This window comes from Ixodes scapularis, unplaced genomic scaffold (genome assembly GCF_016920785.2).
Source record: "Ixodes scapularis isolate PalLabHiFi unplaced genomic scaffold, ASM1692078v2 PGA_scaffold3__209_contigs__length_174095766, whole genome shotgun sequence".
NCBI lineage: Eukaryota > Metazoa > Arthropoda > Arachnida > Ixodida > Ixodidae > Ixodes > Ixodes scapularis.
This window is the reverse complement of record NW_024609868.1, coordinates 30,790,872-30,862,960: the sequence shown is the minus strand read 5'-3', so window position 1 is coordinate 30,862,960 and position 72,089 is coordinate 30,790,872. Positions and strand designations below refer to the sequence as shown.

General features: G+C 47.1%; 1 protein-coding gene across 1 annotated transcript; it reads right to left on the bottom strand.

Annotated features, from left to right (window-relative positions):
• Positions 1-29,793: 29,793 nt before the first annotated feature.
• Positions 29,794-67,402, bottom strand: LOC120838295 (ATP-binding cassette sub-family A member 17-like). The gene is made up of 8 exons (XM_040208149.1): positions 67,328-67,402; positions 66,440-66,821; positions 43,339-43,493; positions 41,102-41,348; positions 39,892-40,141; positions 36,664-36,722; positions 35,675-36,107; positions 29,794-30,277 (listed from the first exon to the last, which is right to left on the bottom strand). The coding sequence occupies exons 1-8, from the start codon at positions 67,400-67,402 to the stop codon at positions 29,794-29,796; spliced, it is 2,085 nt and encodes a 694-aa protein (XP_040064083.1).
• Between the last annotated feature and the right edge of the window lie 4,687 nt (positions 67,403-72,089).

Below are 72,089 nucleotides of genomic sequence, written 5' to 3'. Positions count from 1 at the left end.
CCAACTCTCCCACGACAAAACTTGCAAACCAGGGTTACTTATCCTACCAAGTTTGGCGCAGTATGGCCGTCGGAGCTCTTGCGCCATAAAACCCGTAAACAACAACAACAACAGGGTTACTTATCCAAGTGTCGGTACATTAAGCTATCAGTCTCCTCGATTCGGTCACTGAAAAACTTTGTTTTACCCACCTTTTTAAAGGCTCCCTGACATACTTGCTACTCGCAGCCGTAGGTGCCACGGGAACGTGCCGCGCTGCATGGCTGTGCGGGGTGAAGTTTGAAATCTAGAAAGTTCGGCCGCCTTCGCTCGTCCCACAAAATCTGCGGGCTAATGGCTTCCTTCATGATAGAAACTGTACCCCTCTTCACGTTACGAAGCCCAAATGGTTTGTTCAAAACTCTTGTTTGGAGCATGGCTAGCACAACGACATCAGAGAACAGAATGGAACATATTTCTTTCGTGCTGCTGAGCTATTGTTGGGGTTCCGCAGGCTTTATTTGTTGCCATCGAAATTCTTCTAATCAGTTGGAAACAAGTTCTACTGCCAAAACCCAACCCCTCCCCACCCCGACGTCACAAATACTGATGTCACATAGACAAGGGGAACACGACTACAACATAAACAGAATCACTTCTGGACACTAAGGCATACATTACCAAGATTGCAGATGTCAAGCAGAACTAAAAACATTGCCCCGTAATGAGTAAAAATAATAACCAACTAATTAGGGAAGTTATTGAAGCTGAAAAGATTTCGAGGTTAGAAGAAAACTGTCACTGAACCTTGTCCAGATTTATTACAAAAAAGAATTAGATAATCTTGCATCCAGATAAAACCAAAAATAACAAAAAAAAATCTTATTGTTTAAAAAGACAGGCGCAGGCAGAGAAGAAATAATACAAGTCTGAGTTGCAAGTCAGAGCTTCATGAATGTCTTTTCCTTTTGTGTGTGCCTGTGCTTGGTTGCGAATTTTTCGCGCTGTAGAGGAGTATGCAACACCAGCTTGCCCGAGCCTCCATATTTTTAATACTGCCAGTAGAAACTTTCACTTTGAAAATATGATGAGGACCGAATTTGAAAATTAAATATCGCCAAACAATTTTTTGTGGACGTAAGGTTTTGGTTACGAGGTCAGTCAAAGCTACTGGTGTGTTTAGCCAATTTTGAGGCAGATTTGTGACCTTGAAAAAAATTACAGGTATACTGTTACATTCTCCTTAGCCTCCTGAAGATGTAAATCACTGGATTGAACCCCTACCATATTGTTTTGTCTCATAACTGATGCAGGTATCTTCTTTTTTTCTTCAACTCAGTTCGACGTAGGAGCTGCCAAGGCGTCCTGTGCCTTTCACGTGAACAGTGGCCAGCACTGGAAGAAGCAATCTTTGGACTGCTGTAATCCATTCTTTGGGCAAGTGAATAAATTTCTTTGAAGCAGAGACCTGGTGTTTGCACAGCAGCTCCACAGAACAAACAACACAAACACAAATGTTTCTTTGCCCAAAGCCTTCGTAGCTGCTTGAACTTATTGATCTGAGCTTGCACGTTGCAATGTTAAGGCAAGATGCAGATATAGTTAACGTCTCTCTAAAAAAATTGGGGGCACCTTATGCTTGGATGTCTAGCTTGATCAACTTGGAACGTCCAGCCGAATTGAAACAAGGATCTAGCCGAACTGAAGCATGCAGCCGAATTGAAACTTGTAGCCGAACTGAAGATTTAGCCAAACTGAAGCGTCCAGCCGAATTGAAACTTCTAGCCGAATTGAGGATGTAGCCGAACTGGAACGTCCAGCCGAATTGAAACTTCTAGCCGAATTGAGGCAATAGCCGAATTGAGGCATCAGCCGGATTGGGATATTATCTGATATCATAAAAGCACTAGAGCAGGGTAGGGCTGTACTGCATCAATTATAAATTTCTAACCAATTAAAAGTTGGCATTTATTTAATTTATTAGTATTGGCTATTATTCTTTGACGAAGAATAACTGGGCGAGTTGGTACGTTGGTAGTCTTTCAACTCCATCGAATATTCAGGTCCTTTTAACATTTTTTTCATGCTTTTGCTTTTTCTAACTGCTCTGCCTTTTGTAGCGGCTTTCGCCGCCACTAAAAAACGTGACATCCAAACTCACTTTATTCACAACACAAAATCGCAAACTTGGAAAGCGTGCCGCTTCGGCATAAGCAAAGAGATCGTCCGTCTCTACGGCACAGGCATCAGCACGGGCAAGAAATCATGCTGCTCGCTCTTGTAACGTTTTTCGCGCTCCCGCTTTATGAAACAAATCGTTGACGAGAGACTGTTGGAACCACACCTCAGAACTAGCATGACCTGTGATTGCTTGAACTGCCGTCAGACTGTACTTGAACGCTCCGCAAAAGCGTCGTCGGGCGACCGTCGTAGGGACGGCGCCCAGGACATGCCCTCGGCTGGCCCTCGGTTCCGCCGCACGCGAATCTTTCTCACTCTGCGGAGAGAGCCATACATTTTGAAGATACGCTGCTCTTTTCAAATAACGAAATAAAACCGGGTATAGCGTAGTAAGAGTCAAGCATAGCTTAGCAAGCACACGGTACAAGACAAAGTTTGAAACAGCGGCGCACTTCGCAGAAACAAAAGGAACTTCCTCACCTTCGCTTGCACCAGTCGGCCATGACTGTCCGCCACTTGCGACGCTGTGCCTCACAGGTCACAGCTCTCAGTAATCGCTTGCTATTATTGAACACGGTATTCGTAAGGAAGATATCTAAAATATCCGCAAAAACGGCTAAAACGTAAAAAGGAAGCGATGCTCGAACTCTCCGAAATCCAACGGCGGCCGAACGGAAGCTGATTGCAATAGCGATGGTCTTGCGCAGTTTTCAAAAGTCTCTTTTTTTTTTTTTTTTTTTTTTTTTTAAGACAAAACTATGCAAATCAATATATTAATAATAATAATATCACTTTATTATATTCGTAAAATATTAACAAAACGTTTAGTCTATCTTAGGTTTTATCTAAAGTTTCGGTTTTCTTTTTCAGTGTAAAACCGAAACTATCTCAAGCAATTTCTCCCTTGTCGCCAAGGCTATTTTGATTCATCAGCGCATGCTTGCACCGCTGGTATTTCGGCTTTTCTGGAAGGATCGGCTCTCGCGGCACATAAATAATGAGGGCAACCTCGTGTTTTGAAACAATGAGCGTGCCCGTCTTTTTTGACGAGGGAAAGACACGTTAAATTTACGTCGATTTTTTACAGTGTGGAAATCTCGATCGACGGTGTTGGTCGTTGTTGCAATTGTCAATCTCTTTTCACGTGAAATGAGATGTCTGAGAGTTTTGCAAGATAAATCTACACCATGAAACACTTTCGGTGAAAGCTTGAGGTTGTTACATAAAGGCGCCGATTTCTTCAGCCAATTTCAGAGCGAGCTTCCATTCATAACATCACTTCGCTTACGCGGTTCGGAAGTTGATTTGCGCTGCATGCGACCATGCAAGGTGGAGGATCTTATGTCCCCATTATTAGCCGTGGTTTCTTTTGCCTCCTGTCCTTTTGATTGCTGTGGATGCAGATATCTGAAACAGCGTATAGTACGCTGAGACCTGCATTACAAAAACACCGGATTATCCTACAAACGTAATTTGTCTACTAGCCTATGAGGCAGCACGCAAGTGGCGGTGCACTTTGAAAACAAAGTCATGTGCATGCTTTTTTATCAGCAGCATCAAACACTTAATGCGATTGCCCTCGATCGCCTAGCTTCCGAATAGTGCTAACAGTTTTTTTACAGTAAACTTTTATTCTTCAATAAAGGTAACAAACACAGCTCAGGGAAAATAAAAGCTATCTTTGCAATAAAAGTAGACTGTTCAATTGATAAATATAGTAGAAATGACTAGCTAAAATAATTATTGACAAGTTAGATAACGCTACTTTCCGTGGCGTACAATGTAGCTAATTTTTCTATTTGTGCTTTTTTTTAGGCGCAAGTTCATGTTGCATTTGCAACGTAAGTATGCTATGACTGTGCCGGTCGTTTCCCCGGGGAACTTATGGACCACGTGGTCTGCACTGAAATGAGAAATGAAGCATCCCTTTGTCACATTATGTCAGCTATACCCGGTGATATTTTTTAATCAACTGGTTTTAGGAAAATTGGGTGCTCATGTCATGTTGATGCACTTTTCATGAGTGTCGTGCGACTCGGCGGACATTACATGGGGGAATAACCGTGACAACATCTTTTTAAGTAATTAAAATCCGTAAATTTCCTTTTTTTTATTATTGCTGTTTTAGAGGCAGTCGTTATTGGAGCCTAACGCAATCAAAACTATTCACGAAACAGCAAGGGGCTTTAAGATATTTATTTATCAAATTTCGCACTTTTTCTCTCGATTCAAGAACCACGCGCGGCAGCGGCGGGCAAAGTGGAGTGTGAAATTAGCGGCTTTGACATGGCATATCGGTGATGGCATGTTTGTTTGTGTTAGCGAGAACTTCTCATACTGAAGTTCTATGCATTATTTAATTTCCTAGTGAAGTTACAACCCTCATAAAGTGCTGTCGCATTCAGCATGAACGAAGCTGCACTCTTTTGAAAGCGTGCCTTTGGTGGATGCTCCAGCATCATACTTCCAACGGTTCGACTGAAGGGAATACGTAAGAATAGCATCCTGCGCTCTGTCCAGTGCGCTGTTTTTAATCAGGCGACGAAAGACAGAGTTTTAGCTATGAATAACCCAAAACTCGTCACCTTTTCGCAAATTGTTTCAGTTGGGCTAGAGTTTATTCATAGCCCCTTTAAAATTGAAAATTCAACATGGTCAATTACACTGTCAATTAAGAAAGCTAATTAGACAACGTATATGAGGTTTATTTACTCCTCTAATGTCCACCGAGCCCCACAAATAATCTGTGAAAACGGCATCGGCCTATCTATCGCGTTTTTAGTGTGTTGATGTTAAAAATCGCACTATATATATATATATATATATATATATATATATATATATATATATATACCCGTTATTATAATTTGAGTACGCCGACTGCAAGCACTGAAAGTACACCTTTAGTATACTTAAGTGCACTTCCTGTATACTGATTTTGAACTACTTTTTACCGCGGGCACTACGATTCTACTACATGTACTAGTTTTGTACGGACGAGTATACTTCCAGTCCACCACCATTTTTACTGGAAGTATACTTTAAGTACACTTAAAGTATACAATCAGTACAAAGACCGCACTGAAAGTATACTTTTAGTATACTTCAGTACACTTCGAGTGTACTGATTTTGAACAACTTTTCGCTAAGGGATGCTAACTACATTGATCTTGAGGCTGTGTATATAACGAATAGAGGCAAGGGTGTTGCAACAACGGTTACGAAAACGAAAGATGTGGTGAAATCGAAAACTTAAAATGATTGCGTTTAGAAAAAAAAAAGTAGTTGTTTTGGATGATGACGATCAGAGTACATGAAGGTAAAGTGAGTAGACAGGCGAGCTGGTTTATTAGGGTGGCGATACATTTACCTCGCGATGCTCCTTTAGCTCGATAGCGGGAAAAGCTTTCTCCACTTTCGCCCTGAAGTCGGCCACGTTCGTGGTGGACACGTCCTTGAGGTGGACATTGAGGGTGTAGCCCTTGCCGAACTTGCCCTTGAGGTGCTGCAGCGTGCCCAGGCACTTGAACTGGCCGGCCACCATGATGCCGATGCGGTCGCAGGCCAGCTCGCACTCGTCCATGCTGAGGCGTTGGCGAGAGGAGCGAGAATGACGGGCGCGTCCACAATGAGCGTATCTTACTGAGAATGCTTGATATATCCCTCGAAAACCGGACAAAATGAGAACATAGGCACCACAGTGTGCGCTATAAGTGTCCGTGCTGTGCTCCAACTTAAGCACATCATGCACACTCAGCCAAATTCTTAGCGCACAGCGGTGTCCAGTTCTCCTCCTTTTGTCCTCGTCTTCGAGCGCTACCATTTATTCTCCAGTTTAGCACCCACTCGCCCAACAGTCAGCACTGTTTTTATCTTGCTGCAATTCACTGAATCTGCAGTACTTATACTTGTTTGACGTAAGTTCGTAATAATGACGCGCCGCGAGTATTGCTCAAAGCACATCGTGCGACTCACTGTTCTTTCGTCATAAGCTTGCAGAATCATTTCAAGTATCTCTGCTCCAAATTCACCGACTTTGACGCAGAATTGACGCTCGGGTTTTCGCTCTGGTTTGCCGCCGATGCTGAAATCTTCCATGTGATCATGCACGTGCACGTGGTCACAAAGATTCAAGTAGCGCGGCACCAAATGTTCACAGAACGGCGCCCTTTGGTATAATGCTACACAAAAGTCCCTGCCTTCAACAGCTGCACGGGCATTACCGCGCTGCGCTCTCTTTCTACGTCTCAAGATTAGTCCTGAAATGTTATGGGTGCATCCGGTACTGGTGACGTTGAAGGTGTCGAGGATCCAATCCTCGGGGAATGGATCCATTCCTCCGAATGGATCCTTTCGCAGGCGAAAAGCTCACCGGCGAAATAATGCTCACCGGAATATTTTAGAGCGAAGTTGCTCTTTTACAAATCTGCCGCATTTACTGAAGCCTTTCGTGCAAGGCGCGGAGAGTGACGCGCCCACCTGTGAGAGGTCAGGACGAGGGAATTGCCGGACGCGCTTCGAATCGCCGTCAGAGCTGAGAAGATCTTGCTGCGGACTACCACGTCAACTCCTGCCGTAGGCTCGTCCAGGAAAACCACCCTGGGCAGGCCGATGTACGCCACGGCCATGCAGAGCTTGCGCTTGTCTCCGCCGCTGAAACAAACACCCGTGCACGCCAACACCATGTTTCTCGCGCATTTCTGCTTGGCTGTGACCGATACGATTTGCATATGCACTTTAATGGTGGACACCTCCTCCTGCAATCGGTCTCAAGTGCGCATGTGCTGCTTTTTCGTGTAGCGAGGAGGAAAGCAGGAGGAAAGGCAAAGACGCTTGCAGACGATCAACGCTTTCGCCACCTCCCCCCCCCCCCCCCCCCCCCCCTCCCCCATCCTCGGAGCTCTTCTTGCAAATGCGGCCCATAAACCACCCCGATCGAGCAGTTGGAAACACTGTGTAATATGGGCACACCATATATTTGGTATATTTAGTTTAGTTGCGTGTGTGGTTGTGGGGTAGTAGAAAGTTGTTTTTAAAGTAACGATAGGATAGTTGGGTTAAAGTAGACTTTCTTATAAATAGGGTCACGAGACCGAACCACGTGCGCGTTTGAAACTTTTGGCGGGCTGGTTGGTTGTGTGGGCAGAGGCGTACCCAGGCTTTCTTGGTTTGAGTTTTGGTGGGGTATTTTTCGTGGGGTCGCGCGGTGTGTCGGTAGGCGATGGTGAATACGCGACGGCAGAAGGCCGAGAAGCCTAAAGTAAAAGAAGGACCCGATGTAGAATGTGAGGAGTGTGGCCGTTGCTGCAGCATGATGGAGACGGAGTTCGAACGTGTAGCAGAAGCCAAGGGGAGCAGCTTTACATGCCGGAGTTGCGAGAAGGTAGAAGATGGTGTTAGGAGAATAGGAGGGGAATGGGCGGCTACGGTTCATGAGTTGAAGCGGAAAATATGGGTAGAGCGGAAGAGCGCGTTCAGCTCGAGGCGCAAGTCGGAGATTTGATTAAGAGGGCCAAAGCGGATGCGGAGGAGATTACCAGGGAACGGAAAGACAGAGCAGAGAGCGTGGCAGAAGAGCTGAGGCAAGAACGGGTACAGCTAGCCGAGCTTGAGCGACAGGCGCAGGAGCTTAGACAGGACGAAGAGTGGAAGGCGGAGTTGGAGGAGCATAGGAAGAAGTGTGAGGATATGGTGCAACAACTGACAGGAGTAGTTAATAAGGAAAAGGTGGCAGAGAAGACGGCGGTAGGGGCGGCAGACCCAGGGGGACAGTTAACTATAGTGACGAGTTGGTTGGCAATGGGGGTAAGAAAGGAGTCTGCAGCATAGTGGCTCAGCCAGAAAAGTGGATGGTAGACGCTATGGTCAAATTGAAGGAGGAGGTGTGGGAAAACAGGGAGGAAGAGAACCTAGTGGTAGTACATGCATGACTAAATGATGTGTTAAAGGGACGGAGCCAGAACCTAGGCAGGCAGATATAGTTGGGGTTACGTAAGCTGAGAGAGGTCTCTGAGACGGTGCATGTGCAAATATGCACCATCCCAGAGGTCTGGGGACAGTCTTTGCAAGAGAATACATTAGACAAGAGAATACATCACTCAAGAGAATACATTAGACATGCAATCGAAGCAGCATTTTCGGAGTTAGAAACAGATCAGGCCGTAAGGAATAGTAGCGTCTACATAACACAAGAGGAGGATCATACTGAAGAAGAGAGGAATGAGAAAAAGTATAAGGAAAGGTTCCGGCTGGAACTGCGACAGGTCCAGACGGCATACCAATGAGACTGATAAAAGTTCTAGGCAAAACAAGCAAATTGAAACTAAGGCAGGTGATTGATCAGATGCTTATGGAACGGGAGGCACCCAGTGACTGGAAATTGAGCAGGACGAGATTATTATATAAGGGCAAGGAAGGCAGAGACAGTATAAAATTATACCGACCAATCCCAGTAATATACAGACTAGCTATGCAAATTGTAAAAAAAAAAAAAATGGAAGAATGGGCAGAGAGAAAGCAGATTCTAAGAGAGTTTTAAAACGGTTTCAGGAGAGATAGACGACTAGATGAAAACTTATTCGTAATCACTCAGTGCATAGAGGCAGCAATGACAAGTCAGAGGTCAGGGTAGCATTTTTGGTCATCAAAGGAGCATATGACAGTGTGAATCAGGAAAAACTCTGGGACCAAGGCTGAAGGGATATGGGCTAGGGAAAACCATGGTTAAGTTTTTAGAACGGGTTTATACGGAGAATAGGGTGGTTATAACACGGGAAGTCGAAACTACAAGACCAGTAGCGATAGAAAGAGTACTTAGACAGGGTTGCCCATTGTCCCCCCTGCTATTTATGATATACCTCAGTGAGACGGAAAACAAAAAAAAAGAGAGCAGTGCAAGCTAGGCTTTGATTTTACTTACATGGAGGAAGGACTTAAGTAAATAAAGTATTGTCAGGGTTAAAACTGATTGGGATTTGCAGCAGGGAAGGGGACAGTTTAGGCCTAGAATTCAGTAGGGACAAGTCGGGTATAGCAGTTTTCAACGACGAGAAGGGGGAACCCCTGGAGATACAGGACACAGTGATAGAATATGCAGAAACGTACAAATATCTGGGGGTATGGTTAAGGGAGGGAAGAAGGTATCTAAAAGAACATGAAGATATTGTAATAAAGAAGGGGAAACGATTCAGCTATTATGAAACGCAGGGCACTTTGGAGCTATTATAGATATGAAGTCCTTAGGGGTGTATGGAAGGGAGTTATGGTGCCAGGACTGTCATTTGGGAATCCGGTATTGTGTATAAGGTCAAAAATCCAGGCAAGTTTAGAGATATAGCAAAGGAGTGTGGGTAGGTTGGCATTGGTGGCACATGGGAATACACCAAATGGCGGAGTACAGGGGGATATGGTTTGGGCATCTTTCGAGAGTAGAGATGCGATCAGTAAAGTGAAAATTTGAACAAAGACCAGTGAAATTGAGGATAGACAGTGGGCGGCGAAAGTGTACAAGTACCTATATATCAAAAGTCTAAACACTAAGTGGACAAACCAAACCCGCAAGCGGAGACCTATATACATTCAACGAGATGGGGCCGATCAGAACATATCAGTAGAAAAGGGAGTAAATTTGGAAACAGAGAGGAAATTGTGGGGTAGAGAGAATGCAGGGGAAATCAGCTTTAACATTATATAAGGCACAAACCATAAACGAAAAAGGAACAGTTCTATTAAAAAGCATGCATCGATTAATCGGAAAGTTAATCGATTGATTGCATGACCTTTGCACTTTTAGCGTTACCTACCTGTAGGATCCGTACTTTTTGTGGGCGTGGTTTTGCAGGTCGCAGACGCTGGTCATGCTGTCGACGAGCTGCTTGACCTTGTTTTCCGGAACGCCCCTGAGCCGGGCGAACAGGTACAGCAGTTGGTACGAGTTCAGCTTGTCCAGGAGGCCGCCATACTGGAGGCAGTAGCCGATGTGGGACTGCCACTGCCGAGAGTATAGTTCAGGAGCAAGGACACGTTGTATGGCTTAGAAGACTGCAACGGCTGTGCTATTTTTTTTTTGTTTAGTTTTTAATAGTAAACTGGAAATGCGAGTGACTGGAAAAGCTGGACTACAATCCGAATAAAAAGGTTTTGTGAGAAATAGTTAACTTTAGTACAAAAATAAAGGCGTACAATTTCGGTGGTTAGAACACGTCAATCACATAATGCCTTATTTAAGGGCGCTATTTAGAGCGCATGCTCAGAACGAGCTCACATTAATTGGCTGCAAAGACCGGCAGTCTTAATAATGTAAAATGCACGTTGCAAAAAAAAAAAAAAAATAAATAAAAAAACTGCGGAAGTTTTTTATTAGCGCTGCTCAGCAGTCGTGAATACTCACTATCCTGGTTGTTGTGCCTTTCTGTGCGTGACTTGCACGTGATGTCATCGCACTGTGCTTGTGGTAATTCCTGCTTCTCCTTACCAAGAAAAACAAAGTCGGCGTTACAAAATGTGTGCTGCACAAGGTATACGCGTTCAGCAGCAAGACCACCAGGGCCCGTTTGCTCGAAGCACTAACCGCGGCTAAAGTTAGCCGCAGTACCTAGGAGAGGGATTTTGAAATCACGTGACTGGGCTCGGTAGGGATGCGGGGAAACATGGCGGTGCCCCGGTGAGTGAGCGCCGCTCGCTTTGGAACTAATATGTCGTTGAAGCTGCAATATCGGGCGGGCTAGTCAGCAGCGAATGGTACAGGACGCCTTCGCTTTGCCTTACCGCACTGCTCGCAAAGCATGAGCAATGACCTCGCCGCATTTTTCTAGATTGTCTTTCGATTCTGGCCATTCCTAAGCCCAAAATGAACGCGATAATTGTCGGCATGGCAACGTCTTTGGAAAGTGTATCGCCTTGACTCAATCGGCCGGGTATTGATAGCAGACAAAAGCAGACAGCGTCCCCTCAAGCACCGAGTGTAGTTACACGCGTAGCACGTGCTGGCGTCTGCAGTAGTAGTTGTTCTAAAGCAAAAAGTCTAAAACAAATTTTGTTTTGCACGCGCGTTCGTCAAAGCCTTATTATGATTATTTACTTGGAATATTTTATAAGAGGAAGGCCAGCGAGCGCGAGCCGTAGAATTACACTTCCAGCGTTCTCCTTGATGCTTGGGTAATTCAGAAAAAGGTTTATTGGGACGCTGTCTGCTTTTGTGTTTGAGTCAAGGCAATCCGCTTTCCGAAGACGTTGCCATGCCAACAATTATCGCGTTCATTTAGGCTTAAGAATGGCCAGAATCGAAAGACAATCTAGAAAAATGCGGCGAGGTCATTGCTCATGCTTTGCGAGCAGTGAGGTAAGGCAAAGCGAAGGCCTCCTGTACCATTCGCTGCTGACTAACGCGCCCGATATTGTAGCTACAATGACGTATTAGTTCCAAAGCGAGCGGCGCTCACTCACAGGGGCACCGCCATGTTTCCCCGCATCCCTATCGAACCAATCACGTGATTAAAAAATCCCCCTCCTAGGTACTGCGGCTAACTTTAGCCGCGGTTAGCGCTTCGAGCAAACGGGCCCAGAATGGCGGCTGCTGTGACGCCAGTGCAAGCCACGCGTATGTGGTCATTATAAGTTCATAACCCGAACTATGGTGCCTTGAACGTGTCTCCGAGTGGTGTGTCTCCCACGTTCAAGAAAAGTGGTCTCTTGATTTTCGCCTGATGACGTCACGAAGGTGTCATGTTGTCATAGCAGCGGTGGTGGATGAGGCAGACTCCATGTTCAGCTGCAGGCAGCTTCCTAACCTGGCAGTCCACGAAAGCTTCGGCAGCCTGGGGTAGAGACGCCGCGACGACAGACACACTGCATTCTCTCGTGCTCGTTTCCAGAACTTCTATGTCCAATCGCCAGGATCGCGACATCCGACAGTATATGACACTTGGTCATTTGTGACGTCATTTGTCGCCACCTTGGGACCGGCGATGCCCATGAACGGAACAGGACTTTAAACACACCAGTCGGGGACGCGTACCAGTACCCGAACGTCCGAAAGATACTGTGAGTGTACTCGCGTAAGCTCGAGTGCTCCCCCCCCCCCCCCCCCCTTTGCGCCAGGTTTCCCTACCTTTCGAGGGTCACTCGAAAGCCTCACGTCCTTCATGTATCCGTCGCCCTGCGACATGGGTAGGAGCGCCGTGAGCACCTGGAACGTGGTCGTCTTGCCGGCCCCGTTGACTCCTAGCAGCCCGAAGCACTCGCTGGGAGCCACGGCAAAGTTGAGTCCCCTCACCGCGTGCAGGGACTTGTACCATTTGTGCACGTTGTGGGCGACAAGCGAGTGTTCGTGGAACTTCTTGGCCGAGCACAGGTCGTCCACCAGGCGCTTCTCCGCTTGGACGTCAGAGTCCAGAACGCCGTCGACGTCGTCTGTGGCGATGAGGGACACCGACGGTGCAAAACGCCCTGAGTCCTTCCAGCTGATGAGGGCAAAGAGGCACGCCCCCATCACCGACATCGCAAACAGATCGAAGAGGATGCCGCCGTGACTCGGGGAGAAGGGTCCCAGCAGGCTGACGGGCTTCGATTGGGTCATTGCTTCTGGAAGTGCGAGAGAAATGGTGAATTTGGCTGTTTGGTGCACTCGAGTGTATACGAAACGAATAGTATTGTCACGAAGGGGGTACAGATGACGCTGGGGGAGCTGCAGTCACTATCAGAGTACCCATAAGTAACTTAAGAACCATAGGGCGCGGAGAGTTTCTGGCTAATCATTATCGCTCCGTAGTCCATGAGCATGTGGCGCAGACAGGAGCGTCGAAAAGCGAATCACCAAGCAAGAAGCGTGAACACGAGAAATCACGCCTTGTGTTTCTTAAGCTGTCAATGACAATAGAAGAAAAGGCCTGTGCCTTTTCTCCTAGAAATTTATGAAATCTGAATCCATGGATGATGTACGTCCGCGTCACCGCAAGTGCGTCCCTGAAGCGTGCAAACAAATAAAATAGTCGTTAGTTGTTTCGACAGCAGGAGTTTAGTCTGCCATTGTATGGTCAGCACTTCTTTTCACTGTAGACGAGCAATTTGGCCAGTGCAGTACGACTGCTAGCATGGGGTCTTTAACGTGCATCACGCAGTAGCGATACGCGACTGCACGCCTGTATACGATGTTCATCCAGATCGCCGATCTCTGGGTTCTGCTGCGGGAGTTTTCGCTACACATGCTCCGAGCTGCGGTGCGTTAACAAACTTTGCGAAATGTGCATAAAAACCAGATTTGTCAACTTATTCAAATGTGGAGTAGAGAACAATACAACACTCTCAGAGCTAAGCCCACAGCGCTGCAGAATATCGCAGCTTCAGCCACATTATAGTCGTTGACATCTCTTAAAAAAGGCAGGGAGTATTGAGTTCCGAGTATATTATCAGAACCAATGAAATTTCAGCATTAGGCGATAAGAACGCCAAACAACGAACCACGACGCAAGAAGCGCGATCATCATAAACCACTAACAGTTTTACTTATGCTGTCAGTGACTGTAATAGTTTCAGAGGAAAGAGAAGACGGCAAATTGTGTGTGCCCTATTCCTCTTCGCCTTGACACTTTTTTCGTGGAAAGAGGAGGTCCTCCTGCATTCTTGCCTCTTGCTCGTCGCCTCAACTTCTTCCTCCTTAGCTTCCTTCTTCAACTCAAAGTCGAAGTGAGAAACCATGTTGTCATGACGTAGCGTAGTACGTATTTCACTGGATGCAATATCTCGGTGCTCCCACTGTGCTTTCTAAGCACACCTCGGAACTTGTCATACGCAAGCGACGATAAGTTCCGTCACAGCACTCATTGGCCATGGACGCTAACCCAAACGTCGGCGGATTGATCGTTGGCGAGCGCATACGTCCGAGCGACGCAGTGCTCGTGTCCAATGCGTAGGTTCGGCCGACGTGCTTGTGCTCAGTGGATGCATCGCAGTGAGAGGCGGAGAGCTTTTGAAGGAAATGAGGTATGAACTAGTCTCTTATATTTTCAAAAGTTTGTACTGAAAAGCAGGCTTTTGGCTTTCTGCACTCGTGTACTAGTTTTCTTTTTGGCTCACTAAACAAAATTCGATCAGTAAAATCCCAATCTAATATTACTTATCCCTGCCGAAGATTTATATTGAGGTCCCTTTAATTTACACATTAGAAGATGGACCTTAGTGGATTTATTGGAAAATATATATCTACTAACCGCAGAGTCGACTGATTTCTGTACGTAAACAAAGCCGGGAGTACAATGCATGAATAACGAACGTAAACGCTTTGCGACGTTCAAGCAGCGGCGTAATTACCGCTTGGAGCTGGTCCAAGATTCACAAACGGTGACGTAATGCGCAGGCCTGGTTTGTGATCATTGATGCGTTTATCTGAAACGCAGCAAGGCACGAACAACGTGCCGGGGGGGGGGGGGGGGGGGGGGTCGTTTTGTCATGGAAGACGCGGTTGTCTGAGGGACGACGGCCATATGGAGAGATTAGTGCGACGGCGACGGACGTCTCTGGACTTTGCTGGAAAGGGCCATTAACAGCTGCAGTTTTAAGATATTGCTATGACTTCGTAAGTGACTTTATCAATAGAGGGTTCTAGAATAGGCGGCCCCAAGGCTTTGGAGAGTGTTTTGAACAGGTGGCCCAACACTCCGCTCAGTGTTCTGTGCTTTCGGAGTGCGGAGTGCGACGCCCCATGCTGCTCTGGAGACCCACAGCATCGAGGTCGCCTATTCAAGAACCCTATAATAATTAAGCCGGCTGCCGTAGTTGCTTACCTTCGCAACAGCGCTCTAATCCATAGCCGAATCTCTGCCAAAAGTCACCCAGACAACCGTCGAGGAGCATCGAGCTGTTATCGACGCTCTTCATACTCAGGCACTCCTTGTTCTCGGCGTGGAGTTTGACTACCTTGAGGACGGCGATCGCCAGTGAACCAGGAGGCAGGAACAGCACGATCCAGTTCACCATTCCTCCCAATAGAGTTCCCATCGATAATCTAATAATTGCCTGAATTGTGCCTGTAAACAAAACGAAATAAAACAAAAGGTAAGTTCATTTTCGTTTCTTATTTTTCCAGAATACAGTAAAAACCTAAAAGAAGAAAACAAAATGAATAGAAAGAATGATCGAATAGAATATTTCCCAATATTTATAAACCTTGAAAGATATGTGAATAACAACCCAAACTTTACAAACACAGATCGTCTCCAGAAAATGGGTCCCATCTTGGAATGAATAACCACACACTGTAATGTGTACACATTTTATGCTAATGGGGAAATTCGCACGCATGATGATGGAGAAATGTGTACACACATTGTATAATGTGTACATAATCATAGAAGGGAAGTATTTGCCTGAAAAGTCTATGGTAATAAAGTATCACCTTTTTTGTTATGTACATTTCTCTCAACGTTCATAACTTCTTGATAAAAAGATGTATATCAAAAAATTGGGTTATGTGTGTGTTTATACAGCCTAGAACTTGGTCTGCCTCACAGGGGCGACGAGTCTCCCAGCTGTAGATGAGAAATTTAGCCAGTGCGGTACAGCCGCTAGCCTGGGGTCTTTAACGTGCACCACGCAGTAGTGATACACGACCGCACGCCGGTACGATGCTCATCCAGATCGAAACGGGCAGGGGTGGGGCTCGAACCCAGGATGAGATGTATATCAAGTGTATGTCTTTATGTGCGTCCAATCTTCATAGGAAGCACGCGGGAAGTTAGCACACCCATTTCACTTTTTCTTCTTCTGGCTTGTCGTCTGTACGTCTCGCAGGCGCCATCGCCATTTCTTTCGAGCTGAGGGCATCCTCCCCGACAATAAGAAATGAATAATGCTTTACGAACGTACCTCCGATGGCGAACGCCAAGAGGACAAGGGCGAAGGCGCCCGCCTGGGTTGCGGTGTACGTGGCGATCACATGAGGTTAACAAGACGCCGACCATCGAGTTTCATTTCATTTCATTTTTCATTTCATTTTATTACCTTAAGGGCCTCTACGTGAGGCATTACATAAGGGGGGTACATCAAATTCACAAAAATTGGGAAAACATTGAATGAGAACAAAAGCATCATTACACAGAGATTACTCAAACAACTTAACAAGCTCCTGCGTAAGAACGACCGCTGCTACGGCCACTAAGAAAAGAACCAGCAAGTAGAGGAAATTATATATATATATACAATATAATAAATATATACTCTTCTTTCCTTATGCCTAGGCTTCTTAAATTCTTGAGTATCCATCGAAAGAACGTGAGCGAAAGCTACCAGAACATCTCAACAGACCACTGCCATGCTTGGATCATATCAGGGCCAGGTAGTGTTTTCAGAATTACTATATGTATGGGACAAACCAACAGTGCTATAGAAGTACAGAGGGCAGTCGACCACAAACAGTCTCTGAATAATAAAAAAAATAAAACAGTAGAATCAGTATGGTCTGGCATATAGCAAACAGCTGGGTTTACAAGAAACAAAGGTTTATACAAGAAACAAAGGTGAAATCATAGTTGTAATTATCCCACACGTGAATTCTCTAAAAATAATCACACGCATACACACTAAGGATGAGCGAACAGTGGTTCGAATCGAATAGCGCAGCGTCATGCCACGTTTCTCCACTGTTCAAAGAACCGGCCGTCTTGGCTTTCCCTTGCAATCAAAGTTATGAATGACGCAGTATAGAGGTTTTTTGCGCGACACAGGGGACAATTACAAGCGAGTAGACACGGACAAGCGCAAACTTCCAACTACTTTATTCGTGCACAATCGACCACGAAACTCCAGAAAGAGCATGCGCAGCACGCTACACAGACGAAAAAAAAAAAAAAAAAAAAAAAAAAAAAAAACGAAAATAGATAGTAAAGTCATTCACCAAGACACAATCCACGATAGTCATTATCGAACCAGCAACCCGGATAAAAACTGCACTTCACGAATGACGCAGCACTATTCGATTCGAGCCACTATTCGCACAGCCCTAATGCACACACGCACACACACGCACACACACGTTAAAGCGACCCCAGGGTTTGAGATTTCGTCAAACGCAAAGTTGAAGCCGAAAGCTCGCGGAGCGCGCTGATTGGGCTTCGGCGACAAAAGCTCGGCGTCATCGTCCTGCGAGTCAAAGCGTAGCGCTTCATATAAACAAGGCGTGGAGATAGTGAAGATGGGTTTAAAAAAAAAAAAAAAAAAACTTTCAGCCTTTCCACTCTGGTGAAGGAGGAAGAGCAGCGGAGCTGTAGCTTCTGTTCTCGGCGGTGGCTTTCCGGGCGAGCGATCCGCTCTTCTTTCGCGAGAGAATCATAAGCGCTCGACGAAGTGGAACTTGAGGTGATAGCAGCGTCGCGGCGGTTGTGGAACCATTCGCGCTGCTGCGCACATCGCCACTCGTTTCGTTCCCGCTGTTCTTCCTCCGAAGAAATGTTGCCGCCATATATGAGCGACAGCAGCAACCAGTTGTCTGGTTGCCGAAGGCTGGAAAGGTTGCCGCCGCCATCTATGAGCGACGGCGGCATTCACAACTTTAGACCAGGTGCAACAAATACACAAATTTTCAGGCCTTCTACCTCAATATGTGTGGCATTAGCGACTTTGAAAACTATACATAATATAGGTTAGTGCAACTAAATTATTCTTGTAAAATATGAACTCCCAATAAAAATCTAAACATAAAAAAATTATTTTGAAAAATATATTTTCAAACAAATATTTATATTAAAAAAAAAAAAAGCCCGGTCTCGATTTTGTTAAAACTCTGGGGTACAACTCTCCTTAGGCCAGGCGAAAAGAACGTACACAACATGTTGCACCATTTGCTTGGTACAAAAGTTCTAAGCGGTCAAAATGGCGGTGTCGAAGCGTCTTGACTCCGGCGTTTTTTCGCTTTTTACTTTTGGAAAAAAAGTAACATTCTTTTTCGGCACAAATAATAAATTTGTGTTGTAGCTTGCTGTAATAAAAACATCTTTCCTGATTATTTTTTTCCTTCTGGTTGTTTACGGGCAGTCATGAAAGTTTACGCTCCTTGATCGCGTTTGGACTTCGGATGTCTCGTTTATTAAAACTGTAGAGAATAAAAGAACTACGCCTTAGGTACAAGGCTACGGGGCGCTTCTGCTTCGGCGAAGCCAAGAAGGAGGTTTACTTACGTTTCCAAACACCTGGTTCGCGGTCGCTGTCAAGAGCTGGTAAGATTTTTGAGCTCACGTTTACCGCGGTGCAAACGTACACATTTCCCTTGGCTCCGCCGTAACATAAGCGTCCCGTACCCTTGCACCCGGAGCGTTGTGCCTTTATTCTCTGAAGCTCTAATAAACGAAACTCGAGCAGACTTCAGCCTGACTCCGGCAGGAGCAGTTGTCGATGCGCTTCTTTCCTTGCGTTTAAAAAAAAATGAAAGCCGTTTACAACTCCCTGTAACACCGAATTGGAGCGCAGCTCTTGAGGAGGAGGAGGAAAGGGTACTGAGGGTTACCTGTTCTCGGGGCGGGGGGGGGGGGGGGTCATGTGACCTTGGGGGGTCACGTGACCCTCCAGAAAAAATTTTCCGCTAGATGTAGCGGGGAATTTTTTCCGCTAGATTTAGCGCGGAATTTTTTCCGCTAGATTTAGCGGGGAAATTTTTCCGCTAGATTTAGCGGGTTAATTTTCCGCTAGATGTAGCGGGGCATTTTTCCCGCTAGATTTAGCGGAGAAATTTTTCCGATAAATTTAGCGGAAAAATTTTTCCGCTAGATTTAGCGGAGAAACTTTTCCGCTAGATTTAGCGGGGAAATTTTTCCGCTAGGTTTAACGGGAAAAATTTCCCGTTAAACCTAGCGGAAAAATTTCTCCGCTAAATCTAGCGGGGAAATTTTTCCGCTAGATTTAGCGGGTTAATTTTCCGCTAGATGTAGCGGGGCATTTTTCCCGCTAGATTTAGCGGAGAAATTTTTCCGATAAATTTAGCGGAAAAATTTTTCCGCTAGATTTAGCGGAGAAACTTTTCCGCTAGATTTAGCGGGGAAATTTTTCCGCTAGGTTTAACGGGAAAAATTTCCCGTTAAACCTAGCGGAAAAATTTCTCCGCTAAATCTAGCGGCGAAATTTTTCCGCTAGATTTAGCGGGGAAATTTACCCATAATGCACCGCGCGGTTACGCCGACGGCGACGCCGACGCCGCTCAAGCCGGAAACGGGCCCCTAAGAGCTGCGCTCTAAAATGAAAGCCGTTTACAACTCCCTGTAACGCCGAATTAGAGCGCAGCGCTTGAGGAGGAGGATGGAAGGCTACTGAGGGGAAGGTATACCGCTCCTGCCTCCACCTCAGCTCCTTATCGTCCTCCTCCCCTCATTCTTGAATCTCCTCCGGGGGGAAGGTTACGTGACCTCGGGGGGAGGTGCCAAGCGACCTCGGGGAGGGGTCACCCCCCTCTTCCTCTCTCCTCCCCCCGAGGACCCCCCTCCCCCCGAAGTCACCTGACCCCCCAGGCCGCGTGACCCCCCCCCACGAGGTCACGTGACCTTGGGGGAGCCACGTGACCTGGGGGGTCACGTTACCTCGGGGGGAGGGGGGTCACGTGCTTCCCCCCCCCCCCCCCCCGGTCATGTAATCCCGGGGGTGCTCGCGCGGTGCATTATGGGACATTTCCCATACTGCACCGCGCGGTTACGCCGACGGCGACGGCGACGGCGGCGGCGACGCCGCTCAAGCCGGAAACGGGCCCCTAAGAGCTGCGCTCTAAAACGTAACAACGACCTATATATGGCGGCTCATCAACGCTTCCCATTAAAGAATATTCGGAGAATCCACAACTCTGAGCGCATCAAGGTAGATTACCTGCGACAGTTCAGCTAGACTCTTTTTGAATGCGCAGTGGCAGAGTTGGTGTCAGCGCGTCAGTGATGTCATCTGGACATGTTTGTGTGTTTGTGCGTGTATGCCCAGGAAAGGCACAGATGCAGAGCTTCACTGCACGTGAACTTTGACTCTGCCTGGTTCGTGGCCACTGGCGTCCGTCGTCAGCGGGGGGAACTCCTCGGTCGCAATAGCATTGGGAAACCTTCGGGCTTCAGTTGGTTTGGCGGCGCAGACAAAGCAACGGGAGAGGCGACAGACGTCGTCGTTGTGCGCGCAATGAAGGCAGCACATTGCTCACTCAGTTTTTTGCGCCGATTTCCTCCACGTTCACCAGGAAAAGATACGTTCCAACAGAACTTTTCACAGTGTAAAGCTTCGTTGAATTACTGCGAACGTTGCATACTACCAGGGTCTGGTAATTTGCAGGATACAGACCAGGTCTGCCAGCACTGCTTTGGGCGCCCCAAGGCGCTCCTATTCTCATCTACCGGCGCACTTGATGAAACCGACAAGACATTTTTTTAGGAAGAAGAAACAGTCAATGATCTGACCAGGTACGTCCAATTTTCCAAGCTTTATCCGTTGAAGCCAGCATCTTCTATTTGGAAACGGCTCAGAAAATCTAATGGGCAGAGAAAACAGGCAGAGATTGAAAAGGAAGTGTTGACAAAAATACGCTCATGTTTAAGTACATAGGCGATACTTCAACTTGCACGTATTTTTGTCAACACTTTCTTTTCAATTTCTGCCTCTTTTCTCTCCATATTAGATTTTCTGAGCCCTTTTCGAATAAAAAATGCTGGCATCAAAAAAAAAAAAAAAAAAAAAAAAAACTTTGCAAAGTTGTATACGTACCTGGTCAAGTCGTTGACTGCTTTTTCTTCTTGAAGAAATGTATCGTCGGTTTCTTGAGGTGCGCTGGCGGATAAGGATATTAGCTTTTCTTCTTCCTGAAGAAATGTCTCGTTGGTTTCATCAGGTGTGCCGGTATATGAGGATAGGGTCACCTTCAGGCGCCCAAAGCAGTGCTGGCAGCACACCTGGTATGTATCATGCAAATTACCAGATCCTGGTAGCATGCAGCTTCCGCAGTGTTTCAACTTTTTGAAGCTTGACACTGAAAATTTTTGTTTGAAGGTATCTTCCTGTGAACGCGAAGGTATTCGCCGCAAAAAGCTTTGACTGAGCTATGTGCTGCGTGCATTGAGTGCACAACGGCGACGTCTGTCGCTTCTCCCATTGCTTCGTCTACGCCGCTAAACCAACTAAAGCCCGAAGGTTTCGCAATGCAGTTGCAATCGAGGAGTTCTCCCGCTGTCGACCAACCCCAGTGGCCACGAACCAGGCAGAGTCAAAGTTCGCGTGCAGTGAAGCTCTGCATCTGTGCCTTTCCTGGGCCTACACGCACAAACACACAAATGTCCATATAACATCACTGACGCGCCGACACCAGCCCTGCCACCGCGCATTCGAAAAGAGTCTGGCTGGACTGTCGCAGTAACCTACCTTGATGCGCTCAGAGTTGTGAATTTTCCGAATTTCTTCCGACCCCCCCCCCCCCCCGCGAGGTCACGTGACCCCCCTGAAGTCACGTGATTCTTCTGAGGTCACGTGACCCCTCCCTCTGAGGTTACATGACCTCAGGGGGCCACGTGACCTTGTGGGGATCACGTGACCGCAGGGGGGGTGGGGGGGCCCTCAAAAAAAGGCACGAAAGCTCGTTCTTCGTTCCTTCTGATTTTTGGAACCCGTTCCCGTTACAAGTTCCATTTCTGTAAAAGGAACTCGTTCCCGTTACAGTTAAAAAATGGAACGTATCGTTACATATACGTTTCATTTGTATTTTGCTGATTACCATATTGAATTAGATCAAGCGAAGTTTTTTTTTTATCCATCCCATAAAATGGGAACATACGAATTCACATGTCGTGATGGAAAAGCACCAGGATAAGAAAACAAGCGGGAGCAGGGTTTTATTTGTTGATATATTCAAGTTTAGAAATCTCAGCTTTTTACCATATTTATATTTGTAGAGGACGATTCAGACGAGCCAAATGTACTGTTACCCCCCATTGCACGAGCGTTTTACAACAACCTCACACGTTTGAATTAACAAACTCCCTTGCTCGAACTTAAAAACTCGATGTTGCTGTCCGCAAGAGGAGCAAAAGAAGAGGGTAGGGCTTTTGGAAGGTCAGTCTTGAAAACTACGAGTATAGTTCTTTGCGAGGGTTGAATTCGTTGTTAATTTTAAAGGTGGGGGACAAGGGGAGGAGGAAGAAAGGTTAATTTTTGTGTATCTTTTAAGTGATCAATCTTCGGGATAAAAGGACGCGTTTGATGTCCGGTAACCTGTGATTTTTTTTTTTTGTAACTGTAGGTTTCTTTATGCAAGTTCAGAAATGGCGTTAGTCGGCCTTAGATTTTTGGGTGTATGGGGATTCGTGAAAGCAAAGAAAGTAGCTGAGTTTGAAAAGTCCCTCTTTCTGTGTCTTCCTGTGACTAAAGGTTTTGCTTTTTGCACCGCACTCTTGGGCACCCAAAAAAGAATTAATGTCTGTTCGGAACGTTCGGAACGGACGACGGCCAAGTGACAGCAGCCCAGCTCGTGACCACAACCAAAAAAGCCCTTTAATCTCACGCGCCGCTCCTTATATAATCCTCTATAAATGATGGTGTCCTCTGGTGAGCAATAAGAAAAAACACCATCACTTCAGTAGCGCCCACTACATCTCCCCTCTTAAGATCTATAAGTCCAATCGCCTTGGCGGTCGAATCTCACGACCGCAACGTGTGCGTCTCAGCCGAAGTCCTTCTTGCTGAGGCTCTTGCGATGATACTCGTTGACCCTCAACAGGCATAGACTGCTGTGAACCAGCCGACGGTTCTTCTTCTGCTTGGCCGTTTGAGAAGGGGACAAGATGCTGACGGTTTCGCTGCAGAGTGCCCCTGGGCGTCTCCACCACATATGACCGTGGTCGCTGAGCGGGGCTGAGTATACGGCCTCGGCAATTGACGTCCTTAACCCACACGTCCTCCCCCAACTTCAAGGGAGTCAGAGGACTTGAACTATGCCGGCGATTGTAGTTCTTTGCCTGCTGTAACTTGTTTGCGGCATCTCTCGCCTTAAAGGGGCCCTCCAACAGTATTTGAGCGTCGACTTCTTTTTGCGGTTTTTACACGCTAGTGGTCCCGGAAACCCAGTGGACAACGAAAGAGTTTGAAAATATTAGCGCATCATATTTTAATTTTACAACTCGGAAACACCTCCTCCGACGGTGGCGCCGCGAGGTGCCGAATGCGCGCGCATAACGGCGCTCCCTTTCACTATACGTCACGGATACGTCACATTCTTTGGGTTTCGTGATTGGCGAGAGCCGTCCCAGGAATTTTGAAGCGAAATAAGGTATACGAAATAAAGTATATCACACGTTAACCGTCATTGTTTCTCTAACAAGTAATTTTTATAGAGCTAATAAAGTTGCAAAGTAAAGTTCAAAAAGGGCGAAAACAACGCCTTGTCGCTCATGCGCGCCTCCCAGCGGCGTCCGCGACGTACCATCGCGAGCAGACGACAAGTGATCCGTGCACACAACGCGCATCGTTTTTCACTTGTGCGCCCCCGGTCCCGGTTAACTAAAAGCAGTAAGAGGAGCCAGGGGAATCCTTATTTTCTTTTAGTGCTGTGACAGACTTTTCACTGTTCGAGTGAAGTGCGTCGACGGGACCGGTGCCCAACGGGACCGCTCACCAGCTTCTCCCTCCTACTCGCCGAGGTGGCTCCGGTGGCGGAGTTGCGGGAGACGAGTGTACCGCGGCTGTCGAAGCGGACTGAGGCAGAGACGCGGCGCTAGCGTCGAGTGTCCTCGTACGGCGCGACGCCCAGATCCGCACTCAAAATCCGATAAGCCCGGTAAATTCATCGATGATGGCAACCCGATCGCAAAGCTACGATGGTTGCAGCTAGGCCTAATGGCCGACGAGCCGACCGGGCCGACGGGCTATCAACCAAACTCGCGTCCAATTGGCCAACCGCTTTGCTCCAATCGCTAAACTGTTTCATTTTCCGTCATGGAGCGCTATGTTTTGCTTATTTAAAGTTGTTTTCTGCAATATTTAGTTTGCTAATAACTCACAAAATATTGCGAATTTGTGTAATATTTTTTTTCCTCGGTGTTCCTGCTTTCATGGAGCTCCGTTTCAGCGCGAACTTCAAACCGGTCCAAAAATTGTTGGTGGGCCCCTTTAAAGTTCTGATGGCTGGGCAATGCTGGCTCAAGTCGTTCGGGTAAACCAGGAAGTCGAGTTTGGAGTTTTCTCCCCATTAACAACTGTGCAGGAGACACGCCATTGACACCAGGTGTGTCTCGGTACGCTAGGAGGGCCAGGTACGGATCAGAACTTTTTGCGAACAAGTCCTTCACGGTACGCACCATACGCTCTACTTCGCCGTTACTCTGGCGGTACCGCGGGCTGCTAGTCTCATGGCGAAATCCGTACGCCTGAGCAAAGTTTGCAAACTCGTGAGATGCAAACTGCGGTCCGTTATCTGACCGCACGACGTCCGGGATCCCATAGCGAGCCGTGCAACTCTTGACAGCCGAGATGACTGCTTGCGCAGATGTAGATCCGAGAGAGATGACCTCAGAAAACCATGAGTAGTAGTCTACAATGAGAACGTAATCACGTCCTTTTAGCTGGAAAAGGTCTATCCCGAGGCGCTGCCACGGTCTTTCTGGCGTTGGAGTCTGCATCATCGGCTCAGAGTGTACCACACGAGTTTCGGCGCATTTGGCACACTCGGCTACAAGATGTTCGATGTGTAAATTGCAGTTCGGCCACCAAACGCTTTCTCTAGCGCGTTCTTGACAGCGGCGAACGCCCTGGTGCCCTTCGTGCAGTAAGGCCAGGATACTCTGTCGGAGAGCGGACGGAATGACGACGCGGCGATCTAGAAGTAGTACGCCTTTGTAGACGCTCAATCGTTCTCTCTCCTTCCAATACGGAGCAATGTGAGCTGGCACTTTGTTTTTGCTGGGCCAACCTCTTCCACAGTAAGTTACCACCATGGAACACTCCCCATCTTGCGTTTGGTGCTGGCGGACGTCTTCCAGTCGACTCGCCACCGCTGGCGGCAGGTCTTTGAAGACTTCGCCAATGAAGAGTTCCACACTCCCTACTTCTTTCGAAGCTGGCGCGTCACAAGGTGCTCGTGAGAGTGTGTCGGCAGTCGCCAAGAGCTTTCCCGGTACATACTTCATGTTGTACTGATAACGCATCAGCTTGATTCGCATGGCTTTTGCCACCCGCGGTGGCAAAAGCTCCAGGTCCTTTCCTCCGAGAAGGGCGACAAGAGGAAGGTGATCTGTCTCGACCTCGAAGTTCAGACCACGAATATACTGGTCGAACCGTAAGACGGCCCACGTTACGGCTGGAGACTCCTTCTCCGTTTGACTGTAGCGACCCTCCGTGGGAGTGAGGGATGTGGAAGCAAAAAGCGACAGCCCGCCGAGTCCCCGAAGGTTGCTCTTGAAGCAGCACGGCTCCCAAACCATAAGAACTGGCATCTGCAGATACTACGGTAGGGTAGCGCGGGTGGTACTTTGCCATGCATGTTTCAGAGCTAAGCAGTGACTTGAGGCGGGCGAAAGCCTCCTCTTGGCTAGGACCCCACATCCAGACGCTGTTCTTGTTTAACAGAGAGCGAATTGGTGTGGTAACGTCAGCAAGGTGTGGAATGAACCGTCCGATGTGATTAGCCATCCCAAGCAACCGGCGTACACCGCTGATATCTTCTGGTGGCATCAAATTCTTGATGGCTTTGATCTTGTCTGGATCTGGCGAAATTCCTTCGGCATCCACGACAACGCCTAGGAACTTGACAGAGGTGACGCGGAATTCACTTTTTCTCGTTCAGTGTAACCCCAGCTTGTTCCAGGCGACTCAAGACATCGGCCAGACGTTGATCGTGTTCGCGACGATCCCTCCCAAAGATTAGAATGTCGTCAATCATGTTGACGACACCCGAGAGACCTTCAAGAAGTCTTGACATCAGGCGTTGAAAGTACTCCGGTGCCGATGCGATGCCAAATGGAAGACGCTTGTAGCAATACCGGCCGAAGGGAGTGATGAACGTCGTGAGCTCTTCACTGTCACGACTAAGTTTCACCTGATGGAAGCTGGACCTAGCATCGAGCTTGGAAAATATCTGAGCTTCACCCAACTGACCCAGTATGTATTCGACAGTGGGCAAGACGTAACGTTCTCGCTGAATCACTTGATTCAGCTTTGTCAAGTCCACGCACAGTGTGTACCCGCCTGATGGTTTGGGAACAACGACTAGACCGGAACACCACTGAGTTGGCGTGTCGATTTTTCGAATGACACCTTGGGCCTCCATGTCATCCAGTTCCTTTTTCACGACACCTAGCAGAGGGATTGGAATCCGTCTTGGAACGCTCAGAGAAAATGGACGAACATTCGGCTGGAGACGGATGTGATACTCCTCTTGGAGTTCCCCCAAGCCTTGAAAAATCTTGGCTTGAGTTGATGGAACGTATTCCGTCGAGTCCAGGAACTGAATAACGCCCAGAGCTTCAATGGCAGGCAGTCCGAGAAGAGACGTGTGCTGATTTTGCACGACGTAGAGACGCGAAGGCGTAGTCCTGATAAGTCGCGATCCATGTCGGCCATTCCGCCGGGCTGGTGAAAGTGAATGGAGCCGGAGGATGAAGTCCCGACGCTCCGACGCGAACCACTTGGATACGGGGTTCACATTCCGCAATAGTGACGGCGTTAACCAGCTTCTGACACCATGTTCGGAACGTTCGGAACGGACGACGGCCAAGTGACAACAGCCCAGCTCGTGACCACAACCAAAAAAGCCCTTTAATCTCACGCGCCGCTCCTTATATAATCCTCTATAAATGATGGTGTCCTCTGGTGAGCAATAAGAAAAAACACCATCACTTCAGTAGCGCCCACTACAATGTCCACTAGCTCTCCTGCATACGACTGTTACTAAGCGAGGGCCACACAAAAAGTAAACCCAACGATAAGCAGCCAAATGGTTAACGAGTTAAAACAATATCTTCTTAATATATATAGTTTGTACACTTCTAGAATTCCCCTCTTAGAAATGAACTAAAAATTACCTCACTGGACGAAAAAAAAAAGGAACGCCGTTACTCTTTCCGTTTCAGTAAAAAAAGCAAGGAGTTCCCGTCCCAGTTCCACCGATGCAAAATGTAACGACGGCGTTCCTTCGTTCCTCCTAAAAGGAACGCGTTCCAGGAACGCCGTTCCTTGGAACGCCGTTCCGTACAACACTGAGTAGCAGACAGGATGACGAGGTGAGGAGGACGGAGGAGGGGTATACCCTCCCCTCAGTACCCTTCCCTCCTCCTCTTCAAGAGATGCGCTCCAATTCGGCGTTACAGGGAGTTGTATTTAGACGTAAGGAAAGAAGCACATGGACAACTATTCGTGCCAAAGTTAGGCTGAAGTCTGCTCGAGTCTCGTTCATTGGAACTTTAGAGAATGAAGGCACAACGCCCCGGGTACAAGGATACGGGGTGCTTATGTTAAGGCGGAGCCAAGGGGATGTGTACGTTTTCCCCGCGATAAACGTGAGCTCAAATATCTTACGAGCTCCTGACAGCGACAGCGACCGCGAACCACGTATACCGCGTGGCAAACATAAACAAACCTCCTCCTCGGCTTCGCCGTAGTATAAGCGCCCCGTTACCTTGTACCTGAGGCGTCGTTCTTTTATTCCCTAGAATTTGAATAAACGAGACATGAGAAGTCCAAGCGCGATCAAGGAGAGTAAACTTTCACGAGTGCCCGTAAACAACCAGAAGAAAAAAAATAATCAGGAAAGATGTTTTTATTACAGCAAGCTACAACACAAATTTATTATTTGTGGCGAAAAAAAAATACTTTTTCTAAAAAAAAAAAAAAAAAGATACCAGCAGCGGGGGAGAGAGAGAGAAAACATTTTTATTGACCCTCAGTTCAGGGTGGGGTGAAGCGAAAAACGCCGCAGTGAAGACGCTTCGACACCGCCATTTTGACCGCTTAGAACTTTTGTACCAAACAAATGGTGCAACATGTTTGTACGTTCTTTTCGCCTGGCCTAAGGAGAGTTGTACCCCAGAGTTTTAACGAAATCGAGACCGGGCGTTCTTTTATTTTGTTTTTTAAATATAAATATTTTTTTGAAAATGTGTTTTTCAAAATGTTTTTTCTATGTTTATATTTTTATTGGAAGTTCATATTTTGCAAGAATAATTTAGATGCACTGGCTTATATTATGTATAGTTTTCAAAGTCGCTAATGCCATACATTTTGCCTCATTGAGGTAGAAGGCCTGAAAGTTTGTGTATTTGTTGCACCTCGTCAAAACGCATTATTTTTTATATGATGTTTTATTTCATAAGGCACATAACAACTGCATGCGGTTGACTTAAACTTTGATGTGTTACGTGGGACAGGAAACATTTTTGGCCTACCACTTTCTGCCTGCCTTCCACAGGACCGCAAAGGTGGCAACTAATGCAGTCCGCGGTGGGAGCAATCGTGAAACATTTTTCTTTTTTTTTTTTTCTCGTAGTAAGAAGTTTTCGAGAAAAAAAAAGTTCAGTTTCGTGCGATTTATTTGTGTGTACATCACAAAAAAATAAACCAGAAAAAATAAAAATGTTGAGTGGACCTGCAGGCTCGATCTCTCGTGGAATCACCCTACTATCTTTACTGGTTTTTCGAGTTATGTATTCTTGAACTTCTTTTTTTTATATTTTGAGAGCTTTCTCCGCATTTGAGGGAGGAGGGGGCTCTGTCAAGCAGTTTTGTACTGCTTTTTCTCCTTCTTTTTTTCTGGTATGAAGGTAACATAAAGAAACTTGAAATTTGAAACTTATTGCCTTAACATAGAGGTGACGTTTAGCGGTAGGAATTCTACAAGGGACGTAGCATATTAATTGATATACCTTTGAGTTTCATTTATTTATTTATCTTTTTTTCTGAAAAGTACAAGGTCTTGTTTAGCCACTACAGCATTGTTAAAAAAAAAGAGTTAAAGGTGGATTAATGCGCAGTCTGTGCAGGCAAGTTATATAGCCAAGGGGACACAATATAGAGGGCTAATCGTCGCGATAATTCGGATTATTGACTCAAATGTGTTAATTTTATTTAATGAATAGAAACACATGGTTACAAACACAAACTTGCTGAGAATCATCGAAAACCACTAAACCACTAAATTTGGAAAGATTGAAATCGTGCGGGAAGTGCGGTGGCGCGCTAAAGTCGCCTTTTGCAGCAGGCGCAAGCCTCGATGTGCGAAAAAACGCCTGGGCGGGTTTTCTGTCTATCATTCGCGTTTTTACATACCGCCGGGCTTGCGCCCGTTGCACGAGTACAGTAACGTTAGCGCACTAGTCCGCGTCACCCGTGCTCACAGTCTTTCTGAAATGGACAGATTTAGTGGTTTTCATTGACGCTGATCAAGTTTATAATTGTACCTATATATTTATTTTCACTAGTTAAAAAGTTTATCAGCGACAATTAGTTATTTATCTGACTTGTGAGGATTAGTCCTATATATTTGTCCCCTGGACGTATGACTCCCCTGCGTAGACCGCATTTATGTAGCTTTTACGTTTTTTTTTTTAAACAAATTTAGGAAGTTTAAAATACAAACAGCCTGCATACTATAAGAAGAAAGGCTGCTTCTATCCACAAGCATGACCCAACCTGCACAGCTCCAACACGTCGTTAAAGAAATGCTACCGGATTAACAAGTTTGTTACCGTACGACTGCGTCTCCAGGCTGTACAGAAAGACGAAGCACACGGCCAGCGGAACAAAGGCCACCAGGTAGACGACGAGGTCGAAGAAAAAGTTGGACAGACAGTACAGGTAACCGGAAACGCCGGTCATGAGCTGGAGCTCTTTGGCGTGGCTGGCGGTCTCCGTGAACGGGAAGATGACGAAGTCGGAGAGCAGCAGGCCCACCACCGCCGGGGCGACGAAGGTCCATGAAAGCAGTCCGAAGAACATCTGAACCATCGAGTTCACGGTTCCCATTTGGCGCTTCTGTTGCTCTGTTTGGCCCGCCAAGGGGTTCGCGGTCACTTTGATCGTGGTTCGGATTCGGGCGGCGTGTTTCCCGGTCAGCAGACGGAGGAGCGCAGTGTCCAGAAGGTTGACGCCGATCGCATGGCTGAGGGGAGCGAAAGGGTTGTACCAGCTCTCGAGCCTGAAAGTAAAGGGGCCGAGCAAAGACATTGGGTAGGAAAGTTTCTCACTTTACCTAAGTTTACTGGAACTATTGGAACCCCAAGCATATTCGAACGCAACGTCAGCGACCAAGAAGCTTTTTTGTCGTCGTGTACGTTCAAGGATAAAAGCGGAATCCTTGGGATCACAAGAAACGATATGGAGAGAAGAGTCCTTTTCAAAGGGGACAAGAATATTTGTCGACTGCAACAAATAACACCAGGCAGCAGAACTTTTCTTCAACCGCTAATAAAAAATAAATGCAGGGTTCGCTAACCAGTCACGTATACGGTTCGAAATTATTTCTAGAACAATAAAGGAGATAGGGTCACTGGACACATCTATGTGTAAAAAGTACTCCAGCCGTATTTACGTAGTGTAGTACAAGGTTGCCAAGATTGTGAGCTATTTCTTTTCATTCTAGAACTTTTTTTTTTTTTTTTTGTCTTGGGGGGCACGGGAGAGGAAAGGGGGCACGCTTACCAGGGAGCCGCACTTGGACACTCGAGGAACCGTATGCGGCTCGCGAGCCGCAGTTTGGCCACCCCTACCCGCCCCTCATCAAATCAATTCGATACAATAGGAACTAAAGTGAGAAGTTCGCTGAGATGTCGCACATAGTCCGATTTATTTATTTTGCTTCACTCCGGAATAGGACGTTTTTATGTTTAAAAACCCAAGCAGTCTCCTGGGTCCCAGGCGGTTACCAATCGCTGCTTCGAGCTTTTTTTATGTCAGAAGTTCTAGAACGTTTCCATGCTACTAAAACGACGAAGTTGGAGATTTAGCCAGGCCCTTTCTGCTGTGTTATTAAACATATTCCAGGTGATCGGTTTCCTTATAGGATTATCCAAAACTCTCCAACAGATTTGACGCTAACCTATTCTTGACCTCTGAACACTACAGTAGGTTACAAGCCAACAGGAGAGTACAAGTACCTCTTCACAAGCGTGATGCGCCTGCTTCAAACGCCTCAGCAGTCGAGACAATAGTTCCCTGAAAACGCCCCTCCTGCTCCAATGGATAGATATTGGCTACAGACCTTGTAACAGGCGGCAGCTTGCACCACCTATCCGGGCAAATAATGTGGTTTAGGCTTCTACATTACTGGCTCCGGAAAACCGAAGTAAAAAATATAAAAAGAAAAAGCTTCAGTGGCCACGAAAATTGTTCGTTAATAAAAATGTTAATATATCTATTATTAGAAAAAAAAAGTTGGAGCAAAAGTGCAATTATATGAATTAGGAGGCAAAAATAAAGCATCCCTTGCTCTGCAAACAAATATGAATTATAATTTATTTTAAGTAATGCACATATGGTTGTTGGTTTTGGCTTGGTAACCATCCTACACGAATTAGGTACATTCGCTGCGTTTGTTAAACAGGGAAGACAGAGGAAACCGAAACCCTGCGTTTCGGGTTTTGAAAACCCCCGCGTTTTGAATTTGGACAAATCCGAAGTGGCCTTTGTTTTCTGTTATGAATCCCAAGAATCCCAATGTGGAGACAGCGAAATACGATTCCTCCGACTCTTTTTCGTCAAGGGAGTCTGGTGCAGCATCACCGTTTACAGCAAGGCGCCTCTACAAGAAACATAAGAGCGGCGATGGCCTCAACCAAGTTGCACGGCAGCGGATAATGAACGCGAACATTCAGGTGCGATACGCATCGCCCGCCATGCCGGTCAGCCCGGCCTTCCTGTGGAGAAGTCCTGCATCGAAGCCAGCTTTCTACTTGGCATTGGTGCACGTGCCATCCTCAAGATCAGGAAAAAGGCGAAAACAACCGAGGGACAGTTTTTTTTTACTTGTGGTCCTCGAAAGCACCCGATATTAAAAGCCCCGTGTCAAATGCCCTTTTCGCCCCGCTTTCAAAAGCCCCAGTTTGAGAAAGCAATGACGCGTATCCCTCGAGCTTGTGTAACGTGTGCACGCAAGCTTGTGTAACGTAATGATGCCATACATGGGACTGAAGTAAAGAATAACTAGATAAAGTTTTCGTTCTTAAGGTATGGTTTCGTTCTTAAGGTACACATTCGCGGCTCAGAAATGTAAGTCAATGGCAACATAAAGACAGTTTTTATCAAGCATCAAGCATTGAATCAAAGCTTTCGGCTCTAAAGCACGCGCGGATTCCCATTTCCGGCGAAATGGATTCTGTAAAAACTGTTAACCCGCAGCTCATGGCGCCATACGTATCACAACACCAAACACCGGTTCCATTATCAAGATATTTGTATCCATTTATGTAGATAAAGTCTATTATTCTGAGTCTGAGCTTCCTCCATGACAGCAGAGTGCATCACTGAAGAGACCTGTTCTAGACCGTCAACATCTTAGGTTAAGACATGGGACAATGCTGATTGAAACGCGAAGAGGAATATGCATGGGACGGGGGCGGTAAAGACGGGACTTTTGGCACTCGGGGTTTTCGAAACGTGAGGCTAATAACGCGGGGAAATGGTGCTACACTCTAAAAAAAAAGGGTATCACCTTACACCCTTTTGTCCCATATAATACACCCCAAAACTTCATTTCGACATACAGCGCCCTATAGTCGAACAGACGGCACCAAATTTTACCAGGGGCTTGATAACGGTGACATATAACTTATTACATTTATGTAGTACCTGTCAAAGACCAAAGAAAGAAAACACTGAGCTTTTGCAGTACGGCCAAGAAAACTCCGATAATGTTTTTTTGTAGTCAATAATACGTACATCAGCTATCATAATAAGTTGTACCACACGGCTACCAAGCCCCTCGTAAACTTTGGGTCCGCCTGTTCGATTATGGGGCGCTGTACGTCGAATTGAAGTTTTGGGGTGTATTATATGGGACAAGGGGTGTAATAATACACCTTTTTTTCTGAGAGTGTACACCACTGTTGACACTCTGTCAGAAGCGCCCAGCAAGTGAAGGCAAGACGCGGCGCAACGTCAAGTACGGTGACTCCCCGTTGCGCGTGCTGAGAACGTGCGTCCACTGTTTCTTTCAACAGAACGAGGTCCCCACGGTCAAAAAGATAATGGCCGAATACTGCACGAGCACTGAACTCCCCTCGTTGAAGGCCTGGACTGTGCGTCGCCTTCTCCACTGCATCGGATTCGAGCATGACAAGAGGAAACGAAGCTCGCGGCTGATGGAACAAGACGACATCATCGCCTGGCAGCAGAGGTGCCTGCATGTGATAACACGTGACCGACAAGATTGTCGGAGGATCTTCTACGTGGACGACACGCGGGTGACGGGAGGGCACACTGCATCAAGGGGGTGGGTAGACACGACCGTTGCGCGGCTCTGACCCTAGGGCAGTGAATGCGCTGACACTGCCATTAGTTCGCTGGGGACTAACGGGGACTTTTGCTCCCCTACCGTCAGTCCCGTCAAAGTTGGACCCCCAGGACTAACCTTTGCGTCCTTGCATTTAGACCCCTGCACTCTAAAAAAAGTCTGTGCGTCTACTTTCACGCACAACACTCGGAGAGCCAATCATCGCAACTTACGGAGGCAGCTCAGCGAATGACAATGCCGAAACATATGTTTAGACCAAAAAACGCAGTCTGACTTGTGACATTAAGAAATGCAAAACGTCACGCCCTTGCATTGCTTACTGTCACAACTCAGACTGCGTTTTTTGGTCTAAACATATGTACTGCAATATCATAAACAAAATTGTGAAGGTCAAGTTAAAACGGAACTGTATTGCCTCGTAGATACACCTCAGATTCAAGGGTGACTGAAGTCGAAGTTCCTGAAAGTCGCAAGCAGAATCGAATCAAGTGAATCAGGCATAACAAGTAGGTGATGGCCTCTGGTAACAATTATCAAAATCTCCTTGTATCGACCGTTTACACCTAGCCTACTTACCCCAACCAACCTTCAAGTGTAAAACTCTTTTGAGGCCTGCACTTACATGTTATCGCAATTACCGGGTCAACGTTTGGCCTACGGGCCGCTGTCGTTTGAACGAGCAGACGACAACAAACAAAACGTTTGAAAGAGCAGACAACAGTTTGAACGATCAGGCGGCCGTTAGAGCTGAAAGACGCACCGAACGTAGTCCGCAGATCATCCGTATAGAACTTGGCAGTTTTCCCGTATTCATGTTGTAAAAAAAACAAATTGATATGACGACCACAAGTATCCGTGAATTCAATCCAAAGTGCTTCCCGTACAAGCAATCGTGGTCCGAGGGCGTTTTGTTTTCCATTTTCACGTCCCCTATCCACGTTCGTGGACAAACCGAGCAGGCAGAAAACACACGAAAACTGACCTTCAAAGCTTCCCGCCTCTTTTGGGTACAATCCGAGTCGTGGCGTTTTGACGAGAAGGTAGGTTTTTACCGTTTCTTCCAAAATATCACAGGGATGAACCTCCCGCACGGCGACTTCCGCCCACATCCCCAGATCAGAAGTACGCCCGATGCGCTACCACCCAACGTTACTAGATAATCTCATTGGTGGAACTCCTGCAGAAGGGGGTACCCCGCCTCACTCGCTTCAGTCCTCCCCTCGGGCCTCCCGTCGTTTGAAGCGCCATCTAGATTTTCGTTTCAAAACTGTTTGTTCCATAGAGCACGGTAGAACGCCATCCAGACGCTGCGCTTCGGAACGTAAGTATTCCATAGAATACGCTGCAGCCGTGTGGCGCGTCGAACGAAAGGGGGGCGAGTTGTGGTGAGTGAGGAGGTTTCTGCTAGTAAGCAGCGTCTATGAGCAGTTCCGTAACTGAGCTAATCGAATAACGTTGCCACCACCGCGTCGTGACGTAACAGAGCTGAGTTCGTGTGAACGTTACTAGATTACTTTAGTTGTGGAACTCCCGCGGAGGGGAATACCCGTGCCATCTGGATTTTCGTTTCATAGCTGTGCGTTCCACAGAGCAGAGCTAAAACGCCATCTAGACGCCGTGCTTCAGAATGTACATGTACGTATTTCATAGAATACACTGCAGCTGTCGTAACAGGCATCCGGCGCGTCGAACGACGGGAGACGAGCCGTGTTGAGAGACAGGGGGGGAAGTGCTCGTGCACGCAGCGAGTATGAGCAGTTCCGCATAACTGAGCTAATCTAATAACGTTAGTTTGTGTTGGCGATCTGCCCAATAGTTTCTCTGCGCGGTAGTAGGGGCGCCCTTTAGCGCATGGCGTCGCTTGGGGTCTGTTGGTGGTGAAATCTTTTATGAACGTTGCACAAATGGTGTTGTGGTGGGGGATTATTTGTCCTCCTATTTAACCGGAAGTTCGCAGGGATGTAAAATACAGCAGCGCCTTCTTGGGGAATTTTTATGAAAAGGGTCGTTAGCATTTCGGTGAGGCTCGCAGCCCGAGACTGTTCCGCGATTCGTTATTTTCGTGAAATAGAAAGGGGAACCGACCTCTTTCCCTCGAACACACCGCCGAGTAGGTAGGCCTGGCTGAACGCAACGTAGTCCTCCTGGGCTTCGGCCAGCAACGCGTTGGTGGCATCCTTGAATATTCGCAGTCTGGCATCTTCACTCTCGACCAGTGGCCGGTACTGGTCGAAATAATCCTTGGCCGCCACGTCATGCTGGGCGAACGCGTGCGCGTCGCCGTAGAGGGTCTTCATAGACAGTGGGAGACTTCGAGTATTGACGGACGTCTCGAGCAAACGCTCCCGATTGCCGTCGAACGCCAACAGAAATACCAGGGCCGGAGTCAGAAAGACCAAGAGGATCAGGAAGTGGGATCGGGAAAAGAAGATGGCGCGCTTGGTCAGGAGCGCCCCCAGCTGTCTGGCGGCACCAGGTCGGGTGCCTGACACCGAGCCGGCGATGGCCACATCCTTTTCTGCGAGGGTTAGAGTAAAGGCTTAGCTGCTGGTAGTCCTCAAATCACACAAAGTGACAATCAAACGACGACCACAAAATGGCGACGGCAGCACGATACTAAAGCTCTATCAAGGCTACCTAATCAAAGTCTATCCATCAGTGACCATAGCATAAACTAGAGCCCCTGAATAAGAGCACTCTTCAAAGTAACGACACTTGAACCATATTGGGTGCTCTAAATCATTTTTGCCAGTTATTCGAGGCTTTAACTAAAACTGCCGGAGACACTTTTTGTTTTCAGAAACGTGGAACGTTTCCCATAATGACGTCCCTCCTCCTCCTCCATCATCATCGTGATGATGGAGGAGGAGGAAGAAGGAGAAACGGTCAGCGACAGAACAAGTCATATAACCTGAGGCGTTCTCGTTGGTGTGGTGGTTTGGGGCTCAGTACTAAAACGACTGCAGAGATATTTACTGACTCCAAAACGTATTCTACGCACAAAAATCTTGTCAGGGATAAGCAAAGAAGACTGCACGCTTCTTTCTTTCACAAGCAACAACTTCAATACTCACCGTTAGGCATGTAGTCCGCCTTTGGTTGTAAGCCGTCTGGAACCCACTCAAGGTTTATCCTACATAGATAGATTTCAATATCAAGAAATATGCTTCCTATTCCCAGTTATGAACTATTAGTTTTATATAGGGTCCCTAGACATGTTAAAATACAGATTGAAACTCTCGTTCCGTTTAACAACAATGTATGACGTCGATGAGTGTCAGCCTCTGTCAGTGCCAAACACTTGCCACATGCCCGCCTTGGAGCTCGTAGATTTATCTTCTTCACTCGTTTGATCCACCACTAAGGTTTCCTATAAAGTCCTAAGTCAGGTGTGGATTTATATCACCTTCCGTGACTGTAATTATTAAGTTAGTGATCGGATAAAGAATCTGGATACATATTGGGGGGGGGGGGGGGGTACATTAAGTCAGTCCGACTGGATCGAAGCCTAAATCCAACCCCGGGTGCACATAATTAAATTTTAAACAGAAAAAAAAAAAAAAACTAACAGAAAGTTTGGTGGCTCATTCCCATTTCATGTTTTTTTGTTTTTTTTTTTTTGGTGGAAAAAGTCGTTACGCAGGGAAGGCACAATTTTTTTTTTCTATTTTATATACGAATGAAACCAAGAGATCAGACATTTTCCAAATACACGTTCTGCGCATGCACATTGCCTATCTTAAATACTCTAATCAAGATACTGTATTTCAAATACTTTTAGTAGTATTTTGGTACCTGTCAAATACGTTTAGTCTAGAGTATTTGCTACTTTATCATAATTGCCTGTTGTATTACCTTGTATTCAGTATCCATAGTTGCGTATCCATATCCATAGTTGCGTAGATAATTCTGGGGATCTTTTTTTTTCTTTTTTGGAAAAAAAAATTCCGGAATTATCTACGCAACTATGGATCATCAGACTCCAGGGCAAAGCCGAACTGACTACAAACTTGGAGCCAAGCTACCGAACACAGAACAGGACACAAGACACGAGCAAAGTAAAACGCAGCCTGCAAATGCCAACAAAGGACCAAATGGATAGCCCCAAGGACGCCCGTGTCCTCTTGTCCTCTTTTCTTGTTCCTTCCTTAAAGGGGCACTGACACATCAAAATCATATTTTTTTTTTATTATCCGAAACGATTGAAAACGATGCCGGGACATTACCCTCAAAATCTGAAATTTGGGAATTCAGTATTTGTGAAGTAAAAAAACAATTTCCAAATGCCGAATTCGAAGTTCCCGCGCGATCGGCGCCGGTGCCTTGACGTCAAAAATTGCGGAGTCCTGAGAGTCCACTTCCTTTCACCACTCCCTGCTGTTGCCATGGCGACCCAAAGCGAGGAGGAAAGGAGCGAGCGCAGGCGTTGCGGCGGACCGGTTTTGAGCGGTGTCGCCCGTTTTCCGTTGGAGGATACAAATCCAGGAGACGGCACCACAACGAACTCCCGATTTTTGGTATTTCAAAAAGAAGGGCCGTAGTGCGTTCGCAATTGCGTTAAAAAACATGTTTTAGGATTGCCGTAATTAAATGTTATAGAGATGTCGCCTACAAAGCTTCTAAATTTCATGATTCTTGACGTCACCGATCAAAAGAAGCGAGGAGGCGAGAGGCGAAAAAATCAAACGCCAAAAATAAAAAGGCGCGCGCGCGCGCGGGAAAATTTTTTTTCGCGATGCGTTTTTTTTTTTTGCGTGTCTATGACTGCAACTTGCATCGTTTTAGACAATAAAAATAAATACGACCTTTGGGGTGTCAGAGCCCCTTTAAAATCCTCAAAACTAGTTTTCCGCCAGGCGGACTCATTTATAAACTAGTATATTCATGGTCTCAACTGGCTCAGGAGGGGGCGAGGGAAGGGCTATTAGAAGCGGTTTTGTGGAGACTCTCCTGTGTTTCCCCCTTGTCCTTCCTAATATTCTTGTTTTGTTTTGTTGTCATGTTGAAGGTACAGGTGCTTCTCGCTTTTGACTGGAGGGACAAAGTACTCGCTCTTGGTTGTTAATCAGGGACAGAGGTTGCTGTCCTTGAGCATATATAGGCCCGTTCACACTCTTGCGACCGAGTAAGACCGAGAGAGACCAGACCGGGTTTTAAGCATCTTGCGATCTCTTAAGACCAGCTCCGCTGCAGCGCATCCGGTTCTAAGAAGTCTCAAAAGGCTTAAAAACCGGTCTGGTCTCTCTCGGTCGTACTCGGTTGCAAGAGTGTGAACGGGCCTTATTTCTCCTGAGCGTGCGCGTGTGTCGCTTACTCGCATGCTCATTAAGAAGTCTGGCTTCCTGATAAACTTTTAGTTCGGCTGTTATGGATATGCAACGCCGGACTACATGTCAAAGTCACTCGAATCGCAGCGGGGCATATAAAAGAGTTATTGCTGAATGCGCCATGTGCCGAGCCTGCCGTGTGTACGATACCTGAGTCCCGTTTGTTCCTAAACTATTTCGGCACGCATTATGTTGCATATCCCGAATTATTTAAGAGCAAACTTCAATTGCAGCAGCTAAGGTACTTGTTGAAGTTCTTGAAGGTCACAACAAATTGTGATTTTCAGAGAAGTCATCACAAATAGAGCACTCCTTTCTGACTTTTCATTCTTTCATTACCAGCTTTCAAAACTTGCCAAGTATCTTGGAAAGGGATTCAATTTCTTTTTCAAAGTATTTGTACCCTACTCAAGATAGTTCGTACAAAAGTAACTTGAACACTACTCTCAATACATTTTCAAATGGGTATTTCGTATCTTATCTTAAATACTTTTGTTGAGTATTTGGCAAAACAACACTGGCTGACAGTCACGGCTTTTATTGCACCTGAACTGTATTCTGAGTTTCTCATTACATCTGGCCGGATAACCTACTGAAATTTTATTACAATGGACGTTCGAGTTTCTTTTTTTCTAGTTAGGTTTGACGAAAGGAGGGATACGTTAACTCATCTCAACAATTTGATTGGGGTCGCAAAAAAAAAAGGTATAGTTACACTCTGTTTCAGGTAGAATCCGACCGCATCCAACAGTATACGATCCGACACGAGCCATTCATTCAAGTAGAGCCAAACGTGCATCGTCGCAATGCCCGTCGTCTTTGCGCTTTTCAAATCACCGGCTATAAACCAATCAGGCCCAGGAAATGCGCGGTCATCCGGCGTCTTTTTGCTCTGCGTGATTGGTTTGGCCGGTGATCCGAAACACACAAAGATAATCTGAAAACGGAGTACAATATGAACGCCGAGTTTCTTACTTAATGTAGACATCCCCGAGGGTGGCAACCATTACGCCGATGGCCTTGATGCCAAGCTCGGTCCCGCGCTCCTCCAGCTCTTTGAACATCCGGACGAATCCCGCGTGACTCAGCGTGTTGAGCGAGACGATGGCCTCCTTCATCTTGTCGTCTGCTTCCGCTTTGGGAGCCGCTTTCCGTACCGCCCGTAGGACTTGGGACAGGTCGAGTCCCTTGGGGTCCTTGACGATGCGCAGTTGATAGCCGACGCCTGCCGTGAGACGGCGAATTTACATTAGATGATAAACGGATGTTGGAAGGGAGAGAAGCGAAAGTCAACAAAATCTTGGAAGAGGTACAATGTCCAAAACAGAAGAGCCCCGACTGTATGTCTTTTGAAAGAAACTGCCCATACTTCGTTTCACCGCGAGTCTGACCGCAGCCGATGCAATGCGGAGCGCAGGTTGGTCGATCCGCTTCTTGCGCAGGGGGTGGCGAGGACGTGAAAACGCCGAGCTCCGATCGGCTAGATTGGAAGGATAGTGGGTTGACCTCGAGACAGATAGCTTTGAGCTCTACCCGCTATCCTTCCAATCGAAGCCGAGGTGATGAGTGCCGTGACTATGCACTTTTAGAGCAGCTTGATTGGCTCCATGACATCATCGCTTTGAGAGCGCATGCCAACCTGTTCAAGCGGAGGGAAAGGAGGGACGGGGGCTGTGATTCTTCCGTTCCTCCATTCCCTCCTCTTGAACAGGTTGGGATACACTCTCTGCAGCTTTGGCTGTACTGCACGGTTTTAGTGAGACGGAGTAGAAATGCGAGTAGAAGCTGAGGGAGTGGAGGAGACGTGGACGCGCGGGGGGCGTCAGAACACCGAGCTCTGGTTGAAATTAGTTATGAGTAGTCGCAAAGCTAACTAACTGCCTTTGTCCCTACTGGCTGTTGGAACGCGTTCGAACGCGAACTCCAAACGCCTGACGCCAGCGTTCGCGGTAGAAGAGCCAGTAAAGACAAGTGCAGCTAGCTTTCGGTTTACCCACTAATCATTCCAACTAGAGCTCGGCGCTTTGGCTTCCCGCGCTGGTCTCCTCCTATCCCTCAGTTTCTACCCACATACTCACGGAGAGCTCCAGAAACGAGGGCGTACTATACGTTCACGCTTCTTAAATCGTGATTAGCTCTGCGGCGTTCTTCTCGACTGATACGAAACGAAGCACTTGGAACTCGCCGTGCATTTCATAAGCTGCGATGAAACGATCCGTACCGTAAGCCTTCTTGAGGAAAGCAGGCGAACCGCTGCACAGGACCCTGCCATCGGCCATCACGATGATCCGATCCGCCAGGATGTCGGCCTCCTCCATGTCGTGCGTGGAGATGATCAGCGTGCTCTTGCTGCGCATGCCCAGCAACAAGTCCCAAATTTCCCGCTTGTTCTCGACGTCCAGGCCCGCAGACGGTTCGTCCAAGATGACCACCTAGGGTCGCGTAAGAAGCCGCTGTTATATAACGGTGCCTATAGAAGACGCCTCTGACTGGTCTGTTTAGCTTCCTATAAATGGTCCCGAAGTGGCCACAAATGACGTCACAAAAACAGGAGTGTCACGCTGTCAGATGTCGCGATCCTCGTGGTTGGCTGCTGAAGTTCCGGCACAAAAGCGCGAGCAAACGCGGTGTCGCAGTCGTCACGACGTCCCAAATCTACCGAGGCTTCTGTCAACTGCTAAGTTGGAGCCTGTTCTGCTGCGGGCTGCAGCAGAACGGGCGTCTGTCACATCCACCACCGCTACTGTGATACAGCCAGGATCGCGGCCAGAGGCGGCAGCAATCATGACACTTCTCAGGCGGAAATCGAGGGACCACTTTTTTTGGACGGGTTAAACACACCTCTCGGAGAGACGCGTTCCAGACGCCATAGTTGTAGGACACGGGAACGTGCCTGCGGATTGGAAGCGATGGCGATGGCGATGCTCAGCCTCCTCTGCATGCCACCCGAAAGGCCACTCGTGAGCGCGTGTGATTTTTCTTCAAGGCCAACAGCTTTGAGCGTCTTATCAGCTTGTGTCGAGGCTTGGGCATCAGCGAGTCCCTTTAGCTGAAGAAAAGAGGTTATTTTTTTTTATACTGTAGGAATGTCGTGACACTTTTTTAAGAGAGACGAGGTCAATGTTTGGGGGAAACGCCTATAGCAACTTGATTTTCAAAGTCGCCATTATTTTAGAACAAGAATAATACCTCTACACTCTAAAAAAAGCCCGTGCATCCGCTTTCCCGCACAACACTCGGAGAGCCAATCACCGCAACTTGCGGAGGCAGCTCAGCGAATGACGATGCCGAAACATATGTTTAGACCAAAAAAACGCAGTCTGAGTTGTGACATTATAGGCATGGCAAAACGACACGCTTGCATTGCTTAATGTCACAACTCAGAGTGCGTTTTTTGGTCTAAACGTATGTTTCGGCATCGTCATTCGCTGAGCTGCCTCCGTAAATTGCGGTGATTGGCTCTCCGAGTGTTGTGCGGAAAAACAGACGCAGGGACTTTTTTTTTTTTTTTTTTTTTAATGTAGTCGCCAAGTTATATGAATTTCTGCACTTATTCCACATTCCTATTGAAAATCAAAACCGTAAAAAAATAAGGTAATTTTTTAGGCTCCTGCATGGACATAACGTTTCTTGAAATATGGCGCGTACATTTAGCGTGAGAACAGTCAAACATTCTAATTCATCTATAAAAAAGTAACGCAAAAGTAAAGTGCGTTACTTTTTTTTTTTGTCGGTAAAGGTAGCGCGTTCCTTTTATTGAGGACTTTTAGCAATGAAAGTAATAACTGTAGAAGGGAAACAGGGGGCCCCCTTCCCCCTGGTTCCCCTTCTCCAGGGTTATTTTCATTCTTGTCCAGCTCGCTTGCACCTTTGCATTAAGTGCACGATAATCATAACTTTTAGCAAACCGTTACCGTTTTCCGCGTACCGCACTACCGGAGACTTTGAAGAATGCTTTTAAGCGCGCGCTTTCCGCGGTCACGGTATCACCGGGGCGCGCGCTTAAAAGCGTGCTCGAAACGCTCCGGTAGTGCGATACGCGGAACACGGTAACGGGTTGCTAAAAGATCCCGTTTTGATGTAACGTAGGTCGGTGACGCCTTGCTTTTATTTGCAAGCAACCAGGGCTGTAGCAACGAATTTGGGGCGCAGGTGGCTGGGATCTCCATGACTTCGGGTGCGGGGGGGGGGGGGGGGGGGGGGGGGGGAAGGGGGACAATAATTCATATGTATATGTATTATAAGGTTGGGTGGATTTCGGGGGCGCGGAGAGGGGGAAGGAGCTAAAGCCCCATACGTCTTTCACCCTGGCACATATATATATATATATATATATATATATATATATATATATATATATATATATATATATATATATATATATATATAACCCAGCTGAGGTTTCCCGCGGTCACCGCTCACCTTCCCAAAGTACACTAGGTGCTCCCGAACCGTCAAGTCAGGGAAGAACACGCTGGTCTGCTGGCAGAGTCCAATGCTGCTGCGTGCCGAGGCTGTGTTCTTGACGACATTGTATCCGCAGACCACAGCGACACCTCCGCTTGGATTCAGGATGCCTGCAGTCGCAGATCACCTATGGGCCGTTTTTCCTACAAGGGACTTTGCAATCTTTAACACATTGTTCGCTTTGCCCCCCAAAAGTAACAGATTTCACAACTCGTTTTCGTTGGCAGTTTGTCACTTTATAATGGGTGCGATATCAATCAGAGTTTATGAATACGTAATTCTACAATATGCCTATTGCTAAATTATCTAAATATCGAGGAGAATGCAGAGAATGTAGGTATACGCGCCGCATATGCTGGCGTTTGCAGCAGTAACTGTTTTAAAGCAAAAGCGTAAAACAAAGGGCATCTTGCACGCGCGATCGTCAACGCCTTATTTGGGATATTTACTTGGAATCTTTTTATACGGGGAAGGCCAGCTCATGCAGCGCATAGACCGATTCCCCGCATTCTGCTTGATGCTTGGGTAATTTAGCAATTCGTCTATTCTTGAGGCACCCTGTACTCCGTTCACCCTGAAGATGCCTGTCGTGTATCCGCGCTGATAGCATAAGGCAGAGCGGTTCGCTAATTATCGCCCCTGAGGCTTACACATAATTTGCATCGTTAGAAGTGCAGATCCCTGTGCAGCTTTGTGGGAGGTGTGCAACTTTGTTGTCAAATGTAGCTTGATGCATTCGTGCTGAGATTGCAGCCAAAGCTACAAGCGCGAGCTAGCCCGCGCTTCTGACTTTAAGACATGCATTTCTAGCGCGAGCGCTCGTTCTGTGGAAGAACACTTCAAAGCAGCGACCTCGAGCCCTGGTGCTTGTGGCATTGGCTTACCGGAGTATAGTCTGTTCTAATTCTTCCACTCGTTCCAAAGTTCGCCTGCGTGCTCGGAAGTGCATGTGTGTGCGTACGTGCGTGCGTGTACGTGTGTGAGGGCACGTGTGCGATTGCGTGTCTATTGATATTCAGAAATCATAACGCACCGTTTTTACCGTGCGGAAGGAGACGGCGGCTAGACGAGGATGCGTGCTTCGGCTCTTTCGCCGCGCTCTTCAACGGGCAAAAGGCGAGCATAGAGTTCAAAATAAGGACATACGAAGGGGAACCCGAAAATAACCGGAATTTCGTAATACAAAAGCGTTTATTTATTTTTACTATTTGCCACATCATTCGTCCTCAAAGTATCTCCATTTGAGTGAATTCATCAGTTCAAACGTGCTTTCCACTCTTCAAAACAATTCTGGACTCACCCAAAGTGTAACGCCTTTTAATGCCTCCCTCGTTTTTCGTTTGACCTCTTTCACATTCACAAAACGTTTTCCTTTCAGAACTTTTTTGTGGCGCGAGATCCGGTGAATAGGGGCGGGAGAGAGAAGCGGTGTCATACCATTTTGGTTCAAAAATCGTTGCGCTGACTGGGCGTTCACTCAGGAATGTCTCTGATCAGCAGTGAGAAAACGAGGCACAAATTTCGCTGAAACACTTTTCATGTTCAAATTTTCGGTAAAAATGCGTCGACACCGCGTCAAGACACTTCACTCAGTTCAGCAAGTTCTTCAATTGTTGTTCAACGGTCTGCTAATATCAAATCCAACATTTCCTCGATGTGTTCATCAGTTGAGGAAGCTGAGGTTCGCCCTGAACGAGGTTGGTCGTCGATCAACAATTCACCGGCCTTGAAAAAAGAAAACCGCTGGTAAACTTGGGACCTTTCATAGCATTTCCTTTGGAAGCTGTCTGAATCATTACAAGAGTTTCCGGTGTTGTTTTCCCTAAAAGAAAACAGAATTTCACGGCCGCACGCTGTTTCTTCAAATCAAACATAAATCATACAAACAAAAAACTAGGAATGATTTCGATGTGCTTGGAAAAAAACTTTATAACATGCCGCTCGGACTTTAGCAGACGACGCCGGTCGTCAAACTGACTCGAAAGGGGCAACGCTAAGCGCTGCTAGCGGCGGAAGATGGCACTACGAACGGCCCGCCCTCCATAAATTCATTCTGGTTACTTTTGGGTCCCCCTTCGTAACGCGGATGGATGATTTTTTCTAGCGCCTGATTTTTTGACGAGCGTTGCCCAAAAAGCTTATAACTCAATATTTAATCGCTTTTATTTTTTTTTTCGGCAACTTGGGATTAGGCTACAAATGTGCCCAAAGAAATATAAAGCCGGGAACAATCCAGCGCCTTAGAGTATAGTACATGTGTATTGATGCTTTAGTTTTGCTCCTGTCAATATGAAACGGAACATTATATCCACCAATAGAAAAAAAAAATTATACCTGTGAGTATACTCATGAGTGTCGTCTTTCCGGCTCCGTTATGCCCCAGCAGAACAGTCACTTGATTCTCGTAGACCTCGATGTCGACACCGTCCAGCGCCTTCTGCTGGCCGAAGTGCTGCACATTGGAGACGTTCGAGCGCGAGAGACGCGTCCGTTAACCTCCTATGTCTCCGTAAGACAGACAAGGTTTGGCATTCTACTAAAGGCTCTCAAATAAGGATACGCTGCTTGATTTTTACGCAAATGAGAGGAACGGTCAAGAGAACGAGTGTGCAAAACGTTGCATCTGTGAAAATCACCGGCTTACAAAACAAAATCATCGGAACAGCGTAGTGTACCCGACTAGGCCAGTGTCAGATTCCAGCGTTAAAAGAAACTTGGAACCAAATGAGTAAACATAATCGAGAATAAAATGGACCTTTCGCAGTTCCCTGGTGACTATCACGACTTTCGCATTCTTCGGCGCCGGTTCGAAAAGTCGGGACTCGACAGTCTTGGTCGGGAAAAATGGATCCGAGTTTTTGACAGTCGGAGCCCAATAGCTTGGCTGGATCGGAAAAGAAGAAAGAGGAAAAAGAAAAAGTTATCCCGTACTTCGCGACTTGAATCGCATTGCGCTGCTTGCCATCTGCAATGTCGAGCCAACTTCACTGTCGAGGCAATGTCGAGGAGGGAGGAGAGGTATACCCTCCCCTCAATACCCTTCCCTCCTCCTCCTCAAGAGCTGCGTTCTAATTCGGAGTTACATGGAATTGTAAACGGCTTTCACTTTTTTTTTTCTTTTTTTGTAGCAACGCGTCATTTTCATCTCACTATTAGAACAGCCTTCTGTAGATTTCGGTGTCTGGTCCGATAAGGTGTGTAGCCTATCAGGCATGATTTATGATCTGAATTGAACATGTTCTGCTCTTTTTGTTCTGTTATGTAATCAAACACAGCTTTAAAAAAAAAAAAAAGAAAAGAAAAGTCGTACGTAGCGAGTTTCGAGTTCCGCAGTCAGGGAGAATTGGAGAATTGAGCGCCAGGCCGATAGAGACGCCCTATAGAACGAATCATGAAGCAAGATGCGGGAACATAATTAAACACAACCTGTGTTTTATAAGCTGTCAGTGACTATATGGCGTGTCCTCCCAAAAAAATATTCCAGTATTTTTTTCTTCCGCTGAAATGCATTACACATCGCCGGACGCTCATTCTCCACCAGAAGGTATACACACTACGCCTGTCAGTCCGAACCAGAGGCCAAAGTTTCAGAACAAACTGTTATCTCGCTCAAAAATTATACCTAATTAAAAAAAAAAAAGCTTTTAGTCTTTTTATTTTGGTGAAGAAGGAAGAGCAGCGGAGCTGTAGCTTCTGTTCTTGGCGGTGGCTTTCCAGGCGAGCGATCTGCTCTTCTTTCGCAAGGGAATCTGAAGCGCTCGACGCAGTGGAACTTAAAGGGATTGTCCGGTCAAATTTTGTATTCGAGAAAACAATTGAACATCATTGTTATTGCCTCGAGAAGCATCGTACGTGCAATATCCGAATTTTATATGCCTCTATGCGTGAGTAATTGAATTTATACTGCTCCAATCGCATTCTAGCGTAAACGCTGCTTTCGTTGGCAACATTGAAGCTCTGACGTCACAGAACACAAAGCGAGCAGGCGAGCATTTTTGTCTCGTTGTTTGCCTGCGAGTGAATGCCTCAGCGTGCTTCGTTTTTGTTGTTGTGCTCGACTTCTTTCGTTGTTGGGTGAGATTTTCGTTGCGCGATTGGGTGCCACAACCACTGGGCAGCACATGCGAGTCAAGACATGACGTTCCACACTTTTCCGCGAGACGTGCAGTGACGAGCAAAGTGGATCGTCGTCGTGCGTAGGGACTGGGTTCCCGTCCAGATCGAGATCCTGCTTATGCAGCAATCATCTCACAGAAGAGAGCTACGAGCTGAGCTCTCAGCGGACAGAAGGCTTGTAAGCTGAGGTGTGATGCTGTGCCAACGATATTAAACTACGTCCACCCACCCCTCGCCCAAATCGGATCAGTCAATTTAGGTCTGTTCGATTCGGTGAACTGGCTGAACTATAGTTCGGCAGTGCAGGAACTGGTGCATTCGATTCAACCGGAAGTTGCACGACCGCTGCACTGGCGCGTTCGATTCATCCCAGTTCTGAACGAGTTCAGACCCAGTTCCTCAAAACCTTGCGCCGGCTCCGGACTCGGTTTAGCGTCCGTGCAGAAGCAGACGACAAGAGCAGACGGCGACTGAACTCCTCGTCCGTCTCTGCTCGCGGTGCCATTTTTCGCAGCGCTTGCTCAAATGTCTGCCATGTCTAACAATAACGCCGATACGGAGGTTGCATTTCCTCTCATTTATGATAATAACGTACCCGCGGTGGACGCGGAATTGAGATCATAACCGAGGGTAGGAATTTGCTTCATTATGATAATCTAAAAGCGTTTTAGGCACCTGCTCGCGTAGGTTTGGCTCCCTGTAGTGAGTGTTAAAATATTGGCTCACGTAAATTGTTTCCTTTTGATGCTATGTGGGGATCCACAGTGTTGATATTCTTACTTACAGACACGGGAAAGGTATTGCCCTCTTGTTAGTCTCCGCCTTCAGTTGCTCTTGGATGCATATTGACGACTCCGATACATTGCAGAGGTCTGGGATTTAGTGCGTTGGCACTCGCATGTCCCCGTAGCTGAGCATAATACTCATGCTTTGTCCGCTGGTATCTGTGGACGCCCACTAACGGGCCGGGGAAAAATACCGAGAATCCGCATTTTTTTGCCGATTCTTGCTTCAACTTGACGCCAAAGTTCCGGTCGATAAATGTCTCGGCCAAGACGCTATCGTCAGGCCTTCGTCTTCGAGGTGACCGGTATACCGACCGCGCGCTGCCGCCAGTGACTCCCGACGCAAAATCATCCTGATGCCGCGAACCTATCGTCGAAATGCAAAGAGATTTCCCTTTGAGGGGCAAGTGCCGCTACCTTCTTGACTTGTAACCGACTATAGTTCAGAACTTCCTGGCCGAATCGAACATACCTTGATTATGCAGCGAAACCGTAACCAACAGCTTAGCCATCTCGAAATGATACCAGAAGTTGTATAGCACGCGTGCAGCCCGATATCTGTTTGACCCGCGTGTGAAAATGGAGCGTAGCTACGATTCACCAAGCTCGTACAAGGTAAGTGACGACATGCATTGGAACGGTTCGCCGTTTGCCTTCGACCCGCGGACGTCGCCTCTGAGGGAATGACCCGCAGCCTCATCACCGATCCAGTGGATCCGCCGAAATGTGTACTCAGATGCCGCTTCGTGTACCTAAGTGCCGCTTCAGAGGCGAAATCTGCAAACTTTGCTTTGCAAGCGCCCCTAGTTCGATCGGCGTCCGTCGCGGTTGTGTTTGCGCGAAACGGCATGCGTTTGCTCGAAGCTTATGGCTGTCTGCGAGTAATATCCTGCTAAAAGGTGTGACTTTTTTTGCACGTGCTTGGGAACTGCATTAAAAGAACCGTATTTCAGTAAGGTAGTGCCTAGGAGACTATATATAATTCGAAACAAAATACAAGATATCCATCGACCAACGCTTGTTATCCCGACCATCCGACAAATCTTTGCGTTTTATGACGTCACGCAGCACCTACGGGTGTCAGCCATTGACACTGGCGAAATTCGGGGTGCAGTTTCGTACATAAGATCATGAAAGGTTTAATTAATAACGGGAGATCATATATCCAAATAAAAATGACGTTTGTCTATATAAAGGCTCCCTCGACGTAACGAGCGCAAGAACTTAAGTACTTCCGGTTTCGACCGGACAATCCCTTTAAGGCGATAGCGGCCTCCCGGTGGTTGCGGAACCATTCGCGCTGCTGCTGCGCACATGGCCACTCGTTCCGTTCCCGCTCTTCTTCCTCCGAAGAGATGTTGCCGCCATCTACGGCAACAACCAGTTGTCTGGTTGCCCAAGGCTGGAAAGGTTGCCGCCGCCATCTATGAGCGACGGCGGCAAGCAGACAACCGACAAACACAACACTTTGGACAGCTACCTCCATCTATTAGCGACGACGGCAACCAGAGTGTTGTGTCGACATTTGTTTGGTGTCGGACTCGATCCTGGGGAAACTAGCCCTTAACAGCTCCGCTCTAAGAAATGTGAAAATGAGGTCCGTTTTCGGTAACTGGCGTCATTCAGCTCCGTGATTTGAGAGCTCCGTTGACTGCCATTTTCCTATTGAAAATTTGAAAAAATCACTTATACCTCCTTCAATGAGGTAACGGTTAGTTCTGAAACTTTAATATCCGGCTCAGACCGATAGCGCTGCATTCGGGCGGAGAATGAACGTTTCGGCAAATCGTAACTTAATTCTGCAATAAAAAAAAAAAAAAAAAAATGGGGGGGGGGGGGGGGGGGGGCACCTTGTAAATGACTCCAACGTCATTCGCCAAAAATAAAAATAAGGGAGCGTTGCACTGAAAAAATTCCAATCGCGTTGAGTCAGTGCACTGGTAACGAAACGAATTATTTGTTTTTTTAATGCCCCAACCCTTCGAAGTGCTGAACAATGGTCGACGTTCAGCTTCATCTGCAAATATCTGGGGTATTCACTGGGCGCCATATTTGAGTGCTTTGCTCACTGCGCATGGCCAGAACAAGCTTACACCTATACACCAACTCATGTTTACAAACAAACCGGTGCGCCCCTAGCGGACGCCACCGGCGCCGCGCATGCGCGATGGGGGTGTGGGCAAGAAGTTCGCCGTCACCCATAAACAAACCTTTGGAATGCGATGTTGTCGGCGTCGGTGTTAGTCCCCCTGCTCTTTTTCGCATTCGAATTGTTGATTCTACGTCTTCCTGGCGATGTCTGACTACTTGAGCGGTGTCAGCGAAGTTACCGAGGCTCGCTACACCGCGAAACTTCGCGTGAATAATGTGACATGTGGCGATTCATTCCGCACGGACGCCGCAGTATGTACGCTAAAACCTGATTCGCATGATGAGATTTCGTTCGCAATTTTCAGTCGCGACGCCGCTCGGGCTGCAAAAGCTTGAACCATAGCTGAGATAGTCGACGTCGATTCTGAAAATCGCAAGCAGAATCGGACCAAGTCAATTAGGCATAGCAAGTCAGTGACCGCCACTCGCAACAATGATCAACATCTCCTTGTCTTTACTGTTTACATCGAGCCTGCTTACCATGCAACCTTCAAACTGAAGTCTTTTGAGACCTGCACTTACTTCGTATAGCAAGTACCGGGCCAACATTTAATCTACAGGCCGGCGTCGTCTAAGAGAGCAGACGACAAGCAGAAACGTTTGAAAGAGCAGACGACAGTTCGAACGATCAGGCGGCCGTTTGAACTTGCAGACGCACTGAACGTAGTCCGCAGGTGGTCCGCACAACTTGATGGTTTTCTGGCGTCCATGTTGGAATAAAACAAATAAATCTGATGACCACAAGTATCCGTGAATTCAACTCAAAGTGCTTCCCGCCCAAGCAATCGTTGTCCGTCGGCGTTTGCTTTTCCCTTTTCACGGCGGATATCCAGATTCTCGGACGAACCCAGCACGTAAAAACTGGCCTTCAAATCTTTCTCCATCCTTTTGGCACGGCCCCAGTCCCGGCGTTTCGACGAGAAGGCAGTTTTTTTGTCTGGTTCCCTTCAAAACAACGCAGGAATACACGTCTGGCATGGGGACTTCTGCCCACAGCCCCAGACCGGAAGTGCGACCGACGCGCCACCACCGCGCCGTGACGTCACAGAGATGAGTTGGTGTATAGGCTGCGAAACACCGGGAATCTCGATGGTGTCACAGGAGCGTTACAAAAAGCACCAAGAAGGTAGGGCGAGGGAAAGGAAGGCAGGGGAGGAGGAAGCAGGCGGGACGCCAAAGAGAAGAGGAGATCCCTCTCTCCCTTCTCCAGCGTTCCGCCTGCTTCCTCCTCCCCGGCCTTCCTTTCCCTCGACATACCTTCTTGAGTTGCAATGGACTACAGCCGTCAGCTCGCGTTCTGCAGCCACAGACTCGGCTATGGCCGCCAATGAATGCCCCATATTGCCAAACGCGCAGGCCTCTTTCGTGACGCGGTACAAGTAGTCAGGCTCAAGTGCCGGAGGGAAGACTGGAAACGTACCATGAAAGGAAAGAGAGGATGCTGAGGGATCGAAGCAACCCAGGGGAGGACTCTCGAGAGGTACCAAATAAGATAGACCAGGACCATCGAGGAAAGTGCCGTTACTACCCAGATCTCGATGATGGTTACGTTATCGATTCCGAGGGCTTTTTTGGCAATTATGCTCCATCCCGCTTTACCTGTTTAATATAGAAGAAACGAGCACGGAATGGAGAACATTGGCAATAAAAATGCAGGGGGCCTTGGCGAATGGCGGGGCTGAAAATATACGTTTAGATTAAAGAAGAAGAGTAAACGTTGGGACACCGAGCGTGGTGAAAATTCAGGCTCGGTGTCACATCGCAAATGATCTTAATTGGTCTAAAAAGCACGTTTTCATTCACGTCATTGGCCGAGCACCCTCGTAGCCTGCAGCGATTGGCTCGCCCCATTGCTTTACAGGAAAGTGGACGCTCCAGATTTCTTCATAGTGTACACACACCCACGCACGTGTAGACTTTGAAACCCAGTCTCACCGCTGTAGTTGTTTTCCAGGCCAGTGATTCGCAAGACCCAACAGAGAGCGAAGTGCGGGTAGATGGAGGAAAGAAGCTTCGCCGATCGTTCCCTAAAGATGTACTCTCCGACGCCGAGCGGAAGCCCCGAGAAACCACCCAGCTGAACCAACGGCAGCGCACTGTACAGCACAAGGCCGAGCAGAACCGCGTAAACTCCTGAAAGCAACAATACGCGTCGTTTGGTGCATACACTCGCAGATTGTCTGGAGCATAAGAGGTTTTTACGCACACAGCATAACCGTTCTCTTCTATGGTCGCCGAAGATGGGATCTACAGCCTATCCAAGTATGCAAAGAGCAGACTCGTGCACATGACAAAAAAAAAGAATCCATTACAATCACAATCTCTGTCGATTAAAAAGGATTAAATTACATTACTGGATTACGTTACTCTTCCGATTAATCATATTTTTAAAGCGATTGATTATATCTTTTTTTTTTTTTCGTTTTGAAAACTGTCCATTATTGGATTCGACCCGCCGAACTATAACCGATATATGTTCTCAATTCACCGATGTAATCGGATTACTCTTGCGATTACTTCCTCATAGAGGTATTCAAATTATTACAAAATTGCTTCTAAAAGTTATCGATTACAAGGAATTCGATTATACTGGTACAATGAGTGTCCTGCCAGTCTGGTAAAGAGCCTATAGTCAATATTTAATTAAAATGCAATTAAATGCAAAAATGCAGGCGAACTCGACAAGAATGACAAAATAATCCCTGGAGAAGGGGAACAAGAGGGACAAAGGACAAAAACAAATCTCCAAACACAGCTAGGCGACTGGTGCGCAACCGAAGAAATCTGCCTAGTCCGGGTATCGAACCCGGGACCTCTCCATTGGACGGTTTGTGTTTGTCCTTTGTCCCTCCTGTTCCCCTTCTCCAGGGATTATTTTCGTCAATCAACTCAAATTTTCAATGTAATAGCGGGCGTCTCCTGCGCATAATAATTGCGCGCGCGCGCCGCGTCTTCGCGTGGCAATGAGGAATGCGGGTGGATAGGTGGAGGAACGCTCGCAGACCATCGACGCTTTCGATTCCTCGTAGCTTGTATTGCAAAGGCGGACCCGTAAACCACGTGACTCCGATCGAGCAGTTTGAAACACTCCGGAATCTCCAGGCGCACTACAAGCTCGCAGCAACGAAAGCTGGCGCGGCCCGATCGACGTATGCCGAAATGTGAAAGAAGCTGGAGTTGCGAATATACTCGTTTTAATTCCGTTCAAGGAGAGCACTCGGCATAGCTCTATTGCTGGAACCAAAGCAAATCAAAATATACCATGATCTGTAACTTAAAAATAATCGCCCCCCCCCCCCCCAAAGAAAAAAACAAAAAACAAAAGCGTAGTACGCGGTGTGTTTACTCACTGTGCTAGATTGATTTATTCGTTGTGAACGTAGTAAAAACGCGCAAAGACGATGAGATCATGTTTATTTTCTGTTTTATCGATGGCTATTTTGAGTTTAGAGATAATAAATAGCGTGCTGCACGTTCTGAAAATGCGTTTAGGTCGGGTGGTTTGAAAACCCGCCGAAGCTCCACTGAAACGGAGCATAGAGCTAGCGTTTAAATTTCGCGTTTCCACAGTCGGTATTTTCCTCGTGAAAACACAGATCAGAGCAGAGCAGAAAGCTAGATATGAATATTATTCCTTGTTCAAAGTGTGCTATACTGTGGTGAGCATATTTACGTCTTTTTGTCAAGCAGGACACCAAAAGTACCAGTAGTGGCAGCTCGAAGCAAAAGACCAGGAACGACACCAGAAGAAGAGTCGGGTCAGCGTTCTCCAAGTAAACCACGTCAAACTTCTCATGCTTATGCGCAAACATAAAGGCCAGGATAACGGCGCTGTTCGCGATGGCAAATAACACGCAAGCATATATAGTAGCGTGCGAGCCAGTAGGTTGCCTCGGGAAGTCCCATCAGGCACTGGAGCTCCTGTAGCGGCAGAACGCAGAGAAGCAGGGCTAACAAACATCAGTCAGTCAATGACAAACTGAAACAATCTTGCAGAAAAAAATAAAGCAAAATGCAGACTTATATTTTTAAATTAGGGATCTTTTAGACTGGCATCCTTTGTCAGCGTTTGCTCACGGGTCATCAGGTGTGGGCCCTGCGCATGCGGACAAACCAGATTCGCGTGAAGTTGAAGGGATACTGACAGGGTATTTATGCTGGCCAAGGTTTTTATTTGTACAAAGCATATGAGACCCGAAGTCCTATTTCCGTCCCCGTACTCGATGTTTTATCATTTCATGTATTCGTATCTATTCACCAAAACGCTCGTTTTCACTTATTGCATTCGAGAGCCCAACTACCCAGAACACAATCTGCAGCTCGAAAATTCGTTTTCTTTCCACCCGAAAACCGCCGATCGAGAACTCGCTTGTTCGAGTCGCGCTCACTCTCTTCTCCGCGGGAACGTGCCGTTTTCTATAGAAAACGGCACGTTCCCGCGGAGAAGAGAGTGAGCGCGAGAAGAGAGTGAGCCTAGTTAGATAGTATAGACACAACCACCAAATATAATCGAACTCGTGGGTCATCGAAGGCACACACTCAATATTAAAAATATAAAAAAATACAATACCTGTGATGTACCCTTTAGCATTTCTACCACCCTCCACATCGGATCAAACAAAGGTAACTGATTAACGGGTTCAGACTTCTTAATCGGTGTGCAACCTTGTACGCGTGAAAATTATCCCGTGTCATTTTGGACGTGGAGGAGGAGTGCGCGTGCGCAGCTTTGATCGGCACTCAAGCACACGCTCCGGTGCCTTTGACTGCATAGCAGAAGAAGGTTGCCCACCAGTTATGGCTGCGTTTACATGGATGCGACAGAAGCGCATTGAATTGCGAGGTAGCCAGTCACACGCGCCCCGTCCCTCTGCTTCTTCCTGCTCCACCCAATCGCAATCGTCATATCTTGATTGGATGCGCATACAATCGCATTCATGTGTACCCGCTGCGTAGAGACGCTTTAAGCACGCGCCAGATTGCGTCGCCATTGCCGACCTTCTCTCGTCTTACCGAGATGCCGAGCCACTGAAGCGGGCGTTGACGAGCCTCCATATAAGCCCATGCTTAGGCGAAGGACACAGTAGCATCTAAAGTGGCAATAACCTGTCCTGCTGTGGCAATAATGCAGTGAAGCGAACGGAATAAGAGGAATCAAAACCTGAAGGTCGCTTATGGCGACGCCCATACACAGCTGCCTGAAAGCGTTTATAGTACGCAGTAGGTAGTTTTAATACATAATGTGTTTTAGCAGTCCAATTCTATACACTACCTCATGTTTACAAACAAACTTAAGCACCCCTATAGTGGCACACCACTGCCGCCGCAAGAAGCACCGCGTCCCGCGTCAACAAACCATTGGAATGTTACGTTGTCGGCGTCTGTGTGAGTCTGCGTACTCTTTTTCGCGTTGGAAATGTAGATTCTACGTCCTCGTAACGATGTCTTACCACTCTAGTCGCCTGAGCGAAATTATCAAGGCTCGTTACGCCGCAAAACTTTGCGTAAATAACTAGACGTGCGGCGATTCATTCGCGCGGACGCCGCAGAATGGACGCCAAAATCATAATGAGATTCTTCTCGCTATTTTCGGTCGCAACGTCGCTCGTGCCGCAAAAGTGTAGTCGGTAACGGCGATAATCGACGTCTATACTGAAAATCGGAAGCGGAAATAGACCAAGTGAATCAGGCGTAACACGTCGGTGATGGCCACTTATACCAATGATCAACATCTTGTATCGACTGTTTACACCGAGCCTAGTTAAAAGTCTTTTGACGCCTGCAATTACTTCTTATCGCAATCACCGGATGAGAGTTTGGTCTGCGGGCTGCTTTTGCTTGAACGAGCACACGACAAAAAGCAGAGAATTTTGAAAGAGCAGACGACAGTTCGAACGATCAGGCCACCGTTTGAACTTGAAGATGCACTGAATCCGCGGATGGTCCTGACAACTTGGTGGTTTTCCCTGGTTCATGTTGAAACAAAATAAATAAATCTGACGACTGCAAGTATCCGTGAATTCAACCCAAAGTGTTTCCCGCTCAAGCAATCGTAGAATTCAACCCAAAGTGTTTCCCGCCCAAGCAATCGTAGTTCGACAGGGTCTGGTTCGCCCTTTTCACGGCTACTATCCACATTCTCGGACGAACGGAGGAGGCAAAAAACACATGAAAACTGATCTTCAAACCTTTCCCGACTCTTTTGGTACAGCCCCCGTCACGGCTTTTTGACGAGAAGGTAGGGTTTTGTCTGTTTCCTTCCAAAATAACACAGGAATGCATGCCTAGCACGATGACTTCCGCCCACAGCCCCAGACCGGAAGTGCGCCCGACGCGCCACCACTGCGGCGTGACGTAACTGAGTTGAGTTCGTATGTAAAGGGGTGTCCAAAGACACTACAAAACGCACGACTCAGACAAATCGTGAAAATTGAAGCGGACGCTCTCGCTTCAATTTTCACGATTTGTCGGAGTCGTGCGTTTTGTAGTGTCCTGTTTGGACACCCCTTAAAAAAAGCCGTGACGGAGGACTGTGACGTCACGCGAGATCATAACGTGATGTGACACCACGAAGTCACGTGATGGCGTGACGTCACGAAACTCTCTGATGTCTTGTGACGCCGTGACGTCACGTGACACCATGATGTGATGTGACGCCAAAGTCACGTGACCTTACGACGTTACTTGACGTCACGCACACAGACATATCGTTACTGCAGCTTATTCACTAGACACCATGTTCTCCTTAGCTGATCTTTGTCAACAGGATCAAGCTACTGTAATTTTTTTTCCTCATTTAAACATTTACTTGCCTTGAGTCCCGAATCATGTTCATGCGTCATGATGATGATGCGTCTGATGAAGAAGAATACGAAACAATATACGAACATATATATCTCCGTTCGGTAGCGCTTGTTATCACTTGGAAAGTCTGGTGTCGGGAACCGTCTTTGATACATCTGAAGAAAAAACATTTTAAGAAATGGTTCATTTGCACGGCACCTCGGTGAACAGCCTAATTGCTATTTGTTTTATTTATTTTGAACAAAAGTATGAGGGTAGATATGAGAAAGTCGCACCGACGATGATTTCATTACCCCGAATCGTAAGATGGACACATGAAGGTAATCCAGCGACCGCGGAAAAGTATTCATAGTAAGTTGAGGATGGCAAATTTTTGGAATTCAATAGGTCTAGAAGTCTAGGTACTATATAAATATGTATATATGCTCTTCACTACTAATAGAAGAGTCTGGGAACTGGTGCAAAAGAAGGCTACACTAGGTTATGATGAGGCAACAACCCAACCCCATTGCGGCACTTAGAAGATAAAAATAATCACAAAAAACGCGTATGAAGAAAAGTAAACAAAACCATCGACCGCATGCTGAATGTTTTGGGTAGAACAGCGAGTCTGAAATTAACTGCAGATCATAACAATTTGTTATTTTTTGTTTTTTTATGTATGAAAAATGTATTTTTTAATTTTTTTTAGCAGTAGGAGTAAAGGTTTGGGTGAATAAATAATGACTGGCCAGCGGTGCCTTGTGGGGCCAATCGTTTGATGAGCCTTGTTCGGTGGGTGATCAGAAGAGTGCGACAGATGCGGGAGGACTTCGTCAAACCGTTTATTTAGACGTTACGAGCTTTTGTACACAGCATATACAAAGCAAGAAAAAATCCCCGTCCTACAAATTAGTCCAAGTTTAAGCCAGAAAGGGCCCTCTCTCTCCCCAGTCACGGGCTTTTGAGGGCCTCGACCCCCTCACTCTCGTGCGAGGATCAACCAATCATTTCAAAGTTTTGCTGGAGCCACGTGACATTCACCGTCGAATGGTTGGCAAGAGCGTCGACACTCATTCGTTAACTTGCCAACGGACAGTCGACAACTCCGTAACCTCGTCCGTGCATCCCGTTGCAGACACAGCGGCGCCTCACCGGAACCTCCAGGAACCCAAGAATGCGCAAGCCTCCAGATTCAAAAGAAAAACAACATCCCTTCCCGAGGGGTCATCCCGACAGGGGAGACACAGGAAGAAGCTCTCCAGGGGGGCCGCGTCGGCGGAAAGGCCCACGCGGTCCCTCGTTAGAAAAACAAAACTACACAGAACAACCGGGGAGGGAGCATCATACACGCCGCCAGACAAGACGACCGTCGCCCGGCCGATCGAGAAACTAGCCGTCTTTCCCAGATCCCTAGGCCTTTCAGGTTTAGTAGCGTCGGCTGAGTATGTCGTATACGAGACATCTAAATTGCTGCAAAGCATGGTTGTTTTTTCACGCGGACGTATAATTTCAACGCACTTTTTTATTTAAAAAGAAGGACGAGAAAGGAGTCTCGCCTTTTAGCGAATTCTTAAGAAAATGCCGCTAAAAAAGTTGTTGAATAATCTATAAACTATATATATAGGTATATATCAGAGTATGAAAAGTCTATAATAACACGTTTTGGGGATTTTTTTTCGAGAGAGAGACATCTTTGAAAATATTATTATGGTGGCAAAATGATACACGTTTTGTATTTTGTTAAGCGGCTTTTTTATGTCGAACATCTGTTCAAAAACGAAACTGTCACAAATTTCTTTTATCAGATATAGGCTGTTGAAAACATCCAGATCGTTGCGTTACAGGAGATCGCCTTCAAATAAAAATTCCAACTGTCTCCTCCGTCTAAGGCTGTTTCATCAAGTTTAGAAATTTTCCCAGTTCAGTGCCCACTAAATACGTCGACTTACGGTAATATCAGCGACGGCTCCCGGCTTCTGCAGTTCCAAGTGAGCGTGATCAATTCTTATTTGTGCCGCGTAGAATATTCCTGAAAACAGACCTCTCCACCCTCATTTCTTGTCCGTAAAAATAAAAATAAAAAAGCAGCAATATTTTGATACACTTAAAGGGCCTCTGACACGCCCCCCAACAAAATTTTCTTTTTCATGCTAGGCGCTAAAATGGTGCATCAGGATATCACCAAAGCATTGTTTCACTTTATAGTTGTGTCGATTTTTTATAAAAAATAGAAATACGAAGCCGATTCAAAGTTCCCGCCAGTGCACTGTGACGTAGCAGTGTACCGCAAGAGGTCGGGGAAGAGCCGTTTATACTGAGAGAGTTTGGCCACAGCCTGGCAACCACAGCAGCGTAGTCTGACAACCGGGAGATGACTACTTCCGTCCGCCATTTCGGGGCTCTGACTCATAGAAACCAGGGTTGGGCAGAAATAATCAAAAATGTATTTGGAAATACAAATACTGGGATACATTAAAATAGTAGCTAAAATACTGATACTGCAATACATGTCAAAAAGTGTATCGCGATACGTATCGGAAATACATTTTAAAAAGAGTCAAAAAGTATTTGGAAATACAAATACAGGGATACATTTTAGGGAGGGCGGAAATACAAATACAGAAATACTGATACTGCAATACATTTTTCACATTTGTTTGAGACGCCAACTGAGATGAAGCTTGAAGTGCAAGTTTTTGATCCCCAAATTACTTTCCCGTAGGCTTGGCACCTTGCCTTGAAGGTAGGGAATTCGGACGACGAGGAGTCTTCAATGGGCTCGAAAAAACGTCCATCAAGGACTGACCGCGATCCCTTAGCTGACATCCTGTCTGTCTGACGAGGGATGCGAAAAGACTTTGACCTCTAAATAAATTTTATGTCATTTTAAATCACATCAAAGCGTCACCACGCCCTGTTCAATTGTGCAACTGTCAACATTTATCACATGGCGTCACGGTGGGATGAACTGGTATTTTTTATCTGTACGTGTGGCCTTGAACATGAAACTTTACCACGCTGCTGTATGAAAGGACAATACGTACTTTCGTTGTAGGTTACCTCGTTGCAGATCGTGCAGGCAGTGTCATTTGGAATTTTCGAGAATAGTAGACCACCTGAAGCATTCTGAAACACATGTCTTATCTTCTGTTACGGTTGAAAAAACGATACCGTGGCATCCCTGTTGTGAAGGTCCTTCCTGCCGACCCTCCACCACCAACGCATGAATCGCAGTCCTCAAGTTTCGTCTTGCATACTCCGAATAGAAACCTCATGGATGGCGACCTGATATTGCCGGCACAGGTGCGAGCTCTCCGAGAAACGGCGCGCTCGAGACGAGTCGCAGGTGTACGAAGTCTGGGTCAGCACAGAGAGGCCACGTCTGAGCTCCTTCCTGGGTTCGGATCACCAGAACAGCAGGTCACGTTCACGTCGGCAGAGGACGTACCCTTGAGCCGTGCAATATTACGGGCGCAGCCGCATTCGAATATGTGTTGAACTTCACTGGGTAAGTCATCCTACAATTTCAAGCCAACCACCGCGCCAGGCTCGTGCTGCAACGGACTGTGACTCAGCTTTTCCCGCTGGGTGTACTGTGTACGCTAAGGCAAGGGAGACGGTTAGCAGCGAGCTTTGGATGCCAGCAAACAATGACTCAAGAAACCTCTACCTGAAAACCTGCGGCACAAGATGCTCCGACTCCACTCCTGGCACGCCACCTGGTTCGAGTCGCCGTGCTACGCAACACTTCTCAGAAAAGAGAAGAGGACGCATAGAAAAATAGTTTGGAGAAACGGAAGGAACTTTGGTCAGCATGGTAACAATGCCCAAGCATCTCCCTGACCCTGGTGTCCTCAGAAGTAAAAAAAAAAAAAGAAAAAAAAAAGCGTTCTGACTTGTTTTGTTTTTTTCCGGGGGGGAGGGGGGGAGTATTTCTCAAGAAATGTAACGAAATACATTTCACCCTGATTGTATCGCGATACAAAGGAACATTCAAAATGTATTCCGATACAGGAATACAGATACTGGCGGAGAAAATGTATCGCGATACAGAAATACAGATACAAAATGTATTTCTGAAATACTATCGCGATACATTTGTATCGCGATACTGCCCAACCCTGATAGAAACTCTATGCGATTTCCCAGGAATAAAGAAGACAAAAAAGTAACGCCATTTTGTGTTATCGCGAAATCCTCTGGTTCTAGCCGGCAACAAGCTCCACCCATTGGCCAAACTCCCTCAGTATAAACGGCTCTGAAGGGAGGCATCACCGGAAGTCACGTGAGTTGTGTCACTCCTCGTGCTCACCGTCACCGCGCTTGATATCGTTTTTATATTTTTGTTATTCTCCGCACCTACGCGAGCAATCCAAGCATACAAGGTTTCTTTATTTGCTTTTTATCGTTTAATGTTGCTGTAACGGTAGAAGAAGAAGAGTCGGTGCACTTAGTAAACAAGTTCTGCTCATGTTCTAGACAAAACACGTACTTTATACTCGACGTTTACTTGTACTTGGTACACTCACCAGTTCGTATTCTCTAGACGGTAAACATCTTCAGCCTGGAGAGTATCCGATGATTCGACGACTTCGGTGTCTGAACCTTCAGCAATGCGATCGGGCGTGTCGTATGCTACACATCCTAATTTCTGCGAGTGTTCTTATTTTTATTTTCAAAACTCAATAGCTTGTTTTGTGCCCAGTATGGCTCTGTACCATCGGACTGATCGCATGCACTCGTGCGTGCACTGGCTTGTACTCGCAACGCTTTCATCGTTGGTCTCCATCACGTCGATCTACTGACTTCGTCCTCAACCTTTACAGAGCGCAAACTACCAAATAGTGCAGTGATAAAAAGCTAGTGGAATTGAAACTTCGTTTTCTACAATCGCTCGTGGAGAAGACAAAGAAAAAAAAAAGTCCTAGGCGCGGTCGTAGGGAGCACGAGGAGTGACACTCACGTGACTTCCGGCGAACACAATTTAATGACGTAAGTCAATGCGTCCCTTCTGACCGCCCCGACACCTTGCTGTACACTGTTACGTCACAGAGCACTGGCGGGCACTTTGAATTTTTTTGGGGTGTCAGAGGCCCTTTAAAGCCTACACTCTGAGCTACAGTTCTTAAGATTTAATTGGATTGTGGCATCAATCACCACCCTGATACAACGAACACTCATAACTAACAAAAATATGATTGAAGCCCTAAACAAATAACCGCTTCTAAATCCGTATTTGCTAATGGCGTGCCGTTAAAAGACCTAGTTTTTTTTTTTTTTTTTCATATATAGAATTTTAATTTTTGTAGCAAAATGTCGGCTACAGCTGTTTCCATGGATTTATTTTTAATCGTTCGGCAATCGTTTTTTTCTTTTTTTCACTAGTTAAAAGGTACTGTCAGAGACCGTCGACAAGCAATGATTAGATCAGTCCGCGGAAGAAGTCAAGGAAGGTATGATATAAGACTGCAAGTTAGGCTAATACGTTTTGATTCAAACTAAAGATTTACAAAAATAAAATCTGGGTGCATTGTGGTGTGCTTTAGCCAACAGCCCGTGGACGATATCTTGGGGGTCGCCACAAGCTGCATATATCTAGGGTGCCTACAGGTCTGTGTGTTTCAGGGTGAAGACATCCATTGTTGCCCTGAATGTGCCAGCGCGTGACGCTCTCGCGCGTTCGGTGCGTGACTTTGGCGCTAAAATGGCGTCTATGCATTAGCCAAAGCTACGCGCTCGAGCTGAATGACACCAGAATGCGCGCACTTTAAAATGCATAAAACAAACATTGGGCGGAAAAATGGCTGAGATGTCACCACTCAAGCAAAAGCGCGCGTGTGTATGAAAACACTCTACATATATCAGGGTCATCAAACCTGTGTGCGTTAATGGAGCGACAGACTGTGAATGCATTGCTGCTGTCCTGAACCGATGGAGTATAGCGTTGCATCAGGACCCGGATTGGAAGATGACCTTCCACCGCAAATGATATAGGGTGCATGGCCTTGAAATTTTCTTCCGATAAGAAGTCGGACCTCGTAACAACAGCCTCAAGTTGTACGCTGGAGAGTCTATACAGTGTGAACTCTTTCTCTGAATTTTCAAATAAACCATACGAAAGCTGGGACTTGCCGTTGACTATGACCGGCTGCGCCATGACTCCTCTAACTGCGACCAGAGCCGTATATGTAGAGAGTTTGGTCAATGGGAGGCGCGGGCAGAGCCAGGGCGTGCGGCAGACTCGGAAAGAGGGCTTGGCATGCTCTCTTGACCAACCAGAAGCCGAAAAGAATCCCCTAGCGGTGGTCGCGAAAAACATTTCTGAGCCGATCGATCATCGAAGGTCTATGTTCGTATATGGTTTTAATAAGTGTGTAAGAGTGAAGTGTAGTGACTTCTTGTGGTTGAAAATAGGGTGCACGTGTTGTTTTCATCATGATCATGCAGAAAGATGTAAGAAACAGCCGGCGCGCCGTCACGGAGCGGAATGATGCAATTCGGTAATTCGGTATACACCAACTCATGTTTACAAACAAACCGGAGCGCCCCTAGTGGACGCCACCGGCGCCGCGCATGCGCGGTGGACGGTAAGCAAGAAGCCCGCCGTCGCCCATAAACATACCATTACATTGCGTTGTTTTCGGCCTCGGTGGGAGTCCCCGTGCTCTTTTTTGCGTTGGAATTGTTGATTTTACGCCCTCCTAACAATGTCTGACTACTTGAGCGGCTTCAGCAAAATTAACGAGACAAAACTTTGCGTGAATAATATGACTTGCGGCGATTCATTTCACGTGGACGCCGCAGAATGGGCGCTAAAGCCTGACTCCCACGATGAGATTCTGCTCGCTATTTTCAGTCGCGACGTCGCTCTGGCTGCAAAGGCGTGGATTCTAGCTGAGATGGTGGACTTCGATACTTAAAACCGCAAGTAGAATCGGGCATTACAAATCGGTGATGGCCACTGGTAACAATGATCAACATCTTGTGTCTACTGTTTACACTTAGCCTACTTACCCCAACCAACCTTCAAAAGTGTTTTGAGGCCTGCACTTAGTTCTTATCGCAATCACCGGGTCAACGTTAAGTTTGAAAGAGCAGACGACAGTTCGAACGCATGCGAAATGGAATGCGGGCAAGAAGCACCGCGTCCCGCGTCCACAAACCTTTGGAATGTTACGTTGTCGGCGTCTGTGTGAGTCTGCATACTCTTTTTCGCTTTGGATTTGTCAAATCTACGTCCCCATAGCAATGTCTTACCACTTTAATCGCCTGAGCGAAACTATCAAGGCTCGTTACACCACTAAACTTTGCGTAAATAATTTGACGTGTGGCGATTCATTAGCGTGAACGCCACAGAATGGACGCCAAAACCACGATGAGAATCTTCCAGATATTTTCGGTCGCGACGTCGCTCGTGCTGCAAAAGTGTAGAAGGTAGCGGCGATGATCGACGTCGATAGTGAAATTCTGAAGCGGAAACAGACCAAGCGTAAGAAGTCGGTGATGGCCACTGGTACCAATGATCAACATCTTGTATGTACTGTTTACACCGAGCCTACTTAAGTCGTTTGAGGCCTGCAATTATTTCTTATTGCAATCACCGGGTCAAAGTTTGGTCTACGGGCCGCTTTTGTTTGAACGAGCAGACGACAAAAAGAAAAACAAGTTCGAAAGAGCAGACGAAAGTTCGAACGATCAGGCGGCCGTGTGAATTTGAAGACGCACTGAACCCGCGGGGGGCCCGGACAACTTGGCGGTTTTCTCTCGTTCATGTTGGAACAAAACAAATACATCTGGCGACCACAAAGTGTTGCCCGCACAAGCAATCGTAGTTCGACAGCGTCTGGTTTACCCTTTTCACGGCTACTGTCCACGTACTTGGACGAACGGAGCGGGAGAAACACAGTAAAACTGATCTCAAACCTTTCCAGACTCTTTTGGCACAGCCGCCGTCGCAGCATTTTGACGAGAACGCAGGTTTTTTGTCTGGTTTCTCCGAAAAGAACACAAGAATGCATGTCTCACACGGCGACTTCTGCCCACCACCCCAGACCGGAAGTGCGTCCGATGCGCCACCACCGCGGCGTGACGTAGGAGAGTTGAGTTGGTGTATAAAGCGCCGGTTCAAATTCGTCCAGCGCTTTATTTCGTTCGTGCGCTCCGGTGTTATCTGTGTGACGTCCCTTCCGTGACCAAGTTCGCGTGACATCGACCTCCCAACTTTGCACCCCGTCCAAAGCGCGGAGAAAGACGGGGTTCTACGTCAAAAAGAAATAAGATCGGAAATGTTTCGGAGCTACCTCATAGACGGCACCAGCGCGTGTTCTCTCGTCGCTCTCGTCGCAAGCGATTACAAGATGTCGCAGCGCAATCGATCGCAACCAAACGAAGTGTGTGAGTCAGCTTTTCAAATTTTCGTAGTCACTCGTTCGAACAATTCGTTACACGTGGCACTGATATTTCGTTGGAGTTATCTTTACGCCATAGAGTGATAACTTCGCTTAATCGCGCGGCTTTGACCTCACGCCGATGCGGTGGCACTGCTGTCGTCACGGCGCACATGGAGGCGCTTCACGTCACGCTTGTTTTAGAGCGCAGCGTTTCCGGCTTGAGCGGCGTCGCCGTCCCTGTAGGCGTCGGCGTAACCGCGCGTTTCATTATGGGACGTTTTCGATAATGACGTCACACGTGACGTCACGAGGGTTACAAGTGATGTAACTCGTAACCGCGCGTTGCATTACGGAGTTGTTCTTATAACGACGTCACAGTGACGTCACGAAGGTCACTCGCGAAGGCCGCGACCTTTACAGTGAAAGTAACGGGAAGTTCACTCGTGAAGGTCACGACCCTCACAGTGAAGGTCACGTAAAGGTCACGACCTTCACGCGGCCTTCACAAGTGACGTCACGAGGGTCACTAGGGTCACGGGTGACGTCATGGAGGAGGGGGGGGAGGGGGAGGAAGGGTGAATGTGAGGAGGGGCATGGAGGAGGGGGAGAGCAAGGAAGATGGGGGGGAAGGGCACACCCAACTCTCCATACCCTCCCCTCCTCCTCCTCAAGAGCTGGGCTCTAATTCGGCATTCCAGGGAGTTGTAAACGTCTTTCATTTTTTTTAGCAGCGTTTTGGGCTACGCAAAGGTCAGGGAAACACAAAAGTGTTCCGAAAATAACTTATGATTCGAGGGACGCAGTAAAGTATAGTCGAGGACCACTTACCCAAAGCCCTTTTCTCGTCTACTCCCTCGGGCACTTTGAAAGCTGCCGGTTTCCCGAATTTTATGGCCTCGAGTTCCTTCGGCATCTCTTTCCTCATGAATATGTAGAGCGTGTAGTTGAGGTTGGGCACTCGTGCGTCCGGTTCGTCTCCGAAGTGGATACAAACGATGCGTTTTACGTTATATCCCGTTTTGCGGCGCTGCTCTCCCCTGAAGATGTCTCTTTCGGCATGATGAAGACGTCTTTTTTGAGTGGTGATGTTTTCGCAAACTCTGGCGACGTCTGCACCATTCTGAACCGGCAGGTGACCGCACGCCATCTTGTCGACCGTGTTGTTCTCCGAATCCCCGACTGCGTAGCAATGCGCACGAGCGGTTACACTCTATAAAACAAAAGGGGGTGTAGGCGTTACACCCTTTGTCACATATACGACACCCCAAAACTTCAGTTCGACGTACAGCGCGCTGACGTCGAACTGACTGCCCCAACTTTTGCGAGAGGGTTGATGACGTTGCCATATAACATATTAAACAGCTAAAGTACGTATCAACGTCTACAGGAAAAACAAAACAAAAAACATACAGGTTTTGCAGTTGAGCCTAGAAAACCCCGATAACGTTTTTTTACAGTTAGTCACACTTACATTAACCATTTTAATGAGTTGTACAACTCGGCTATCAAGCCGCTCGTGTAATTTGGTAGCGTCGATACAACGTTAGTGCGCTGTACATCCGACTGAAGTTTTGGGGTGTCGTATATGTGACAAGGGGTGTAAGGTCTACACCCCCTTTTTTTTTAGAGAGAGTAAAACAGATTTCCCTTCAAACATGCTGGCGGTGGGAACCGACCCAACCCAACTACGGTGTCTCAAGTTTTGGAAGTTCAAACCTTAACGAAGTGGCCGAGCCGAGTTGCGAAGAAGATCCCTACCACGCTCACACTCAGGAGGTTTGGCGCTGCCATACCGACCTTCAATTTTTCGTTTCCCCTTCTTCCGTTCACTTCACCTCATCCTTACCGGAGCTGGACAGGCTATTACGATTTTGGATCTTTCGGCCAGACTTGGGCTCGTTACTTGAAAAATGTAAATGGATTACAATTACAAATTACCGTGCCTCAAATGTAATGGATTACCGTTACAAATTACATTCGCTGAAAAGTAACGGATTACTTTACTCGTTGCGTTACAAATTACTTTCACGTTACTTTTTCCGCACACTTATCCAGAAAACAGTAACAACAATTTTTAATAATTTTCAAATATGTTCTGCAACTTTTCATTTCTCATACGCCCGTATTATGGTAGTAACAACAAAATATTGTATTTAAGAGAATGTGTGTAGCTGCACTCCGTTCACCTGTAAGCTGACATGGCACCGAAAGCTGCAACCACAACCGCCATTCCGATAGCGGTGCGCATGCTCGGTAGCAGCGTCTACATCTGCTACGAGATTCGGAGCTAAACAAGCGATCTACGAAAGCTCCCTTTTGACTCGTGTGTTTCGCCTGTTATTCACGAGCAAAGAAAAACGTGGTTCTAACGTTACAATGTAAGCCAGTGCGTAATGCAGGTGTCCCATCTTACCTTAACGTGCTTTCGTAGATAAGAGTTTGTTTTTCTTGCTGATAACAATGATTTTTTTTTTTTTTTTTGGCAAGCAAAGTATGCACTAAAACTCTAGGTTTCCGTTCTCCTTAATGCCCTGAATTCCGAGCATCTCATTAAGAGATGGTCATGGAGACGACTGACACTTCATAACCGAAAACTCGACGAATCAGAGAAATAGTGGCGGTTACGAATTATCGATCGTTAGTCGGTTCTCACTTTCATACCAATATTCGTGGAGGCCAGGGGAGGGGAGGGCATTGAGAGCGCGAGAAGCCTCCATCGCTCTCACAAAACAATAGAGGATCACTCCACCTTTACGTGTTCTCTCTTTCTCTCTCTGTCAGCGCTCCTTACATCGCCTACCCCCCCCCCCCCCCTTCATGTTGACAGGTGAGGGGTGGACTCGAGTACCATCCCCAGACAAGTAAACGAAAATAATTATCGTCCGTACCCTCGAAGACGATGCTCTTAGCCTCGCGCCGGGCACTTTTCAGCCCTGCCTCAAGAGAATGCTGTAGCGCACATCAAAGAAAGAGAATTTGACCCCCTTGCGCGAGGCTATATCGACTGTTACGCGAGTTGTAAACCTGCGAATCGAGGGGTGAGGACCCGCGTTTGATGCCTGTGCAGGTGGCGGGAGACGTCGAAATAGTTGAAAATGGTGAAATGGTGTAAAAGACAAAAACAAATCAGCACGAAGAGCTTTCTCCTGCCCGGGAGAAGAAAACACGATGGAAGGCGATGGAGAGCCTACTCGGTGTTGTCTTACTTGGTCTTTGTCTTTCGTATATTTGTACACGCCTTGCCCGTTTTTCTAGTTGCTCTAGTGACCGGTCATACGAAATATCGTGTTTTCTTTTCGGCTATTCTCCTATCCTGATGTGTTCTCTTTTGTTGAACTTGCTCTCTTTATGCTGCTGAATGTTCCGCTCGTATTTCTCCACGTACTGTATTATTCTCATATTTTTAAAAAGTAACGAGTAATTAAAGTAATCCGTTACCAATATTTTGAAACGAAATTACATTACAAATTACCCCCGAAAAAAGTAACGTGGCAATTACAAAATTACTTGAAAAAGTATCGGATTCTTGAGTAATCCGCCACTTGTAACGGATTACTTCCCAAGTCTGGTCCTTTTCCCTAGTATACGCCTCGCAAGTGGGCTCATTTTCGTCTTCTGCGCATGAGAAAGGAAATAGCGGTGACGTCAGAACGCCGAGCCCTGATTGACTGATCGCGACCCCCTATCTGAGCGTCGTCTGCTCCTTTGCAACGTCGTCTGCTCGCAACGTCGTCTGCGTCTGTCTTGCCTTTCCTGCGACTTTCGGAAGTGCAGGTCTTTACGAGCGAGCTCGGCTTCCCCTTTCAGAGAGGGCAGACGAAGTAACTCGAGCGGTACGTTGTTTTTGTCTAACAACTAGTAGACGCGCATCAAGATGGGAAGTCAAAGGACTCACTGGCGAGGTGTCCCGAGGCGCCGAGGTTTGTTTGCTAAGAACTGAGAATGGATTTGAGAGTTCCCTCCCGAATACATTTTCCCTCCTTTCGTGTGCGGGGAGAGACCTCATTCTTTAACGGCGTCGGCGGGTTGGCGCAGTTAACGTCGTCTGCTTTACGTCTGCTAGTCAAAGCGATGGCTGCTTTACCTTTCTTGCGTCTGTCGGAGATTCACCGCTTTTTCACCGGCGAGAGTCACCGTTGCCTCGGGAAACAAGGAGATAACAGGAGGAAGAAATTGACCTCTTAATCTAAAATTGATGTCAGCGATCAAAGTATAATACGGGAAGGGTTCACAAGGGTCGCGCGGGCTTATTCCATTCAGCACGCCAGCCGGTCGTGGGCGGACGGTCGCCGAGTCGCGGAGTGCCAGCTAGGCCTAACTGCCGAGCTGGCTTGGTCGCGTTCGGTGGAATCGTGGCCGTTGGAGCTTTTCCCGGGTGTTTGTGGATCCAGCATTCTTGTTTGTCGTGGACTCTTTCATGTACTTTTCACTTTTTTCTTGCTGCTTGAAGTCGGGACGCGTGAGAAGCGCGCGTAGAAAAAGAAACGTCCGTGGGTCGTCGTGACCGCGACGCTGTCGGCCATGCTGATTTGATCGTAAGAAGTGCGTAAGACAGCTTCGGAGCTGTCGTAGGATTTCATCGTAACCTGCGCAAAACTTACGAAAATTTCGTTTCGTGATTACGAATTTGTTCATAAGTTTTGTCTTACGCACATTTTTGGCATAAGATCGCTTCGTGAATCTGGCCCCTGCACTTCCGAAAGTCGCAGGAAAGGTGAGACTGACGCAGACGACGTTGTGAGCAGACAACGTTGCAGAGGAGCAGACGACGCTTAGATAGGGGGTCGCGATCAGCCAATCAGGGCTCAGCGTTCTGACGTCACCGGTACCCCCTGCGCAAGAAGCAGACGAACTTGCCCTCCGTATAGGCCTTTGTGGAGGCTCTTCAACACCCGCTTCAGTGGCTCCTCATCGCGGTAAGATAAGAGAAGGTCAGCAGTGGCGGCTGCAATCTAGGATGTGTGTAATGCGTCTATGTACCCTGCTCGATTCATTTGGATAGGTCAAAATACACTACAACGTGGTTAAAGATCGCGACATGTTGACCAGGAAGCGGGAACTATATCAATCCTGGAATCTGACACGTCAATTTGTCTGAGGTTTCCGCAGCGCGCTTAGACGCCAACTAGAATAATCAAAACCTGCGCACTTTGAAATTTTGACGTCATCACAGTGAGACCCACCGAGGACGCCGACTGGATTCGAGTGCTGCGTCGGTGCTCGCTTCGGACTCGTGTCCAATCAACGCATCGAGGGACGCTCGGCACCGGACTCGGGTGTGATGACGTTCCGGAGGAAGAGAAGGATCTTGGAAGGCCTGGATTATTCTAGTTTGTGTTGTCTCAGCGCGAGCTTGGTGGCCCAGCGACCGTAGATATTCAAGTTTCGTTTCAATGATCATCTGTGGGGACGTGTAAACGTTCCTATTCTTTTATTTCCATGAGAGTTTGTAAAGAAAACGGTTATATGGCAAACCCAGACGTGACGAAAGGTAAGGCCCCGACACCTGACAGCGTACTGTCACGTGCAACCCTTCTTTATCTCCTTGTTCTCCTTTTCTGCGCACTAATCAAAATGCCTTGACACACACTTTTGTACGTTCCAGTGTGCATGTGTTGCGATGCGTCCGAAACGCAATTACTGTTTGTTCGTTTTGCTTTTTTTCGAAAAGGCGATGAATGCCGTGCTCCTCTGACCATGCGGTCTCGGTGGCAAATGGAGCGCCCCTCTGCGGCTAAAGGCCGAATCACATAGGGCGTATTTGCCGCGTATTTACGGGCGTTTCGGCGGACGTAATCCCGACGTATAGCAGGCGTCGGGACGAGCACTTCCTCGACGCCTCGAGGTCGGCGTGAATACGCATGTATTCGGCGATCCGACCGAGACAGATCTCGGCGCTTCGTCGTACTTCGGCGTGGCGTATCTGGAAGCGTACGGCGCAGTGCCGGCCAATCAGCCCCGAGTAGAGAGCCGGAAGTTGCTCGAGGAACGGCTAGCCTAGCTATGCCGCCGGCTGGATGGCTTGACTCAGACGCCGAAACGGGAGCTCGCTTGGCGCATTCGACAGGTTATTGGCGAACTGTGCGAAATCGCTATATCTCTTTGGAATGAGCGATGAACGACTGAGACAGAAGGAATTATCATCTTTCTTGCGTGCGATGTGACACAATTATAAAAAGATGGGTTTTGAGCAAAGATCGTGGACGTCCTCCTGACGGGACTTGTTGGCAACTTGGTGATTGCAAGGAACATTTATGATACAGGCGTTAGCAAATTAGGCTTTCGCGGTTGATTAAGATTTATTATTTCTGTCCCCTTGCCGAACGTACAAATATGGCAGCCGATCTACATTTTGCTTCCTTTTATGAAACGCGCGAGTCTGGCTGCACTGCACCAAACGCCGAGGAGACGTCGATGAAAAGCGTCGTTGGTGGTTTGGCGAACTTCCCCCTCTTCCATTCTGCGAAAAAAACGCCCT

Bases quoted from the DNA above. Each gene is read 5' to 3' on its own strand.
- LOC120838295 (XM_040208149.1), bottom strand. From the start codon at position 67,402: ATGGCAGCGCCAAACCTCCTGAGTGTGAGCGTGGTAGGGATCTTCTTC. The intron at 40,142-41,101 runs GCGAGTTCCAAG...GTCTCACGGCAG, and splicing joins CGCAGCTTATGAAATGCACG to GCGTCGGCTATCAACTGCGC. The intron at 36,108-36,663 runs GTGAGTATTGAA...TAACCCTCGCAG, and splicing joins GGCGGACTACATGCCTAACG to AAAAGGATGTGGCCATCGCC.